The 70,925-nt window shown below is 34.1% G+C and overlaps 7 protein-coding genes across 12 annotated transcripts; 2 read left to right on the top strand and 5 right to left on the bottom strand.

The window, feature by feature from the left end:
• The first annotated feature begins 2,922 nt into the window (after positions 1–2,922).
• LOC136067524 (ribonuclease E/G-like protein, chloroplastic) lies at positions 2,923–12,560 on the top strand. 2 transcript variants are annotated; one of them, XM_065773525.1, is made up of 12 exons: positions 2,923–3,256; positions 4,635–4,738; positions 5,458–5,639; positions 6,180–6,432; positions 6,521–7,614; positions 7,700–8,017; positions 8,144–8,185; positions 8,627–8,751; positions 9,529–9,676; positions 10,390–10,462; positions 11,717–11,829; positions 12,135–12,560. In XM_065773525.1, the coding sequence occupies exons 1-12, from the start codon at positions 3,120–3,122 to the stop codon at positions 12,330–12,332; spliced, it is 2,787 nt and encodes a 928-aa protein (XP_065629597.1). In that variant the 5' UTR covers positions 2,923–3,119; the 3' UTR covers positions 12,333–12,560. The 2 variants fall into 2 exon arrangements, with proteins under 2 accessions (XP_065629597.1, XP_065629598.1); XM_065773526.1 differs by lacking the exons at positions 2,923–3,256; positions 4,635–4,738; positions 5,458–5,639 and having other exon boundaries at positions 6,251–6,432; positions 6,510–7,614.
• A 138-nt stretch (positions 12,561–12,698) lies between these two features.
• LOC112003939 (ribonuclease E/G-like protein, chloroplastic) lies at positions 12,699–21,819 on the top strand. Of its 2 annotated transcripts, XM_065773523.1 has the most exons (13): positions 12,699–12,821; positions 13,541–13,722; positions 14,263–14,515; positions 14,604–15,697; positions 15,783–16,100; positions 16,227–16,268; positions 16,710–16,834; positions 17,612–17,759; positions 18,473–18,545; positions 20,192–20,304; positions 20,610–20,729; positions 21,079–21,234; positions 21,376–21,819. In XM_065773523.1, exons 1-13 carry the CDS (start codon positions 12,749–12,751, stop codon positions 21,553–21,555), a joined length of 2,877 nt encoding a protein of 958 aa, XP_065629595.1. In that variant the 5' UTR covers positions 12,699–12,748; the 3' UTR covers positions 21,556–21,819. The 2 variants fall into 2 exon arrangements, with proteins under 2 accessions (XP_065629595.1, XP_065629596.1); XM_065773524.1 differs by lacking the exons at positions 12,699–12,821; positions 13,541–13,722 and having other exon boundaries at positions 14,334–14,515; positions 14,593–15,697.
• Positions 21,820–25,093: 3,274 nt separating this feature from the next.
• LOC112003923 (uncharacterized) lies at positions 25,094–29,022 on the bottom strand. 4 transcript variants are annotated; one of them, XM_065773521.1, is made up of 3 exons: positions 29,004–29,022; positions 27,530–27,603; positions 25,094–27,128 (listed from the first exon to the last, which is right to left on the bottom strand). In XM_065773521.1, exon 3 carries the CDS (start codon positions 27,085–27,087, stop codon positions 25,363–25,365), a length of 1,725 nt encoding a protein of 574 aa, XP_065629593.1. In that variant the 5' UTR covers positions 27,088–27,128; positions 27,530–27,603; positions 29,004–29,022; the 3' UTR covers positions 25,094–25,362. The 4 variants fall into 4 exon arrangements, with proteins under 4 accessions (XP_065629593.1, XP_065629594.1, XP_023891915.2 ...); XM_065773522.1 differs by having other exon boundaries at positions 25,094–27,125; positions 29,004–29,021; XM_024036147.2 differs by lacking the exon at positions 29,004–29,022 and having other exon boundaries at positions 27,530–27,691.
• Positions 29,023–30,722: 1,700 nt separating this feature from the next.
• LOC112003922 (U-box domain-containing protein 4) lies at positions 30,723–34,224 on the bottom strand. The gene is made up of 2 exons (XM_024036146.2): positions 33,679–34,224; positions 30,723–31,902 (listed from the first exon to the last, which is right to left on the bottom strand). Exons 1-2 carry the CDS (start codon positions 34,050–34,052, stop codon positions 31,077–31,079), a joined length of 1,200 nt encoding a protein of 399 aa, XP_023891914.1. The 5' UTR covers positions 34,053–34,224; the 3' UTR covers positions 30,723–31,076.
• Positions 34,225–37,827: 3,603 nt separating this feature from the next.
• LOC112003932 (GBF-interacting protein 1-like) lies at positions 37,828–48,255 on the bottom strand. The gene is given in 12 exon segments (XM_024036157.2): positions 37,828–38,738; positions 39,499–39,984; positions 40,577–40,735; positions 41,008–41,308; positions 42,737–43,124; positions 43,967–44,149; positions 44,240–44,586; positions 44,706–44,835; positions 45,191–45,220; positions 45,223–45,295; positions 46,089–46,132; positions 47,646–48,255. Coding segments are annotated over 12 exon segments (2,604 nt in total). The 5' UTR covers positions 47,812–48,255; the 3' UTR covers positions 37,828–38,441.
• A 4,970-nt stretch (positions 48,256–53,225) lies between these two features.
• Positions 53,226–56,767, bottom strand: LOC112022206 (D-3-phosphoglycerate dehydrogenase 3, chloroplastic). Its single transcript, XM_024054783.2, has 6 exons — positions 56,526–56,767; positions 56,193–56,370; positions 55,097–55,473; positions 54,785–54,895; positions 54,592–54,687; positions 53,226–54,099 (listed from the first exon to the last, which is right to left on the bottom strand). The coding sequence occupies exons 1-6, from the start codon at positions 56,730–56,732 to the stop codon at positions 53,428–53,430; spliced, it is 1,641 nt and encodes a 546-aa protein (XP_023910551.2). The 5' UTR covers positions 56,733–56,767; the 3' UTR covers positions 53,226–53,427.
• On the bottom strand, positions 56,744–57,145 carry LOC136067534 (D-3-phosphoglycerate dehydrogenase 3, chloroplastic-like). Its single transcript, XM_065773559.1, has one exon. It carries the CDS (start codon positions 57,143–57,145, stop codon positions 56,744–56,746), a length of 402 nt encoding a protein of 133 aa, XP_065629631.1.
• Between the last annotated feature and the right edge of the window lie 13,780 nt (positions 57,146–70,925).

Genomic DNA, 70,925 nt, shown 5'->3' with positions numbered 1-70,925 from the left:
GGCAAAACCATCCAAATTGCCAAAATTTTCAGAAGGTAAAAATGCTGAAACTTGATTAGCCATAGCTTGATTGCTTCCCTTATGCTTGTAGCCTGGAGGATACCCATGTAATTTATAACACTTGTCTGCAATATGACCACTAAGGTCACAGTAAGTACAGATGGGTCTCTCCTTCTTAAAATGACCTTTATTACCACGATTGCCTCGGTTCTGTCCTTGATTGCCATTAAAACCCTTAGCATGAGTAGCAAACATAGCAGTAGCCTCAGCAGGATAGACTACATTAACTCCATGTCCAAAACTCCTTCTCTTTTCTTTTGGCAAGATTAAAGAACAGACCTTGCTAATATATGGAAAAGGCTCAAGCAACAAAATCTAGCCTATAATGTTTCCATAACTATCATTTAATCCCATCATAAAGCGAAAAACATGCTCCTTATGCTGTGCTTCCAATTGAGAAGCCTTAGAACCACATGTGCAATCACAATTGCATACAGTGAAAGGTTGAAAATTGATAAACTCATCCCACAATGTTTTAAACCTAGTGAAGTATGAACTTACTGTGAGTGTACCTTGAGAAAGACGAGCAATTTTCTTTTGCAGCTCAAATTGCCTTGGAGTATTGCCCTGTGAAAGTCTGTCTCTGAGATCAATCCATAAATCCCTTGCAGTGTTGATATATATCACACTTGCCTTGAGATCCATGCTGAGAGAATTGGTCAGCCATGAGAGCACAGTGGTATTACACCTACTCCAAGAGTTGTACAATGGAGGTAAGATCTGGTTGAGGAATCAAACCATTCACAAAACCAAATTTTTTTCATGAACTTAGGGCCAAGAACACTGATCTCGCCCAACTCAAATAGTTCTCTGGACCAATTAACGGCTGCGAAGTAAGAACTATTCCTGGACTCTTAGTGGTTGGAAGAAAATAAGGGTTGTTAGCAGATTCATCTGCCATTGTTGTGCTTGTAGAAGGCACAGATTGAGTGGAAGATTGTGCTTGATTTGTTGTTGAATTAGAAGCCATGAAAGACTAGAACTTCAAGCAAATCAAAAGGAAAAGAAAGAAATTTTGAAGACCAAAAAACTGTTTGGCAACAACGAAAATGAAAGAAACTCAAAGAAACTCACAAATCAAGAAGAAAATAAAGAAATTTCGAAGACCAAAATCTATTTGGCAACAACGAAACTCAAAGAAACTCAAAGAAAATCTTGCTCTGATACCATATTAAGAAAGAAGTTTCTAGAAATTGGAAGAGAACTTTGAGAGAAAAAGAGAAATTCTCATTCATCAAAATCAGAAAATGTACAAATGAGTTATTAGATAAATCTCCTGTTTCTATATATACCTAACAGAGGAGTTAAGACTTAAAGCAGAAAATTAACTAACTTCCTAATCTAATGGGATTACAACTGCACCATCAAATTCATGCCAAGTGGACTTCTAATACAACAAATTGAGACTTAAGTTACACACATGCTAGGCACGTGATTTCATTAAACTACAATCTGCCGTTTTGTTCTTTAGCTTTGTTCTGTTCTTTTAATTTCACGTGTGTCATTTTGCCTTGCACTTGACAATTGGTTTTGCCATTTTCATCTAACTCAGCTCCAACTTCAACATGTATTATTCCAATTTGTATTACCAACCCCAACCCCTCTTCGCATGACCACATCAGAATTTAACCTTTTCTTCTGCCTTTCACAAGCTCTATGGTTCTGAAACCAGTAAAAGACATTCTTGCCTTCAATCTTACCTTTCACCAGCTTAATTTGTATATCTAAATTTTATCCATAATTTATACGCATAAGATTACATTATGTTGGTTAGTGGCTGTATGTGGGCAAAGTGAGTCATTACCGAATGTAGTTGCTGTGTGTGAGGTTATAATTATTATGGACAAACAAAGTATATGTTGTGAACCTTTAGATAAAAAGATAACCAATGACCAGCACTAGCTGAATGGTAGAGCAAGAGATGCAGTCGCCTAAGGTCCCAAGTAAAAAAGGCACCCAAATTTTAACCAATATAGTTATTTATAATCAATAAATAAAATAATATTTTTTTACCAGATGAAAAACAAATAAAAAATAGAGAAAAATGCAATGTCTACAATATTTTTCACAACACTTTTACAACTAATGCTAAGTAACAAGTTCTTACAGCCTGTTATTGATGGCAAAAAAAATAATTATAGTAATATTTTCAAATAGAAAACAAAAACAACTTAAAACCTAGGATTTGTTGTAAAAAATATTGTAAATGTTGCATTTCTTAAATAAAAAAAAAGAATAATAATAAGAGTTGAATTAGCAAACTTTTACTAGTTTTCATCTAAGTCTACCACTAACACCGCTCTTTTACTTACCACTATCAATTTGCTACATCAACAAATATGAATGATTTTGTCAAATTCTTTTTTTCTATAAAATTTCTATTAAAAAAAAATTATATTTAGTTCATATTAATTAGTAATAATTTTGCATCTAAAACGAGATAATCAATTTTCGTCCTAAACTCCCAAATGCATCAAGCCACCCTGCCAATGACTTCATGATTTCTTGTTACATTCATTTGTGTAGTGCATGTATTCATCCTTTAAACAAATTAAAGTCAATCGAACTAAGAGAGCTGTCTAGAGTATGTACTTTGTATATAGCCTATAGGCAGTAATTAAGAAGATGCTGGTGGTCAGATTAATATTCTAGTCGGCAAAAAAAGAGTACTAATTGGTGTACTTTGTTGAAAGAACAAATAGGTTAGGAAATTTGGGACTCTCAAGCCCATTTGGTTCACGTGGAATGAATGCAAGAGTGAAATCCTTTTCCACTCTTGCAAAAGTTGGTGAATGAATCCTTTTCCAGAAGTTGGCAGTGTCAGTTGACCTCAAGATGAGGGCTGGAAATAAAACTCAAGTACTCAACACAAGTGCCAGTGGCATACAAGGCGCCAAGCCGATATCCTCCTATCATCTATCTCTATCCCTCTCCTTCTCCTTCTCCCCTTTCCCAGGTTGAAGCTCACCTCAGCACTCCACTACTACTCACTCCTTAAATGACGAAACTATCCTTGAAGCCACTCCTAATTTACGAAACAAAGACCTCAACCTGCTCTCATGGCTGAAGTTGAAGCTCATGTTGGGTCCTTCAGGTTCAGCAGCAGCTTCATGGACCTTCATCACCTCCGTAGACCCTTCTCTTCTTCTTCTTCTTCTTCTTCCTGGCTTCTCCGCACTCACACCTCTTTGTCTCCGTATGTGAAATGAATATGTGCTTTCTTCAGTTTTGCTTATTGGCAATGCTTTAAACTTAGTCTCAATTCAATTGGGTTTCGATTAATACGCACTCTATGTGTCTGAATGTATGATTTTTCTTATTGGAAATGGTTTTACTTAGTCTTAATTCAAATGGGTTTCGATTACTATGCACTCTATGTGTTTGAATGTATGATTTTTCTTGAATTTTGCTAATTGGCAATTGCTTTTACTTAGTCTCAATTCAATTGGGTTTTGATTACTTTGCACTCTATGTATCTGAATGTATGGCCTTTCTTGAATTTTGCTTGTTGGAAATGCTTTTACTTAGTCTTTATTCAAATGGGTTTTGATTACGATGCACTTTCTGTATCTGAATGTATGACCTTTCTTGAACTTTTCTTATTGGCAATGCTTATACTTAGTCTTAATTCAAATGGGTTTTGATTTTACTGCACAATCATTCACTCAGAGACACATAGAGTTCAGTATTAGTTTCACTGTTATGTCAGAGTTTGTTTGTAGTATGACCCACCAATCTCTCTTTCTTTTGCTTTAGACCCCAAATTATGCAAATGGGTGTACTCTAGAATAATTTTCAAAAGCTTTGAATTTTTATTTTTTTGAATGAATGAATGATTTTCCCCCATATTTTATTTTGGTCCTTCTGTTGTGTTGCACTATCAAATCAAACTTCTTTGCTGCTGGGTAGGCTTTAACGCTGTAATTTGAATAATTCTGCAAAATATGTTTTGTTATGTATGATTCACATATGTTGAATGATTTCCAATCTGCCAAGCATTTTTGCCATGTGCCCCATTATTGCATGTTAAATATAAGCAATTAAGTCTCCGGATTCCCACAGTCTCACCAAATTTATATCATTTATCTTTTTGGAAATCCTCTACTCCACACCCCCTCCTCCAAAGAAAAAAAATTGTAATTGTAAATTGGAACTTTGAAATGCATGAAATAATTATTTATTATCCAATAGACATTAATCAACTAAATATATAACACTCTACTATGAAATCAAGTTTCTTAAAATATAGATAATATAGTGTGCCCAGTTAATTTCTGAAAGTATCTGATATTTATTCATACAAGCACAAACAACTAAACAAGTGACAGACTTCACTTGGATATGTTGTCTATGGTAATTCAGAATTCTTGTGTCATGTCAGAAAGCTTACTAATTATTGTTTGCTTGCAATTCAAGCATGTAATTGAATTCAATTATTATTTGTATTCATATCAGCTTAGGAGTCAAGACTGACTACTACTTATCAAAAAAAAAAAAAGAGTCAAGACTGACTACTGGGCTAAGATCTCTCTGTCTCTTGCATAATGACTCATGCATCTCTAGTTTTTTTACAGGTATATATGCCACCACCTACCCTTTGGAAATATGTTCAGATTCACACTATGTATAGGGAATTTTAATTCTTTCAGAAGATCCCCAATAATGGCTATAAAGAAAGGTAAATTAACATTACCATTCTGAACTTCTTGTACGTGGGACTTTGAATACTTGGGCAATATTTGGGTGTGATTGTTGGTTGCCAGTCTGATATGGTAGAGATCATAAGCTTCAGTGCTTCGGTATCTTGTTTTTTATAGATACCTACTTCAGTCTTAGCTGTCTCATTTTATTGATCATATTGTTTCAGACAGGTATGATTGTGATTATATGTCTTTACTGTATGAATTAAGTTTTACTTATGTAAATCTCCTGTGCATTTTTCTTGCTGCTACCAATTGACGGTAGTATTTTTATTGGCTGGCATTTCAATGAAGGACTTTTATCTGAAAGTAATGCCAACTTAATAATTATTGTTTCTTCTACTTACTGACTTAGACATGGTTGTCTACAATCAGACATTCTAGGAATATGTGGTGAACATAAAATTATATACTTTGGCCAAGAAATATAATCTGTTTCCCACTTTCGTTGGGACCTGTTAAAGGTCTTATTATCTGAATATAATAGTATTTTCATGTGTCATTAGTTGGTCATGTAATTTTGAATTTTGGTTTAACCATTACAAGAGAAAGCCTCTCTCTGTCTTTTCTCTTACTTGATACTAAAGTATGAATAAAATTTTCTTCATGGGTATTAATGTTTTGCATCATCCTTTCAGGAAATTCTTTCCTATAATAGTGAATAACTGATGGATCTAACACATTCTGATCCTGTCAGGAAAATTAAACCGTACTTTGAAAGAATCATGCAATGTTGTATGGACTATAGAAGCTGATTTGAGGGCTGGTCAGCTTCTGTACATAACTGGGGATCCTGTTGTATTTGGCTGCTGGGAACCAGAGATGGCTATACTAATGTCTCCAACTGAGCATGCAAACTTATGGAAGGCTGAAGTCCAGGTAATTTCACTGGGCTGTGATAAGTGTAGCAATTTATGTTGACAAAATTTGTAATAATATAATATAATGCGATGTCAAGTGCTGTATAATATTTGCCTTCTGTGGTCAATTCCATCTGTTGTGACACCTGTTGATTTAACCAGTTTTACATACATTAAAGTAATTACCTCTACCTAGCCAGATCTTAGAAGAAGCTAGTCAATCTGTTAGGTTTTAACTTTTTTACTAATCTGATATTTATTGGAGACTTTCTATTGGATTTTGTATGCTCTTGTCTTTTCATCTCGCCCTTTTTTTCTGATATAGGAAAAATTTTATGTGTTTCCTTATGAATGGTGTGATCCACCAGTTGTTTTCTTTTGGTTTCTAAAGAGATTTGACTTAGAAGGATCTTTCTTATTTTGGAAAATAATGTTTTGAACATGGAATATTACTCTTCACATGAAACCAATGGGAGACACTTCAATTACTTTATTGGCTTCCAGTTATATAATTGTATTTGCTGCACATTCCCCCTAGTCACCCTTTTGTGCTTGGCAGTTGGCTTGCGGTGTAAATTTCAAGTATAATTACTTTATAAAGGGAGAAACACAGCCTTTTTGTGACATCATTTGGAGACCTGGTCCTGATTTTTCTCTCTCAGTACCTCAACCTCTTGAACAAGATAAAAACATTGTAGTGAGGGACTTATGGATGAGGTATGATACCAAAAGGCATCCAGCTCAAGTATGGGATTCATGGATAGAGGAGACATATCTTCCCATAAAACCTTTAATATCAGCTCCAGCCAGAGGTAATTTATCTATGTGCTTAGACTTGTATATACAACTTCTTACCTTAAAATGTTTCTGAACACTCAAATGCTTCCAGTGGTTTGACAGATGAATATGAGATAGTGAAGTGCCTTGAAAGTGACGCAATAGAGTCAAAGCCATTCTTCAATGATCTCACAATCAAGGATATATTGTACTATAAAAGTGAGGATACTGTGAGTGTCACAAATGATGGCTCAAATTTTGATAAAATTTTCACTGAAAGAGATCAGCCTGTTGAGGAACCCTGGTTACTCCCATCACCTCTCCTTTTTCCTGTGTCTGAGGATAAAATGCAGTCTGATGCATCCAAAAGTATTGACACTGTAAAAGACGATGTGACCAAGATGGAAGATACAAGAAATTTGTTGCCTGAAGAAGAGAGTAATCTTGTTTTGAAGGAACCCATTTCTACTGTTATTCTGATTAACTCTTCAATATGCACCATGCAAAGGATTGCTGTACTGGAAGATGGGAAATTGGTTGAGTTATTACTGGAACCAGTTAAAACTAATGTGCAGTGTGATAGCGTGTATCTAGGAGTGGTCACAAAACTTGTTCCCCATATGGGAGGTGCTTTTGTTAATATTGGAAATTCTCGACCCTCTCTTATGGACATCAAGCAAAACAGGGAACCATTTATATTCCCTCCATTTCGCCAAAGGACAAAGAAACAAGAAGTCAATGGTTCTGTTATTGGAACCCTTGAGGAGCACCCGGCTGCTCATGATATTGTAGTCAATGGTGATAGTACAGATGTCGACTCTCAGGATGATTTTGTACAATCGATGCACAATGACTATGAGGAACATGAAGTTGAGGATGATTTTGATGTTTCAGAAGTTCTTAAGGACAATGTAAATGGTAGTATAGTTGATTATGATGAAGTGGAAGGTGATTATGAGGACTACTTGGATCGAAGTGAACATCATATAGAAAGTGAAACCATAAATGGTTCCCTTGCTGCTGACATAAATGGTTCAAATGATTCGCAAATTTCTCATCTCCAACATATGAAGGATTCTAGTCATACTTTCACTAACGAAAAGAAGTGGGCCCAGGTTCGGAAAGGCACCAAAATTGTTGTACAAGTTGTCAAAGAGGGATTGGGTACAAAAGGTCCCACACTAACTGCTTATCCAAAATTAAGAAGCAGATTCTGGGTATGATATTCTCTGGTTCTTTATCTTTGTGATATATTCAGCCATTGGTTTGTTTTTTCTCTGAATGAACTCTCCTGGCTTGCAGATACTGATAACTCGTTGCAATAGAATTGGAGTTTCAAAAAAAATTTCTGGTGTTGAGCGTACACGCTTAAAAGTCATAGCAAAAACTTTGCAGCCTCAGGGTTTTGGTCTAACTGTAAGGACTGTTGCTGCTGGTCGGTCTTTAGAGGAATTGCACAGGGACTTGGATGGTTTGCTTTCAACTTGGAAAAATATAATGGAACATGCAAAATCTGCAGCCCTTGCTGCAGACGAAGGTGTTGAAGGGGCCATTCCCATTATTCTCCATACAGCAATGGGTCAAACACTTTCAGTTGTCCAGGATTATTTTAACAATCAGGTGAATTCCTTTCTTTATCTAACTTCCAATTCTTCCCTTATGTATGTTATTTTAATTGCTTTATGTTAACTCAACAATCTCACAATCTGATTCCCTTTTTGTATTCTTTATATAATATACATTCAGGTTCAGAGAATGGTAGTTGACTCACCAAGAACATATCATGAGGTATGATATCAGCTAAACATGAGAATACTATGTTACTGGATCAAGATTCATGCGTATAATCATATTTTAGGTTTTCGTTCTTTCCATTTCTAGCAAGTTTGTGTGAGGAGAGTGGAGTTATTGCTTCTAGTGGTACATAAATTTGTGCACATGCCTACATGGGGCTGGCCCACAGTACCATACTCCACAGAATTAAAGGGTTGAAATATATATTTAATGATCTCATATGGGTGTATGATAGCCAGAGGATATAATACATATTTATTCAGTAAATAGCCATTCAAATTGGGATATGTAAGTAAAGAATATTTCTACTTAATACTTTCTTTTTAGTCGCCTGTAACATTGTCACTAACTTTCTGCATATTTAATTTGCAATTTTACTAATCTTCTTTGCTATGAAACATAACCTCTGTCAACCTTTGCTATATCATTTTTCAGGTTACCAATTACCTTCAGGAAATTGCTCCTGATCTTTGTGATCGAGTGGAGTTATACGATAAAAGAATACCTCTTTTTAGTGAATTTGACATTGAAGAAGAGATCAATAATATCCTCAGTAAAAGGTAGGGGTTAGTCAGTATTGCTTATGTTGTGAGTTTTCACATTGTCTAGCACTGTAGCTGCAGGTTCATAAATGTACGTGTTTTGATCTCTGTGTTAGTGAACCATCAATTTAAAAAGTTTAAGTTGTTAGGAAGTGGGCCAACAATGTATATCATGCTATACCATGCATTAACATTCCCAAGTACATGCTTATGCCAAATTGAACTAGGTTTTTGAAACAAATGTGAACACACAGAAAGTATCAACATGAAGCCTCAAAAACACAAGATAAAACATTATGAGGTCAGAGATAACTAGATTCAAATCTTTAATAGTTATGGGCAAGGGTTTTCTACCCCACTGATATTTCAGCCTAACAAAAGACAATCTAATGAACTGCTGTTTCAAATGCACCCAGTGGGTTTTGAACTCACAATCTCACCCCACACACATTCTTTGGGAAGTAGGATTTGGCATTTGAACCAAATTTCATTGGAAAATATGTTCCATGATGTTAAAAACTATTAAAATACTTACTTTTGCTCTAGCCTTGAGTGTTGAACTTATTATGATTGAAGAATCATTAAATTACCAAAGGAGGGCCCCACTGGTCGTGTTCTTTTGACTCAACTGATGCAATCACTTTTTCCCTCCAATTGTAAAATGTTTCTAGAAAATTCACTTTACCCTTCTGTTTTTGGAATAGTTATGATTACAAATTAATTGTTGCTGGAAAACTATATATTTAGAATATTTATTGCCATTTTGTTCATGTTGATAACATATCTTGCTTTCAGGGTTCCTCTTACTAATGGAGGTTCTCTCGTGATTGAACAAACTGAGGCATTAGTCTCTATCGATGTTAATGGGGGACATGGGGTGTTTGGTCATGGGACTTCACAGGAGAAAGCTGTTCTAGATGTCAACCTTGCAGCTGCAAAACAAGTATGTTTGATGCTGAACCCTTACTACCACGTTACATGCAACATGTTGTGTAGTTCATAAGCCACATTCATTTGCATTGTTCAGTAACTGGATCTTTAGTCCCAAATTTTATATTTCTTGCTAGCTAAAGAGTACATTAATCTGTTTTTACTATTCTAGATTCTTTTCCAACTTATTAAAAGTTCATATCTGTTCCAAGAATATATTGGCCATTGCTTTTGCGTTGTGGTTACTTCTGCTGCTCTGCAATCACTTGGGTCTAACTGAACTTCTTGTATTTCCTAAGACTGATTAAGAAGATATTGACCATGTTGGATGCAGATGTATATCTGTAGGACCATTTTAGCATTAATCCTTTGGCTATGGCGTATAATATTTTAAGGTTACTGTGTTGACACTTGACTCGTAATTGAAAGATTTGTACTTAAGAAGCAAGGCTCTTTTTCTGCAGTATTTGCCATGTTGGACGCAGGTGTATAGCTGTAGGACATCATTTTAGCATTAATCCTTTGGCTATGGTGTAAAATAATTTTTGAGTTTACGGTGTTCACACTTAAACTCCAACAATCTTCTTCTCCTTTTTGTTTTGTTTTTTGTTCTTTATTTTTTGTTTTTGTTTTTGGCTGTTGTGAATTGCTTTTAATCTCTCTGATTATGCCATCTGGGTACTAGAGCTACACAACTTGTTAAAAGAAAATAACATGTTTTTCCAGATTGCAAGGGAGTTACGCCTGAGGGACATTGGTGGCATTATTGTAGTAGATTTCATTGATATGACAGATGACTGTGAGTTCTCTCTCTCTCTCTCTCTCTCTCGTGCATGCACACATATGCATGTGTTCCCAGGGGTTTATGGGGGTGGATTAGCCTACAATAGTTATTTGTAAAAATTTTAGCGTCAAATGTTCAATTTTGTTCTTGGCACATTAAGTTTATTCACATTAGGGGCAATTACTTGAGATTTCTTTTTGCTTTTGGTCTCGACTCATACAATATAATCACACAGATGGTTGTCAATTTTTAGTGGATTTCTTGGATCAAATGAGAGACTACTAGATGTTCATTTCGTCAGTAATGGGAGGTTCTATGATCATCTGTATTTTGTAAACTACAGTTATTTTTAACTCCATATCAAATTAACAAATTTACAATTTAGCAAACCCACCTTTAGAATTTTTATATATCTTGCTTCACAAAGTGAGTTAGGCTTAAATTGTATCAAAAACTACGGGATATGCAATCAATGGACCATATAACTGGCCACAATAGTTATTTGTAAAAAATTTTGCATCAAATGTTCAATTTTGTTCTTGACACATTAAGTTTATTCACATTAGGGGCAATTACTTGAGATTTCTTTTTGCTTTTGGTCTCGACTCATACAAAATAATCACAGAGATGGTTGTCAATTTTTAGTGGATTTCTTGGATCAAATGAGAGACTACTAGATGTTCATTTCTTCAGTCATGGAAGGTTCTATGATCATCTGTATTTTGTAAACTACAGTTATTTTTAACTCCATATCAAATTAACAAATTTACAATTTAGCAAACCCACCTTTAGAATTTTTATATATCTTGCTTCACAAAGTGAGTTAGGCTTAAATTGTATCAAAAACTAAGGGATATGCAATCAATGGACCACATAACTGGCTAGTAAAGTTTGTTGAAATTATTAACACAAACATAAATTCAAGCATTCACTTGACCTTGGCACTTGCCCACATGCTTCACGAGTTTCTTTGTATATAGATGTTGGAACAAAGAAGAGATTTAAAGTTGCCCAATCATCTTTATACCAAACTTTAAGGCTCATTATGGGTGGCCTTAGAAATGTTTTGGTGACATAATAAAGTGAGTGTTTTGTCTTAAAAGCATATTAGAAAGAGGTACTCAGATCAACAGCTCTTACATGACATTGTTTATCATTATGTATTGAAGAAATTGGCACTTTGAAAGAGGTACTAGGCTTGCTGTGATTATCATTTAAGTTGCTTGGCATTATACCTAGTTATTTATCAAGTGCTATCATATCTTCCAGCAAACAAGAGATTGGTCTATGAAGAAGTTAAGAAGGCTGTAGAGAGAGACAGATCGATGGTGAAAGTATCTGAATTATCTAGGCATGGACTTATGGAAATAACAAGAAAACGGGTAGGTTCATTGGTTTTTAAATGCTAAATTCTCGTTACTTTCAGTTTGAAGAATCCTTTAAAACCTACATGACAATGGCTCGGGAAAGATTTACAACTCAGCCTTGTCTCAACTATTGGGAATTGGCTAAGACGTAACATGAAATGACAAACGCATAACGTTGAATATCTAATTTGCACACAAAATCAGTCATCCAAAAATAATTTGCACACAAGATATTCATTTGAGAAGTTTGACACAATATTAGATGAGTTCAACTGATATCTTTTTTTATATCTGATGAATGGTGACACAATGCTGGACAGGTTCGACCTAGTGTGACATTTATGATCAGTGAGCCATGCACATGCTGTCATGCAACTGGAAGAGTTGAAGCTTTAGAGACCTCCTTTTCGAAAATTGAACAAGAAATTTGTCAATTGCTAGTAAGTTTTATAGTTTCGAAAGTATTTTGCTTTTTCTATTTATCTGCTCGAAAAGATGACACACCAGAAAATTTGTGAAGTGGACCATGATAGTGGAGGGATACAACACATTGCTAGTGCTTTTCATTCAAAAAGCACTTAACAAGAACAATAGTAGTAAGTCAGTAAATATAAGGCACTTATTTAGAATAACAGCTTTCCATGGTGGCATGCTACTGGGGGAGTTGAAGCTTTAGAGACCTCCTTTTCCAAGTTAAAATGAACATATGAAGTGGGTTCCACTGACATGCAGTGCTGTTGTAGTTATTGCTTACCCTACCTGTTTCACCATAGATATTAACTTTTTCAGGCAACAAGACTGACTACTACTTATCAAAAAAAAAAAAAGAGTCAAGACTGACTACTGGGCTAAGATCTCTCTGTCTCTTGCATAATGACTCATGCATCTCTAGTTTTTTTACAGGTATATATGCCACCACCTACCCTTTGGAAATATGTTCAGATTCACACTATGTATAGGGAATTTTAATTCTTTCAGAAGATCCCCAATAATGGCTATAAAGAAAGGTAAATTAACATTACCATTCTGAACTTCTTGTACGTGGGACTTTGAATACTTGGGCAATATTTGGGTGTGATTGTTGGTTGCCAGTCTGATATGGTAGAGATCATAAGCTTCAGTGCTTCGGTATCTTGTTTTTTATAGATACCTACTTCAGTCTTAGCTGTCTCATTTTATTGATCATATTGTTTCAGACAGGTATGATTGTGATTATATGTCTTTACTGTATGAATTAAGTTTTACTTATGTAAATCTCCTGTGCATTTTTCTTGCTGCTACCAATTGACGGTAGTATTTTTATTGGCTGGCATTTCAATGAAGGACTTTTATCTGAAAGTAATGCCAACTTAATAATTATTGTTTCTTCTACTTACTGACTTAGACATGGTTGTCTACAATCAGACATTCTAGGAATATGTGGTGAACATAAAATTATATACTTTGGCCAAGAAATATAATCTGTTTCCCACTTTCGTTGGGACCTGTTAAAGGTCTTATTATCTGAATATAATAGTATTTTCATGTGTCATTAGTTGGTCATGTAATTTTGAATTTTGGTTTAACCATTACAAGAGAAAGCCTCTCTCTGTCTTTTCTCTTACTTGATACTAAAGTATGAATAAAATTTTCTTCATGGGTATTAATGTTTTGCATCATCCTTTCAGGAAATTCTTTCCTATAATAGTGAATAACTGATGGATCTAACACATTCTGATCCTGTCAGGAAAATTAAACCGTACTTTGAAAGAATCATGCAATGTTGTATGGACTATAGAAGCTGATTTGAGGGCTGGTCAGCTTCTGTACATAACTGGGGATCCTGTTGTATTTGGCTGCTGGGAACCAGAGATGGCTATACTAATGTCTCCAACTGAGCATGCAAACTTATGGAAGGCTGAAGTCCAGGTAATTTCACTGGGCTGTGATAAGTGTAGCAATTTATGTTGACAAAATTTGTAATAATATAATATAATGCGATGTCAAGTGCTGTATAATATTTGCCTTCTGTGGTCAATTCCATCTGTTGTGACACCTGTTGATTTAACCAGTTTTACATACATTAAAGTAATTACCTCTACCTAGCCAGATCTTAGAAGAAGCTAGTCAATCTGTTAGGTTTTAACTTTTTTACTAATCTGATATTTATTGGAGACTTTCTATTGGATTTTGTATGCTCTTGTCTTTTCATCTCGCCCTTTTTTTCTGATATAGGAAAAATTTTATGTGTTTCCTTATGAATGGTGTGATCCACCAGTTGTTTTCTTTTGGTTTCTAAAGAGATTTGACTTAGAAGGATCTTTCTTATTTTGGAAAATAATGTTTTGAACATGGAATATTACTCTTCACATGAAACCAATGGGAGACGCTTCAATTACTTTATTGGCTTCCAGTTATATAATTGTATTTGCTACACATTCCCCCTAGTCACCCTTTTGTGCTTGGCAGTTGGCTTGCGGTGTAAATTTCAAGTATAATTACTTTATAAAGGGAGAAACACAGCCTTTTTGTGACATCATTTGGAGACCTGGTCCTGATTTTTCTCTCTCAGTACCTCAACCTCTTGAACAAGATAAAAACATTGTAGTGAGGGACTTATGGATGAGGTATGATACCAAAAGGCATCCAGCTCAAGTATGGGATTCATGGATAGAGGAGACATATCTTCCCATAAAACCTTTAATATCAGCTCCAGCCAGAGGTAATTTATCTATGTGCTTAGACTTGTATATACAACTTCTTACCTTAAAATGTTTCTGAACACTCAAATGCTTCCAGTGGTTTGACAGATGAATATGAGATAGTGAAGTGCCTTGAAAGTGACTCAATAGAGTCAAAGCCATTCTTCAATGATCTCACAATCAAGGATATATTGTACTATAAAAGTGAGGATAATGTGAGTGTCACAAATGATGGCTCAAATTTTGATAAAATTTTCACTGAAAGAGATCAGCCTGTTGAGGAACCCTGGTTACTCCCATCACCTCTCCTTTTTCCTGTGTCTGAGGATAAAATGCAGTCTGATGCATCCAAAAGTATTGACACTGTAAAAGACGATGTGACCAAGATGGAAGATACAAGAAATTTGTTGCCTGAAGAAGAGAGTAATCTTGTTTTGAAGGAACCCATTTCTACTGTTATTCTGATTAACTCTTCAATATGCACCATGCAAAGGATTGCTGTACTGGAAGATGGGAAATTGGTTGAGTTATTACTGGAACCAGTTAAAACTAATGTGCAGTGTGATAGCGTGTATCTAGGAGTGGTCACAAAACTTGTTCCCCATATGGGAGGTGCTTTTGTTAATATTGGAAATTCTCGACCCTCTCTTATGGACATCAAGCAAAACAGGGAACCATTTATATTCCCTCCATTTCGCCAAAGGACAAAGAAACAAGAAGTCAATGGTTCTGTTATTGGAACCCTTGAGGAGCACCCGGCTGCTCATGATATTGTAGTCAATGGTGATAGTACAGATGTCGACTCTCAGGATGATTTTGTACAATCGATGCACAATGACTATGAGGAACATGAAGTTGAGGATGATTTTGATGTTTCAGAAGTTCTTAAGGACAATGTAAATGGTAGTATAGTTGATTATGATGAAGTGGAAGGTGATTATGAGGACTACTTGGATCGAAGTGAACATCATATAGAAAGTGAAACCATAAATGGTTCCCTTGCTGCTGACATAAATGGTTCAAATGATTCGCAAATTTCTCATCTCCAACATATGAAGGATTCTAGTCATACTTTCACTAACGAAAAGAAGTGGGCCCAGGTTCGGAAAGGCACCAAAATTGTTGTACAAGTTGTCAAAGAGGGATTGGGTACAAAAGGTCCCACACTAACTGCTTATCCAAAATTAAGAAGCAGATTCTGGGTATGATATTCTCTGGTTCTTTATCTTTGTGATATATTCAGCCATTGGTTTGTTTTTTCTCTGAATGAACTCTCCTGGCTTGCAGATACTGATAACTCGTTGCAATAGAATTGGAGTTTCAAAAAAAATTTCTGGTGTTGAGCGTACACGCTTAAAAGTCATAGCAAAAACTTTGCAGCCTCAGGGTTTTGGTCTAACTGTAAGGACTGTTGCTGCTGGTCGGTCTTTAGAGGAATTGCACAGGGACTTGGATGGTTTGCTTTCAACTTGGAAAAATATAATGGAACATGCAAAATCTGCAGCCCTTGCTGCAGACGAAGGTGTTGAAGGGGCCATTCCCATTATTCTCCATACAGCAATGGGTCAAACACTTTCAGTTGTCCAGGATTATTTTAACAATCAGGTGAATTCCTTTCTTTATCTAACTTCCAATTCTTCCCTTATGTATGTTATTTTAATTGCTTTATGTTAACTCAACAATCTCACAATCTGATTCCCTTTTTGTATTCTTTATATAATATACATTCAGGTTCAGAGAATGGTAGTTGACTCACCAAGAACATATCATGAGGTATGATATCAGCTAAACATGAGAATACTATGTTACTGGATCAAGATTCATGCGTATAATCATATTTTAGGTTTTCGTTCTTTCCATTTCTAGCAAGTTTGTGTGAGGAGAGTGGAGTTATTGCTTCTAGTGGTACATAAATTTGTGCACATGCCTACATGGGGCTGGCCCACAGTACCATACTCCACAGAATTAAAGGGTTGAAATATATATTTAATGATCTCATATGGGTGTATGATAGCCAGAGGATATAATACATATTTATTCAGTAAATAGCCATTCAAATTGGGATATGTAAGTAAAGAATATTTCTACTTAATACTTTCTTTTTAGTCGCCTGTAACATTGTCACTAACTTTCTGCATATTTAATTTGCAATTTTACTAATCTTCTTTGCTATGAAACATAACCTCTGTCAACCTTTGCTATATCATTTTTCAGGTTACCAATTACCTTCAGGAAATTGCTCCTGATCTTTGTGATCGAGTGGAGTTATACGATAAAAGAATACCTCTTTTTAGTGAATTTGACATTGAAGAAGAGATCAATAATATCCTCAGTAAAAGGTAGGGGTTAGTCAGTATTGCTTATGTTGTGAGTTTTCACATTGTCTAGCACTGTAGCTGCAGGTTCATAAATGTACGTGTTTTGATCTCTGTGTTAGTGAACCATCAATTTAAAAAGTTTAAGTTGTTAGGAAGTGGGCCAACAATGTATATCATGCTATACCATGCATTAACATTCCCAAGTACATGCTTATGCCAAATTGAACTAGGTTTTTGAAACAAATGTGAACACACAGAAAGTATCAACATGAAGCCTCAAAAACACAAGATAAAACATTATGAGGTCAGAGATAACTAGATTCAAATCTTTAATAGTTATGGGCAAGGGTTTTCTACCCCACTGATATTTCAGCCTAACAAAAGACAATCTAATGAACTGCTGTTTCAAATGCACCCAGTGGGTTTTGAACTCACAATCTCACCCCACACACATTCTTTGGGAAGTAGGATTTGGCATTTGAACCAAATTTCATTGGAAAATATGTTCCATGATGTTAAAAACTATTAAAATACTTACTTTTGCTCTAGCCTTGAGTGTTGAACTTATTATGATTGAAGAATCATTAAATTACCAAAGGAGGGCCCCACTGGTCGTGTTCTTTTGACTCAACTGATGCAATCACTTTTTCCCTCCAATTGTAAAATGTTTCTAGAAAATTCACTTTACCCTTCTGTTTTTGGAATAGTTATGATTACAAATTAATTGTTGCTGGAAAACTATATATTTAGAATATTTATTGCCATTTTGTTCATGTTGATAACATATCTTGCTTTCAGGGTTCCTCTTACTAATGGAGGTTCTCTCGTGATTGAACAAACTGAGGCATTAGTCTCTATCGATGTTAATGGGGGACATGGGGTGTTTGGTCATGGGACTTCACAGGAGAAAGCTGTTCTAGATGTCAACCTTGCAGCTGCAAAACAAGTATGTTTGATGCTGAACCCTTACTACCACGTTACATGCAACATGTTGTGTAGTTCATAAGCCACATTCATTTGCATTGTTCAGTAACTGGATCTTTAGTCCCAAATTTTATATTTCTTGCTAGCTAAAGAGTACATTAATCTGTTTTTACTATTCTAGTTTCTTTTCCAACTTATTAAAAGTTCATATCTGTTCCAAGAATATATTGGCCATTGCTTTTGCGTTGTGGTTACTTCTGCTGCTCTGCAATCACTTGGGTCTAACTGAACTTCTTGTATTTCCTAAGACTGATTAAGAAGATATTGACCATGTTGGATGCAGATGTATATCTGTAGGACCATTTTAGCATTAATCCTTTGGCTATGGCGTATAATATTTTAAGGTTACTGTGTTGACACTTGACTCGTAATTGAAAGATTTGTACTTAAGAAGCAAGGCTCTTTTTCTGCAGTATTTGCCATGTTGGACGCAGGTGTATAGCTGTAGGACATCATTTTAGCATTAATCCTTTGGCTATGGTGTAAAATAATTTTTGAGTTTACGGTGTTCACACTTAAACTCCAACAATCTTCTTCTCCTTTTTGTTTTGTTTTTTGTTCTTTATTTTTTGTTTTTGTTTTTGGCTGTTGTGAATTGCTTTTAATCTCTCTGATTATGCCATCTGGGTACTAGAGCTACACAACTTGTTAAAAGAAAATAACATGTTTTTCCAGATTGCAAGGGAGTTACGCCTGAGGGACATTGGTGGCATTATTGTAGTAGATTTCATTGATATGACAGATGACTGTGAGTTCTCTCTCTCTCTCTCTCTCTCTCGTGCATGCACACATATGCATGTGTTCCCAGGGGTTTATGGGGGTGGATTAGCCTACAATAGTTATTTGTAAAAATTTTAGCGTCAAATGTTCAATTTTGTTCTTGGCACATTAAGTTTATTCACATTAGGGGCAATTACTTGAGATTTCTTTTTGCTTTTGGTCTCGACTCATACAATATAATCACACAGATGGTTGTCAATTTTTAGTGGATTTCTTGGATCAAATGAGAGACTACTAGATGTTCATTTCGTCAGTAATGGGAGGTTCTATGATCATCTGTATTTTGTAAACTACAGTTATTTTTAACTCCATATCAAATTAACAAATTTACAATTTAGCAAACCCACCTTTAGAATTTTTATATATCTTGCTTCACAAAGTGAGTTAGGCTTAAATTGTATCAAAAACTACGGGATATGCAATCAATGGACCATATAACTGGCCACAATAGTTATTTGTAAAAAATTTTGCATCAAATGTTCAATTTTGTTCTTGACACATTAAGTTTATTCACATTAGGGGCAATTACTTGAGATTTCTTTTTGCTTTTGGTCTCGACTCATACAAAATAATCACAGAGATGGTTGTCAATTTTTAGTGGATTTCTTGGATCAAATGAGAGACTACTAGATGTTCATTTCTTCAGTCATGGGAGGTTCTATGATCATCTGTATTTTGTAAACTACAGTTATTTTTAACTCCATATCAAATTAACAAATTTACAATTTAGCAAACCCACCTTTAGAATTTTTATATATCTTGCTTCACAAAGTGAGTTAGGCTTAAATTGTATCAAAAACTACGGGATATGCAATCAATGGACCATATAACTGGCCACAATAGTTATTTGTAAAAAATTTTGCATCAAATGTTCAATTTTGTTCTTGACACATTAAGTTTATTCACATTAGGGGCAATTACTTGAGATTTCTTTTTGCTTTTGGTCTCGACTCATACAAAATAATCACAGAGATGGTTGTCAATTTTTAGTGGATTTCTTGGATCAAATGAGAGACTACTAGATGTTCATTTCTTCAGTCATGGGAGGTTCTATGATCATCTGTATTTTGTAAACTACAGTTATTTTTAACTCCATATCAAATTAACAAATTTACAATTTAGCAAACCCACCTTTAGAATTTTTATATATCTTGCTTCACAAAGTGAGTTAGGCTTAAATTGTATCAAAAACTAAGGGATATGCAATCAATGGACCACATAACTGGCTAGTAAAGTTTGTTGAAATTATTAACACAAACATAAATTCAAGCATTCACTTGACCTTGGCACTTGCCCACATGCTTCACGAGTTTCTTTGTATATAGATGTTGGAACAAAGAAGAGATTTAAAGTTGCCCAATCATCTTTATACCAAACTTTAAGGCTCATTATGGGTGGCCTTAGAAATGTTTTGGTGACATAATAAAGTGAGTGTTTTGTCTTAAAAGCATATTAGAAAGAGGTACTCAGATCAACAGCTCTTACATGACATTGTTTATCATTATGTATTGAAGAAATTGGCACTTTGAAAGAGGTACTAGGCTTGCTGTGATTATCATTTAAGTTGCTTGGCATTATACCTAGTTATTTATCAAGTGCTATCATATCTTCCAGCAAACAAGAGATTGGTCTATGAAGAAGTTAAGAAGGCTGTAGAGAGAGACAGATCGATGGTGAAAGTATCTGAATTATCTAGGCATGGACTTATGGAAATAACAAGAAAACGGGTAGGTTCATTGGTTTTTAAATGCTAAATTCTCGTTACTTTCAGTTTGAAGAATCCTTTAAAACCTACATGACAATGGCTCGGGAAAGATTTACAACTCAGCCTTGTCTCAACTATTGGGAATTGGCTAAGACGTAACATGAAATGACAAACGCATAACGTTGAATATCTAATTTGCACACAAAATCAGTCATCCAAAAATAATTTGCACACAAGATATTCATTTGAGAAGTTTGACACAATATTAGATGAGTTCAACTGATATCTTTTTTTATATCTGATGAATGGTGACACAATGCTGGACAGGTTCGACCTAGTGTGACATTTATGATCAGTGAGCCATGCACATGCTGTCATGCAACTGGAAGAGTTGAAGCTTTAGAGACCTCCTTTTCGAAAATTGAACAAGAAATTTGTCAATTGCTAGTAAGTTTTATAGTTTCGAAAGTATTTTGCTTTTTCTATTTATCTGCTCGAAAAGATGACACACCAGAAAATTTGTGAAGTGGACCATGATAGTGGAGGGATACAACACATTGCTAGTGCTTTTCATTCAAAAAGCACTTAACAAGAACAATAGTAGTAAGTCAGTAAATATAAGGCACTTATTTAGAATAACAGCTTTCCATGGTGGCATGCTACTGGGGGAGTTGAAGCTTTAGAGACCTCCTTTTCCAAGTTAAAATGAACATATGAAGTGGGTTCCACTGACATGCAGTGCTGTTGTAGTTATTGCTTACCCTACCTGTTTCACCATAGATATTAACTTTTTCAGGCAACGATGGATCTGAAAGAAGACACTGGAAACCCCAAGTCCTGGCCAAAGTTTATTTTGAGGGTTGACCATCACATGAGTAACTATTTAACTTCAGGGAGACGGACAAGGCTTGCAATCTTGAGTAGCTCCCTCAAAGTTTGGATACTTCTAAAGGTATGCCTAGAGACATGTCTTTAAAATTCCATGAAAGTGTTTGATAGTAAAAATTATACAATTCCAAATAAAACAACTGATGAAATTATAGACCAACCTTTGATTTAGCATTCATCAATTGAGAAAGCTGTATTATGTCAGGTTGCTAGAGGTTTCACCAGGGGTGCATTTGAAGTGAAACTATTTACAGATGATAAGGCAAACAAAAACCAGCATCAAGCCACCATTTCTAGGTTAAGGTCAGCAGAGACCACAACTAACAATTCCGGCAAAAAAGTCACCCTCATTCCAGTCAAAAAATGGAAGACCAGTGGAAAGTGAAATTTTGCCAGCCTTAACTTGCTGTTTTCTGTACAAACAGGCATATTAATACCATTTTTGTTAAGAAATTAGGGAAGATGTAAGGATAGCTAAGCATAGCTTTTCTTTTCTGTAATTTGTTCAGTTCAGAGAGGGTTCCCACTTTGTAATTGAGAATTTTCACAAATGTAGTATTGCCAGGCCTAATAGTTTTGTTCTTGAGAGCAAATGTCTCAAATGATTAACAGTGGCAGCAATTGGCAAATCCAGAAGGGAATTACTTTACCACACTGTTCTTTGTTAGCTAACAGAAAAGTAGTTATACTTCTATTTCTCAAACCATGTGAGGTATCTCTTGTGGTTAACTTAACTATAACTCACGGTAAATTTTAAAGCATATCTTGATTGGCAAATGTAGCCACTTAGGGAGCAGCCTATCTTGTTGATCCCTTGCCCCACAGAGACAGACTAACCAAGTGGCAATGTAATACATCTCCTGTTTCTTGACAGGCCTAAATTTTCTTGGTAAATGGTTTACCCATTTTGATGTACCACTACTACTAAATGAAGTATGAAGCACAAAACTTTGACACTAGAGTTTATTTAATTATTGAGATTGTATTTGTATTATAATTCCGGAACCCTGTAGATGTCTGTCTCCTTTAAATCAAAAGTGTTGCAACTGATATGGAAATTATATATATATATATATATATAGACACACACATACATACTTATACAAAGTGATTCTGATTCTGGAAATGAAATGGTACCCATGTGCTGTCTGGAAATAATTGAACTAATACCAATACATTTGCTGGGAATAATTCAACTAATTCCAATGTGTTTGTTGAGAATAATTCAAAGAAATTTATACTCCTGATAGTCTTCATATGGATCTTCGGAATCTTGAAAATATTGCCGAGTAACAAGAGATTTTGCTGATTAATTTTCATTTTGATGATGGTTTTGTGAAAATAACTATTCTTTTATTTGTGGTTTAATATCATCAGCTATAAAGTTTGGCAACCATCTGACTCTGGTTTTTTGGACAACATATTTTATTCCCTTTGATTCTCAGAAATTATAATCTCATCCCATTATACCATAAGCAACCCAGGACGCAATATGAGTGAGTGGATGAAGAGAATAGTACATATGGATATTAAAAAAGAGATGCAATGTTAGAACAAAATAACAGTACAATATATAAAATTTGACGATGAAAATCTATTTTGGAAAACTTTAAAACTTATTTGAATAATACTTCAAACACTAATACTCATCCAAATTCTTGAAAATAATACAAGAATAAATTTTTGAAACAAGGATAATATTTTCTAATACAAGGAAGGATTTTTTTAGGAACTGAGAAAGGTTTTTGACGCAAAGGTATTGATACTATCCGAGGCTTCAAGGCTTGGTTCTTACAACTGATAGAAATGTCATGTATATATAGGCATGCAAAAGTGAAAAAAGCCACACACACACACACCAAAAAAAAAAAAAAATAAATAAATAAATAAATAAATTTGAAATAATTCAGTGAATTGTAAGAGTAAATAGTTTTGCACAATAGTGAACAGTGCCACACAATAACTGTTAGTAATAATTCTAGATTCTTTCTGTGAACGGTAATGATACAATGATAGATGAATAGTGTCATACAGTAATTGTCAAAAGATAATTTTCTAATACATCCAAATATTGATACAATAAAAAGTCTTCAATAATTTTTTATACTGAATTGTAAAAGTAAAAATCTTCAATAATACTTCTCCTCGCCAAAAAAGATGATTGATACTTCTGCAAAGTTGATGCCAAACAGTGGAAAGCTTGAAATAATCTTGATTCTTCTGGTACCAAATGTTTTTAAAGATTGAATAATTCTAATTCTTTTGATAACAAATAGTGAAAAGACTTAATAATTCTGATTCTTATGATACCAAAAAGATTGAATTATTTTGATTCTTCTAGTAGATAACTGATGCCAAATTGAATAATTCTGATTTGAAGAGATAAAGGCCAATTCTTGTGCTTCACGAGACTAATACTTTTGCCGAAGAAACTTGTCTTTATATAAAATAATTGTGGAACTGATACAAAGTGATTCTGATTCTTGAAATGATATGATACTCATGTACTATCTGGAAATAATTGAATTGATACCAATACATTTGCTGGAAATAATTTAATTGATTCCAATGTATTTGTTGAGAATAATTCAAAGAAACTGATACTCTTGATAATCTTCATATGGTTTTTGGGAATCTTGAAATTATTGTAGAGTAACAAGAGAGTTTGGTAATTCTTCTTCATTCTGATGATGGTTTTGTCAAAGTAATTCTTCTTTTATTTTCGGTATAAACAACCCAGGATGCAATATGAGTAAGGGGATGAAGATAATAAAATAAATGGATATTAAGAAAGAGATGGGCTACAAGAATAAAAGTACAATATATAAAAACTGATAATGAAAATCTGTTTTGGAAAACTTAAAAACTTACTTGAATAATATTTCAAAACACTGACACTCATTCAAATTTTTGAAAATAATACAAGGATAATTTTTTCTAACAAAATGAAGGATTTTTGGGGACTAATAAGGGATTGAGAAAGGTTTTTCTGATGCAAATTAAAGGGACTGATAATATCTGAGGCTTCAAGGCTTGGTTCATTCAACTGATACAAATAACATATATTAGCATAAAAAAGTGGAAAAACCAAAAAAAGAACAGCCAATTTGCAATAATTTAGTAAATAATAAAAGTGAACAATGTCGCACAATAACTATCAGTAATAATTCCAAATTTCGTAATATGTCTAAATAGTAAATAGTGATACAGTGAAAAGTCTTCAATAATTTTAGATCTTGGGATTGTAAAGGTAAAAATTTTCAATAATACTTCTCCCTGCCAAAAAAGTCTGTTGGTCAGCCCGTTTCCCCCATTTGTTTGAGTTTTGTGTTTAGGGTGGTCCCGACAGTGGTTCTGTAAGGCAACTTGTGAGTCAGTCTAGGCTATAATGAGATTGATAAAACTTAACTATGGATGCATTTTTTAGGAGTTCTTGCTCTAGGTCCCAAATGTCAAACCCGAGTGATATAGTGAATAATGAAGAAATTTATATATATGTATATATATATATATATATTGTGGAAATGTAGACCAATAATTTGAAATTTCCTGACCATGTTACTCAAACTATCATGGCGCCCACACTATCATATATTCGAATAATTCTTTGAGAAAAAGGGGTAGATAAATGGCCCTTGAGGACTTGGATGATTTGGTTTTGTTTCTCCAGTCCCAGTAGCATTTGAGAAGTTTCAGAGAGCCATACTTATACTTTTTATGCACTGAAATGACAGGCCCAAGTGCAAACATGGAAACTACTTTTCAACTTCTGACATTGCTCAGAGGGAAACAAATTAGCGGATTGCCAAAATAAACATAGAACCATGTAGATACATGACTATCAAAAGCAAAATAATCATTCCAAGGCAATCTACCAAGCATATTCCATCCTGAAAAGTTGCCATATGACTTGTGCACACAAATTAAATAAAATTCAAGCAATAACCCAAGTTCAATTAGTACCTCAAAAGATACCAAGTAAATTAAACATTGATAGTCGCTTTTACAGGTACAAAACTCATGATTTATGCTACTCAATGGCTCAATGCTAATAATTTAGAAGTAAAGCTTACAATTTCTCAAATGCAACATATAATAGAATAGCTAAAAGTACACGTAGTTTCATATTTCCAAAAGTAACTGCAGCAAGCAGCAAAGTTTCAAACCTCCTCATATGTAGTGTCCTGATGATTTAGCTGGCCGAAGTTCTGCAGGTGTTGATACCATCTTTGCAATCGTTAGTGAGATCATTGAAAGTTTCAATCTGTTTTTTACCTCTCAGGAACACTTCTGTATCAACTGATACCCTCATGTAACCATCAAATTCAACCGGATTACCATTGTTAAGCTTTGTCATCTCTGAATTCCACTCGCTATTCTCATCCCAAAGATCCTTGTACTCATTAAGAAAATGAGTAGAATACTTGTCCTTCAAAGGGTCAAAGAACGATGTATCAGGTTCATTTGTTGCGATATAAAGGCTTCTCCCATCTTCAACCTTGTCCCTCAAGGTTGAGATAAGTGTATCAGGTGAAGTATCTGTAGCAAGATTAGGCCAGAGCTCCCTGTTCCTTGCCTTCTCTCCTCTCTCTATGTGAACTGCGTCAAAATCCCAATTCAACCTTGATGCAATTGCTGACACTATGTCCATCAGCCGTCTTGATTTCCATATCGAATGCCATGGTCTATGAACAACAGACTCGGTCTCTCCTTCACAGACCCTATACCAGTAATTATCCGGCTCCACAGACCCAAACTTTCTCATAATCAAGGTATCCTTAACACTTGCAAGTTTCATCGGTGTGACCCTGAAATCCTCCACAAGATTGAGACCTAAACCATCTTTCTTCTGCCATTTATTCCAATCTATCCAGAACTGGTCCTTGTCCAACACAGATGCAGACTCTCTCAAATGCTCAAAGTCAAAGTAAAATCTGAAATCTTTTCCTTCCTCATCCTGATTCAATGAACTGTAAATTGAAGACAAACATATTTTTAGATCCATAACCAATGTTCGGTTCAAGTACTGAGCCTCACCCAAAGCACACAAGAAACTCCACAAGTAATGGTTCATGCTCTTGCATCTGTCACCACCACCCACATAAATCAAGTACTTCCCACGGCTAAATGAACTTTCAGACTCAACCACAGGAAGGGAATCATTCACAGCCTCCCCAACAACAGGTAATGAAATACCCTGGTCTTTCTTCTCTGGTTTTTTCTCAAACCCAGCTTTCTGATTCTTCTTCCTCTTCCTGGCGTTAACACCCGTATGGTAATCCCCAATCCCAACCACACTTAGGGTACAATTCTCAGACCTTGAAATCGCAAACCTCCTATAATCCTTATAAAATGCAGCAGCCTTCCCATCCTTAGGCCTGAACCGCCACGCCATATCACAGCTGCTATCATTAGATCCACGAACTGGTTTCCCAAACCGATAAAAATGAATATCCTTAAACTGTTCTATAGCAGCCCTCATCATCATATGGAACACCTCCGGGTCCTTGCAATCAACAGGGCTATCCAAACTGCCCTCGCACGGGGTCACTTCAGCAGCAGCGGCAACCGTTTTGCTATCTGATTCTGCATTTTCTGTTATATTTTCAACATCTGTAATGTTAATAAAAGTGGCAAATGCAGTTTGGTTTGCAGCCATGAAATCCTCGCCGGTCTTGACAACAGTGTTATCGGATTTAAAAGTGGCATTGGAGTTGGATGTAAGGAATGTGGTGATCTTGGTTGATGGGTGAAACAAAGGGTCTTCAGGTTCATAAGTAGCAGCAATAATTGTAAAGATTAAGACACCAATCACAAACATAGTAAAGCAAAGATTTCCAATCATTGCCAGCGCATTCTGGCCTAAATTCTCCGGCCGGAAGCTTCCGGTTCTCGATAGGGAATACCGACCCAACATTTTTAAGAACCAAAAGCTTCTTCTACAATCCTCCAAATCTACTATAATAACAAGACAAAGCAAAAATTACCCACATCAGTTATTGGCACCAGAAGCTTCTAAAGTCAACCAAATCTACTATTCAACAAAGAAACAAGAATACCCAGAATGCTAAAATGGCCAAAATATGAGCAAACAATCAAATGACAAATGAATTATGACAGAATATTTTGGGTTTTAGAAATGGGTATGAATGAAAAAAATCAGATCTTGACAGCAATGTAATGTGTGGAAACTGAGAATGACATAAAGATGGGTTTTTTTTTTTAAGATCTATGAAATTATGAATGTGGAGATTAAGATAACATAAACAGACTAGCTGACAGTGAAAGTAATGATAATCTTAAAGCTTCTTAGTCTAAGATAGTAAGAAATATATGTGGGCGATGCTAAAATTTCTTACCTTTGTTAGATGCAGATCAAGCAAATACAACACTACAACTCATTCCTCTCTGTCTCTCTCTCTCTCTGTGAAAACTGAAAAGTCAAGTCCAAGTATGTGAGTGTTAGTGTGAGCTGGTGTAAAGCTAGCTCCTTAAAGAATTAAGATTTCTCAAAAGTCTATGTAATGATGAAGTAAACAATAAAAAATAAAAAGGAAAGTAATGATTAAAATATAACAGTCTGGACAGGGAATTCTAGAGTGAACAGGGTGTGCAATGCGCTTATCGGCTAGGATGCTTCCACGTGGATTACAGATTACGTGGAAGAAAGAAAGCAACATTAGGGTATTTTGCATTCATTGACAGTTCACACCGACAGTGGCAAACATGTAATATAATTATACAGTAGCAAGACAGATCTCATTTATCTCACAAATCACATATTTGTTTTTATGGGGACCGTGTTGGGAGCTTCAAGAGGTCAAGACTCTTAAGTGAGATCTGAAAATTTATGAATCAAAATAGAGTCCAAGGAAATTTGATTGATTAAGAGGAAGAATTTAAATTAAATATAACTCTAAGATCAATTACCTTTTGAGGATAGTCTATGGGTTAAATGGATTTTAAGGACGTTTCGTAAATTTAGAAGTCTCAAGTTTCATCCATCATATCATCAGTTAATGAGATTTTTAAGATGTTTATGTAAAATGAAGATATTTTTACTTCCCTAATGAGAGAGCACTTTTATTTATTAGAGTAAAAGAGATTATAGAGAAAAGGAAACAATATTAAACATAGATTGTTATAAGCTAATAATTTGATTAGAAATTTGGGGTAATTGTGAAGATGGTTATATTATTTCACATTATTGATGAATTAGTCAGATGTTAGTTTTTTTGTGATTAAATAAACTCAATCGTGAAATATAGTTACCATCCTGAAGTTTTTGTTAATTCCAGCTAAGTCAACACTTTTCAACTTGGTTCTTAAACCGTTATTCATTGAAAAAAATTTCTCACAATGATTAAAGACCAAGTTAGTATGTTTTGAAAAGTCTTGAATATAATTGGCATTAACCTAAACTTTAAGAGTGTTAACTATATTTTATCATAAACTCAAAACAAGGTTGTTTTACTTTTTAAGTATTAAAAAAGAAAAAGAAAAAAAGACTTATCTTTAATTCTTGTCGTCTGACTATAGAATCGAAGACCCAGATTTTGGTCTACGTTGATCTTCCTTCCTTTTTTTTTTTTTTTTGCGTGTCTAAGTTTGATGATCCTCATTTACATCTTATTGAGTAATGCACATGAAAATTTCTCCAGACAGAAATGTACCATAACATTTGCTTCAGGGTAATGAAAATCCCACATTCCATTCTATTAGATCTATCAAGAAACAATTCATATAATCTTTTGAAGAAACGCAGAGAGAACCTTTGTTTACTAATAATCTAATATAAATATTGGGACACTACGGTAGGGAATGGATTCATACCTGCATTGAGAACCGGGAGCACCAGAAGTTGGGATTTTTGGATATATTCTTGAAAAATCAGATTTCATTTTTTTCCCCTCCCCTTCTTAAGTCAGAAATGTTTTTGACAAGATGAGATTAAAAACAAACAAACTTTCTAGAATTTAAAAAAAAAAAAAAAAAAAAAAAAAAAAAAAAAAAATTTTTTTTTTTTTTTTTTTTTTTTTTTTGTCTAAGTTTGATGATCCTCATTTACATCTTATTGAGTAATGCACATGAAAATTTCTCCAGACAGAAATGTACCATAACATTTGCTTCAGGGTAATGAAAATCCCACATTCCATTCTATTAGATCTATCAAGAAACAATTCATATAATCTTTTGAAGAAACGCAGAGAGAACCTTTGTTTACTAATAATCTAATATAAGTATTGGGACACTACGGTAGGGAATGGATTCATACCTGCATTGAGAACCGGGAGCACCAGAAGTTGGGATTTTTGGATATATTCTCGAAAAATCAGATTTCATTTTTTTTCCCCTCCCCTTCTTAAGTCAGAAATGTTTTTGACAAGATGAGATTAAAAACAAACAAACTTTCTAGAAATAAAAATAAAAAAAAAAAAAAAAAAAAAACAGAAATCTTATTTGGATTGAAAGCTTCAAAAAGTTTTTTCGGAATAACAGAGAGTTTATTTAGATTGATACCTGAAATTTCTATCTTTAGTCTAAATATTATTTTTGTAAGTAGTTGTAGTCTTTGGTTGGTTAGGTCACTTTGAGACAATAATATTCAAAGCAATCGTGTGGAAGATATTTAATTAGATATTTCTAACAAATGACACTTATTAAATAATGGACAAATGGACATTAGCAATAACAAAATAAGCAAAGTGGTTTCCATTAATAAAATGCACAAATATTAAAAACCTCCGAATATGTTCCAAAAGGTTCATACTAATGTCATAGTAAAACTGGTTTAAGACATACAAATCTATTTGCCAATAAAAGGACATTAGTATAAAGTAGGTAAGTAATATGAGCAAACGATAACATTACACTCACAGTAAATAAAAAATATTACAATTTCATGTAATCTCTTTAGAATGAGAGAAGTCTCATGAGATCATCTCATAAGATACTTTTTTCAATCTGTCCATGCTTAAAAAAATGCATCTTTTTCCTAAAATTGCATTGCAACCTTAAAAATGCACCTTAGTACTGAAAAGAACCATAAACCTTCCTTAGATATAAAAGCCAACAGAAATGGAAAGTAAAAAGAGGGGTGTTGCAAAATTAAGGCTTAAGTTGAAAAGCCAGATTTTTACACCAATTTTTTAATTACAATTCAAGATATTACGTAAAGGACATTATTCATTCCTTTGTTTTCTTATGTGTTTAAATGTTTTTTATAAGATTAATCATGGTGGAGAGTCCACCCGTTATTTGACCTGAACACATCAGGTGGTGAAGGGTATGGTTTAGCTAGGTCAGTCTAGTTTCACGGGGGTATATATATCAAGCCTGCCAACTAACCAGAGACACCCCTTTTTATTCATACTTCTTTCCGTGACCTTTCAGGGGCAGATCAGGTTGGACATGTGGATTGTTGCTCACCCCAAGCATACAAGTGGTAGGGGTGACCAGGTGAGTAAAATGAATTTTCCAGAAATTTGTTTTTGGGACTCAATTGAGCCAAATGATTTCCATCTAGAAACACTGTTTCTAAAAACAACAGAGTAGTCAGTGAAACCTTTCCTACATTTGTGATCAAAATAAATGTACATGTAATATAGCACAGAGAGATTCTTTACATAAATGATCAAAGTCAAGATATACAACAATGATCAAAGTCAAGATATACAACACTCTCACTAGTTAATGGATCACCCCTCAGAAAGCTAACTCCAGTAAAATCTAATTCATTTACTCCAGCGATTTCCACTTGTTTTAATAATGATCTAGCCGGGTACAAGAGCTTTAACTGTCCAAAGAAAACATATTCAGATTAAAACTCTATCCCAGTTTCGAGTAAAACTATCTTCTCAAACCTCCCCCGCCCCCCAAAAAAAGAAAAAAGAAAAAAGGATTATATTATGAAGATGGAATATCCGAAGGTGTACAAGATGCAGCCCTTTGCTGGATGCAGCTCAAGCTATGCTCCATACTTCTTTGAACCATGTCTTGCAGTAGCCTCTTCGCAGTTTCAGCAGCTTTATCTGCTCCATCAACCCGTGCAGCAATGTCATAAACAATTCTCTCCAGAACTGAGGAGGCTAGTCTCTTTTCCTGGGGAGAATCTCTAAGCAAATCCAAAAGTGTATGAGCTCTTTCCCGAGCTTCAGCTGTCCCCTCTACAGTTAGTCGCAGAAGGCCTGGGATGGCACCTTCATTAAGAATGAGTTTCCGATATTTATCCCGGCAGCTCTGGCACAAAGAGAGCAAAGCTCCGACTGCATGTTCGGTGCTGACAAGAGATCCATCTTCAACCGTCTCTACAAGGGTCAAAATCCCACCATCAGAATTTGAGATTGCAATTCGTCCCTCTTCGGAGTTAGAAAGAATCTCAAGTAGGGCTGTAGTTTTTTCAGCAAACTTGGAATACTTCTTGCATTCTTTAAGGAGGTTAATTAGAGGGAGAACTGCTTTTGCATCAAGAATTGCAGTGGAATTCTCTGGGCAGGTGGAGAGATTGTGTAGGGCTGTAACAGCATCAACTTTACCCTGAACACTTCCAGAGCTGAGGACCTGAACAAGGAGAGGTGCAGCTCCAGAAGCTACAATAGTGTGCTTGTTTGGGGCAGCAGCTGAGAGTGTTAAGATTGCTGCAGTGGCTAATTCCCTTATACTGCTGTTTTGGATTTTGAGGAGCTCCACAAGAGGAGGGATGGCACCAGCTGTGACTATCTTGACCTTGTTTCTGATAAGCATGATATTCAATTGACTCCATAAGAAAAATCAACAGCATATCAAACAAATCAACCAATCAAAACATTTACCCTAAGAAATAAAAGAATATCAGCCAACATTCAGAAAATTAAAAATCAGTTGTAGTAAAGAAATTTTTTTTAAGCCAATACGTAAATCACTCTTGATAATGAAAATGTATCATTATTGTGAAACATTCATCAAGCAAAACTGATATATTCTACAATTGAAAGGGTCCTCTCTTTAAAGGGAAAAAGAACAAGCAATATTGCTCTCTTGAAACCAAAGCCCTAGTGCTAGATTAGAGGGAGACAGAATATATAACAAGGTCTGGAAAAACAAACCCAGAAATATTGTGTTTGAAATATGTATTCTTAAGCGTGCATTTGCCCCAGTTCAGCCACTTGATACCAAATAGCATAGAGATACCAAAAAAAAAACTTTAAGAGAAAATGATCTCCAATAACCATCATATAAACGATGAGGAGATCACAATGAAGAAATGAACTCCATTGCAACTAATCTCCTACAAATGGATACTTAATCCCAAAGCCAGCAAAGAGAGTAAACCAACAAAATTATTAAGGCTCACATTCAAAATTGACTGACAATACATCCATCCCCAATTCTCAGCAGTTGAAATATGCCTTCTTCTTTTTTTTTAATTAAAAAAAAAAATGCTCTATTAAAAACCCTATAGCCCCTTTTGGTTGCTGAGAAAAGGATAGGAATAAGCTCAGCTTTTGAGCTTCTCAAGCATTTATCTTTTCCATTCATTCATATTTCTTCCAAATCCAAATGAAGTAATACGTAGTTTAGAGTTTCCAGCATTTTGGATGAAAGGAAACATTGTGTTCCCTTGAACTCAGCCTAGCTAAATACTTTATTTGGATTGATTTTCAAAAATCTCAAAATTTCACTCAACAACAGAATCAAAATCACATCCCAATAGTTTTCATTCCTAATCCCTTTTCCTCAATTTTGACAGCAACAAAACAGACAACGAATTCAAGATCTTCGTAATTCTTTTGTAGCTCTCCTAAAATGTGATGCAAACAAATAAATTCCACATAATGTCAACACTCATAAAAAAATCCAATATAGAGGCTTCACCAAGGAAACATAAAATAGGTAAAATATCACCATTATACTGTTTGTCTCAACCAAATATTACAGAGTAGAATATATCAGAATAAAAAAAAAAATAAAAAACCATTTAGATGTTGATTTCAGTTTCATAAGAACGAAATGTTACATTAAAAGATAACATACCAGGTCAATTAACAAAAACCCAGAAAACACAAAAATCTCACACTCTTGTCCTTCCCTTCCATTTCTCAGCAATTATAACAGACAAGACAAACCCCAAACTCAGATACCTACCTTAAGATAAAAAAAATTCAATAAACTTATTCATCCCAAAAAAAAAAAAAAAGATTATCAACAACTTCCACATCCAGCATATACCAACAAAACCCCCCATATAGCTTGCCAGTTCGATTTCAAAAGTAACAAAATTTCACACATTAAAACAATACCCAGAAGTTGTATTGGAGAAAAACCCTCCAGAATTACCAAAATTTCCATACTTCACCATTTTCAATCTATCCTAAAACCCAAAATCACACCCCCACACCTTGAAACACCAAAATCCAATACAAACCCAGAAATCCAATTCACAAATTTCAGCACATATACACTCCAAATTTTTTTTAAAAACCCAGATAAAGAGAGAGACATAGACATAGATATGTGTGTTAGTAGTTACCGTTCATTGCGTACAGCAAGGTTAAGAAGGGCAAGAAGAGAGGCTTCTCTGGCATCCATATTAGGAGAGACAAGCATGAATACAAGGGGCTGAATCACACCAGCAGCTGCTAACTTTGAACGAGTCTTCACCGATGAAGAAGAAGATGGTGACGAAGATGAAGAAGACTTTCTGACCAGCTTTCTGATATCTCTAGCAGCTTGTATTTGGGATTCAAGATCCCCATGGATAAGCTTCTCTGAGAGTTGCACTATCTGGGTTTGCTTCCTCTGGTTCCATGATGATGTCCCAATCTCCTCTTCCTCTTGCTCTTGCTCTTGCTCTTGCTCTTTCACCTCCTCCACTCCTACCGTGTCTTCCTCTTCCTGTCCCATTCTCTCTCTCTCTCTCTCTCTCTCTCTCTCTGTTAACTGTGACTGTTGAGCCTTCTCTTTCTCTCTCTCTTTTTATCTTTCCATCTTATTATTATCAGTTTCTTTCTTCACCAATTTAATAAGAGAGTTTAGTCGTTTACTTCCAAATCGGTTTTTGATGATAACTTCTCCAAAAAAAAAAAAAGATTAAAAAAAAAAAAAGTGTAAGCTTTAAATCGGTTTTAAGTTTTTATCGCCGACTATTATCTTGGATGTATGCAGTCTCTCTCTTAAGTGTATGCAAATCTTTTGTCTCATACTTATGAGATATCACAAAAATCTCATGAAAGTGGATCCAAAATACTAGCAAAATGTTTCAAATACAGGATTTTATTGATATCATAAGACCTTAAAAATTACTCAAATTATAATTTATTTAAATAATACACATTAATAGTTTATAAATCATCATAGAAAGAAATTGTAGAGTCACGATTTTCGGCCCAAGTCAAAGAAAAATTGGGCGATGGTCTAATGAGCCCAATACAATAAATTTGTAGAAAGTAGGATGAAGAACTAGGTTTTAGTGAAGTTTAATTACGATTAGTATGGATTTTAAAGAGGAACGTGCATGTAAGACGTATAAGAATGGTTGAAACTCTCATCCGAGGAGGTAGATTATGATATAAATCAATATGTTTAACTAGTCATTTGGTTGTGAGTGCTACAGTAGTCTTTTTTTTTTAGTTTTTTCTCCTCCCCTTCTCATGGGGGGTCTTTTACATTATATAGTTCCTTCCAGACCATCCTGATCGTATACTTGTTAATAATATAAACCTTCACTTGAGTACATGTCCCATTAGACATCTTCTTTAGCCCTCTATAAATAGTGGTGGCTAAGAATGCACTGTTCAGGGATCTTCTCCACATAAATGCGGTTAGAAAAGTTGCTACAATGCATTTAATACAGTAGTAGCAACTTTTCTTTTAGATATTTCTGAGCTCCTATCGCTTTAATTGGTAAAGTCTAACCATAAATTTTATCGCTACATGGCATTGTGATCTATTGTATTTTATGTGGAGAATTAAGATATAATTTCTCTCTCTCTCATATGTAAAAATTGAATTATTAAAAAAAGAAATCTTTTCATTTGGAATATCAAATGATGAATTATCAAAAAATATCTTTTCATTTTGAATATCAAATGAACTATCAAAAATATCAAATAAGGGATAATTCTTAATTTGACTTTAAAATGCAATTATAACGAATCCCACGAAACTCAAATTTTGTTGAATCTTATTAAATAAATTATTAACCCAAAATATATAAAATAAAATAATTTGGGTTTTCAATTTTTATCTTCCACCATTTGACATCATGCCAAAATCTTGTTAACAAGACATTCTTTCTATCTTTCTATGGGGTACTGAGCTTTAGTTTATTATTATTATTATTATTATTATTATTACGAAGAGCTTTAGTTTATACTGAATTCTTGAGATGTCAACATTTGAATAAGTTATGCTTTTACGTATTATAAGCACAAAAGTTATTGACTCATTGAGATTCTTTTTCATGGTAGGTTTTTGGAATGGGTAGATAATTTGTTGAAATATATAATTTTATATTGGAAAGTATGGAATAGGAAAATGAAGATCACATGGTTAAAAGACATACACCACAATTGGGTCTTAATTTTCGTTTTTTACGCTGATATCTCGAGGATATATATATATATATATATAAGGGTAGTGTAATAGAATTATTGGGGAGCCAAACTCGAACAAGACACGACAAGAAGAAGATGTCAAAGACAACCAACCAATGAATTAACTTGTCCTTTTGGCTTTTTTTTTTTTAACCATACATGGTTTCAACTTCAAGAATCACAGTGAGTGCAGGCTTGGATAATTATTCTATAATGATGAAGATGAAGACCAAGAATTTTCCAATAAGCTTACCAAAACTTTCTTAGACTTATATACTAGAATATAGAAACATATACGAAAGGAATAGAATATGATTTCTTGTGAGAGAAACAATGACTAGTAAGAAAATTGATATAATATATGCCAGCATTTCTTATAACAGTTGTTATCTTATTACAGTTACAAATTCCTTGTGAGAGAAACAATGACCAGTTGGAAAATGGATATAATATATGCCAGCATTTCTTATTACAGTTACAAATTCCTTGTGTTTATTACAATATGGATAACAGAGAACATGTGCTATTTTTGAAGAAAATGAAAAATAATGACACATGCATTGAAGTTGGGACCAAGAAACTATAATTACTTCTAAAGAAGCAAGGCTACCCAAAACTTGAAATGAATCAAAGTGTGGAAATAATGTATGTCAACATGTTAAAATAGAAGCATTAGCATAGCATGATAAAATTATGTGGAACGAAAGAACATCTCCATCATTCCTCACTCCCCAGACTCTCGCCGATAGCTGTAAGTGATGGCTGCCATGTCACAGAATTTCGAACCCTCCTCTTTTCCCCGTGAGGCGGCGGCTGAGGATTCGAGCTCTTCCTAGAAATGGAAGTGTTCCCTTCCTTCCCTTTCTTCTCTCATCTAGAGGTACTAACCTTTTGCTTGACATCAATGCCATAGAAACTTACATGCTTTTTAGTTTTACCACTAAATTCCTTCTACTAGCTCTAAAACAGGACGAAGTGATACTTGAATCACTTAAAAAGCCATCCTTCTTCTGTAGGGACATTATTTCGCTTGAATTGTCCGAGTGTGACATGAAAGAATTGACACAAATTTTGGGTTTCCTAATCCTTTTCTGGAGCTTCCTCACAGTCCGGCGAGGGACAACGAAGAATTTTTGATCCGGCCTGACCACCGAATCCCATGGCCGCCTAAACACTTCCAGCCTAGCAAGCAAGAACTTCGGGTACTTCTCCATAATCCTGGCTGCCGGAATTGCCATGTAGTAGCACTCTATGTTCCCACCCACATGGACAATTTTCAAGATGGCAGAGAAGCTGTCCTTCCCCTCAGCTGAGGTTGGCTTGGGACGTGGGAAAGGATTGAGTTTATGAACTTTTGAGGAACTTCTTGAGCATGTTGGGTATGGCAATTTTTTTCTCAGTTACACAGATTAACCTTGTTAAACAAGTGCTAAAAAAGAAGACATTTGAAACATCACCAGTGAAATCTAGACAAGCTCTTAAAACTATGAAAGATGACATCAAGGCAGGCTGGTGACGAAGAGTCCGTTGCCCGTCCTTTTTAGTCATGAAGCTTTTGTAGGTATAATAATGTTCATATTTACATAGACCTGCTGAATTATTCTAGAAAGGGTGCATGGCCATAAAAGTAATGCAAGCCCGTGAGATTGACATTCATTTTCATACAACCAAGGCAAAGTAATCCCTTCTAGGAGTTCCCAAGATTTTGCATTGGAATACATTTCAATATATACAAGTTTCCCACCAAACATTAGACTCGGTGCCTCGTTGGGATCCAAATCGTCACAGTAAAATGTAATGGAATGCGATCTCATCCACTAAATAAAAATATTGTCAGACACAATACTAGCATAAAAAAATACTCAATAATTTGCATGAACACCTTTCAGGCCAATTCAAATACCAATGGGCTAGTAAAATATCCAAAGAAAGAACCAAGATTGTCAAGAAAGCAAAAAGTGTGAAACTCCAAAGCACAGTTTTGTGCTTTTATATTGTCTATAGAATAAATAAAGATGTTCCTAACACTTTTCCCCCAAATCGTTTCTACCAAGCAAACATAAACGATGAAAAATCAGTCAAAATGAAAATGAAACAATTGACATGTATGCTTTCGCTTATAACAATACAACAGTTATGTAAATCCTTATCTTGCTATCAAAATTCACTTTACAGGTAAGAAGACAACAGAAAGACAAGAGGAAGGGATGAAAATGTTTCTCCAACAAACTATATCTAAACTTCCAAAAACCCTTTTAAAACCTCAAATATCAAAGAGAAAGAATGAACGAGATACTCACCACTCAACAGTAAACTCTAGAATTGAAAGACTTAAAAATCTAAAATAAGGGGGAAAAAGATTGAAACTATGAAAAGGGGAAAACGCTGAAACCATATAGCAGCAGCAAGAAAGAGATGACCTGCACATGCCTACCTTGACTAACTTAAAAATGGTCAATATCGGTTACAGGTGGCCAGCACCTTTTATGTCCTCAACCCAATCAATCAGAAGATACTATTGCTATTAACTTTTTCCCACCTGTAGTGGATGATTTACACTTAAATCCAGCCAATTCTGCACCTTCTTGATGTTTCCCTCCATCCAAACTTGTTGGAGTTCCCCTAAAAAAATCCCAAGATTGGACTTGAATTTCTTGTTTTGCTGTTTATGAAAAAGAAAAAAAATTCCATCCCTGTTTCAGTAGTTACTAGCCCAGTTGATCTGTGCTTGCTGAGTCTGCTGATAAACACTACCACCAGGTCCCACCATATCAACAGCTCCAGCCATGGTCTGAGACTGTTGCATAATTGGGTGAACCATTGCTGCCGTTACTGCTTGCGCAGGGTGATAGACACCAGCAAAGGTGCCAGGGCCAGCCTGCGTTGGGGTGAAAGTCACATGTTGACCCTGAGGTGGAAGGTTGTAAAATGAACTTGTTGGTAAGCTGGCTACATCTCGGCTGGGTGCAGCAACCCATACAGCTGAACCTTCGCTCTGAAAAAAAATAAATCCGTCAACTATCATGAAATGGTGCCTTTCTTTCCGGCAGTTATAAAATAAAAGGAAATGCAACTTGATGAGTTTTTATTTTTTTCCTTTTAAATTCAACACTTTGGGTGAGTTTGAGATCAGCTTTTAGCTTTTAATTTTTATGTATAGCTTTTTAAAACCTCACTTTTTCCCACTTCTTCTCACTTTTTTCAAGATACTAGTATACTTTAACACATTTTCAGCAAAAAGTTTTCAATAAAAAGCTCGATAAGCTATTTCCAAACGGATACTTATTCTCCAACCTGTAAGTATATTCAGGCTGACCAAGCTCATTAAATAAGTCAAACTGTCAGACTGGTTAATTAGTTAAGAATACCATTAAAAGGTTAACCACCAACACCTCCAACAACCACAATCATCTCCACCATTTCCACAGCAATTCCTTAATGATTATCTTTTTCTATAAATAGAAAAGGTTTCATTAGTACTAATAATTAGTTATACCTCAACGATGTCAACTACTGCACCACAATGCCACAACCTCCAATGCTGCTATAACTCTAGTTTATAGCATCATAACATCACAGCTATTTTGTGAAATTCAAATTTGATACATAAAAAGGTGAGAAGGTCTAGCTTCAACTAATTTCTTATTATATAACTTTTTTTTTAATTACTTGGCCCATTTAAAATGCAACATGATAATAATAACTACTGGGGGGGATGAGGGGAAAAACATTAAAAACAGGAAATAAACGCTAACCTGCTGCCCGCTAATGTATACATTACTTTCCTTGAACTGGGACACATTGAGATCCTCATTACTACTTGAGTTTCCTGTGGTCGCAGCAGAACTGGGATTATAACCAGCTGGTGGGGAGCCATATGGCCCATAACCACCAGGCATTCCCATGTGTGCTGGATTTCCTGTATTAGTTCCTGGTTTGTATTGCGGAAGTGAGTATTTGACCCCTGTAGCAGGTGCCGGTGGTGGAGCTGGATATACACTGCCAGCTGGAGGCTGCTGAGGAAATGCACTGTTGCCCAGATATTGGTGGAGAGGCGGTGGAACAAAGAATGGGGAATAATAATGACCATAAGGAATGTAGTTTGGAGGATAATGGGATATATGAACCCCTGCTGGACGAAAGACAGGGACTGGCTGCTGAGTTACAGCTATTGAGCTTTGCATGAGGCCTGCAGCCTGAGTCGCCAGCGGTGTTGGACCTGCTGTAGATAGGACCCCACCCTGACAATTAAGCAATATAATAGCATCAAAATATAATAGCGTAAATATCAAAATATGTGTCCATGTGTCTGTGTCCAAATGAACAAAAATACAAATAATGACAATAAATAAGACACCAACCATTCTTGATTTGAAAGTAAAATCTTCCTTTTAACATTAACAAATAATGGTTATTCCCAATACTACATTTATTGATTACTTTTTTCTTTTTAATAAGTTGATTGTAAGACTTTTAATCAGCATTATTTGAGCAGCACAATAATTTTCTTGAGAGGAAAGGTTACAGTTGAACTGATAACCACTGTCAAGATTGCACCTGCAGGTGCCAATGTGTGTGATGCCTACAGAGTATCTTGTTCTAGCAAGCACGTGAGATTGTTATTCAAGGAAACTGTGTCCAAAAACTCAGACGTTAACAATTTTGCCCTTTGTCATGAGATCACTCCCCAAAATTATCATTTCATCTTATTTTTGGCCATTTGGTCAAAAACTCTAATGTTAACAAATTGATATTCTCTAGCAAGATACTAATAAGACAAGCAACTTTTCTCTCAACATGAATGATAAACTAAGGTGCTTTATCTGCACAAACCTCTTGAGGTGACTGAGAACTTGGTGGAGGCAATACAGCGACATTACCATTGTACTTGGTGGCAGCCGCAGGATTAGCAAAAGGAGAAAGACGACCATCACTATCAGCTCCTGAGCGGTAGAATTGAGCATAATAACTTGGATCGTATGGTTGCTGGACCTATAGACATAAAGGCAACTATTAACCACCAGCAATTACATTTAAAGCCTAAAATAGAGTAAACCAAATTATAGTAAAACCAATCAGCAATGACCATCATTAGATCAAAGTTTGAAATCACAAGCCAAAATCATTCATAATATGTGGCATATGTAATCAAACATGTTATATTTTTTACTCACTTGAAATTAAATTTGGCAACGGGCAACCACACAAAAATTTAAATTTAATATGTACATATCAGATAGAAGACCAAAGGTTTGAGGACTCACAATGTAGCTTGGAACACGGGAAACATCACGCACTTGAGACTCACAGTTTTCAACTGGTGCAAGCTGACTCCCTATCATTGGAGGGACAAAACCAAAACCGTAGGTTGGAGAAGTGTGAACCATTGAGTATTGATGGCCTCCTGATGGCAGCGTAGTGTCCTGCTTAGATTCGGTATACTCTGGGATAGCACTGGATGAGACATCGCCATCACCAGATGATAAATTTTCGGGTACACGTGTAGGTGATTGTGGGTGATCAGGATAATCTCCCTCCTCGGCCGTTGCCAATGCATTTTGATTGCTGGATCCAACAATATAATTTTTATATTAAAAAAATGAAGTGAAATGAAGTACACTATGGCAGAATGTGCATCAAGAGTATATTGGTAGTTGAAATGCAAGGACTAGGAGTCAGTTTGTTTCTCACAGTTAAATAAGGAAAACTATTTAAAAACTTAATCCAAGAAGCATCCCCTCCCCCACCCCAGCAAAAGCATTGGGCTCTTTGTAATCACTTCGCCTATTATGGTTATATCACTGGGAAAACAAGTCAAAAAGTACTTATTTTTACTTCCCCTATTGTTTTCTTTTCTCAAGAGATTACAATTTTAAATTCTCATTATCAACTTGAAAGGAGAAGTAGAAAACAAGCCCCTGTTCCAAGAAAAACTTAGGGCCACAAAAGAGCTGACCCAAGCCAAGCTTTGCTTGTTAAAATTTACAGCTCAAGCTGGAATTAAACTGGTTTTGAGCTGTTAAACATAAGTTTGAGCTTCACTTGAGATAAGCTTGTTGAGCTCATGAGCAGTTTGATGCATTTTCATAAACTTTTTAAAATATAAAAACACTAACCATAATCGCCAAAAGCCTTACTAAAATAACTAGCTATGGCCCCAAGAGGTAGGAGACCAAATCATTGCAGTAGTAACAAATCAAAGTTGGAAAAACGTAGACCAATTTATAGCCAAAGTTTTTTTTTTTTTTGTGTGGGGGGGGGGTTGGTGTGGAAATCCCTTAGATCTAAATAAGTCACCAGCTCCTCTATTGTTTGCAGTGTGCAACCCTAAAAAGTGTAGTTCTCAAGTCATATAATGATAAACAAGGTAACTAGTGAAAGTAAGGAAATTTTTATAAACCTCATCATACTTCTGTGTTTATGATGAGATCAATCAAACTCCCACATTATAAGAGAACATTACCATTGAGAATGACAGGACCTTTATAAACTAAGAAAATCAAGGTAATTCATTTTTAATAATAAAATAAAATTATAACAAGCCCACCTCATAAGAGAACAATACCAAAGATATAGGAGACTTTTATATGCTATAAAAATAAAAACAAAGTAATGATTTTCAATATAGATGTACACACACATATATACCTCATATAAAGTTTGTTTAGGCGCTTTGTTCATGACTCTAAGTGAGCCAAACTTTGTCTAGTTCATGCTTGGCTTATTTATTAAATGAGACTTAAAAAGAGGGCTTTGGAAGTTGGGCTTGGTTATTTAGTAAATAAACAAACTTAACAAGCTTTTATTGAGCTGAGCTTTGGGCTGCTCACGAATGTCTTGACTCATTTGCAGCCTTACTTTATGTTTGGATGGAGGGGGAGGAGAGGGGAAGGTGACTAGAAAAAAACTAACTAAATATAACTTTAGGAAAACTAACTATTTAGAAGTAGATGAAAACTAGATAAATTTTATACAATATATATCATAACAAACCTTGAGGCCTGCTCATCCACAGATTCTTCAATACCCTGTGAAATTTCAGATAGAGATGTAGAGCTCTTGTCACTCACAGGACCACTGATATAGCTTGTAGTCACTCCAAAATCAGTACCAAAACTTCCAAAACTCAACTTGGTTCTTTCAGACTCAGGGACATGGATATGGTTTGGAAGAATAACAAGCTGACGTTGTGGAAGATGTAACTCTTCCAGCTTCCTCTGCAGATTTGAAGTTGCTTCTTCCATATCAAGGACACTAGTGTCGTGCTGTGTCTGGGCAGTGGCTTCAACCAAAATAGCGGGAGCCTCAGGTGCAGCAGCTGTTCCAGAATCTTGAACATTAATATTTGTTGGCTTTGGTTTCCATTCCTTATTAGGGCCAACTGTTGAAGACAAAATCATAAACTACTCATAAATATTAAGCAAGTCATCAGAATTTCATTAATAACTCAGACTAAAGCAATCAGTGTTATATCACAGAAATAGTTCTGGCTGACCGTAAAATGTTAGTAGATACAGCAAGAAGTAATTAGGCGAAAGATCGAATCAGCTCTAACTTCCTCATTTATAGCCAATAAGATTGACAGAAACACATGCCTACAATGGCAATGATTCATTCAAAAGAGAATCAACTAGGCAATAGAGACAGAAAATGACAAAATCTATAGTTTTCAAGTAGCAAAACACACGTACAATGTTCAGAAAACATCAGATAATTATTACAACCATAACTTAGCTTACAATCAGCAAACTCATTGTTTTTTTAAATTAAAATTAAAAAAAAAAAAAAAGATTGGATAACCAAAACAACAAACTCTTATTTAAAAGTAAACATGCCCCAGATAAGAATAAAAATAATCTGCCCGGGACTACATAAGGACTGACTTAACAATTCAAGGAATACAGGCAGCAACAACCAACTTTAGCATCCACGGAGAGTGTATCAGAACAAAAAAGGTCAGTAGCATAGCCATAATAAAATAGGTTCCATTATGTTAATATTTATGTTGGCTTTTATTTTTGTTGGGGGGGGGGGGGGGGGGGGGTTCTACATTACCATTTAAACTAATCCTTCATAAAAATCTCATAAAAACCTGTCCCACCTCTTAACATTTTCATGCAATACCCAACCCCCCAATTCCCCCCCCCCCCCCCACACCCCCCCCAAAAAAAAAAAAAAAAAAACAAAGAATGACGCAAAAGAATGTTATTTCAAATTAAATACCTTTCTGAGGGCTAATTATTTGTTGTGGCCGGTTATTGTAATTAGATGAAGGCCGACTAACTGAAGAACCACTATGAGTTAATGTAGATGAGGGTTGTGAAGACTCAGCAAGCAGATTTTTCCCAACTCCTTGGGATTTGCTTGACATCTTTGCTTGTGTGGTAGAGCTAATCTCAGCAGCTGCTACATTAATCATTGATAATAACAAAACTGAGTTAATGAAATCATAAGAAAATAAAAGAATGTAATAAATGCAATTTTCAGAGTCCTGACCAGCAGCTAATTTGTTCTCAGCATGGACAACAGCATTTGGTTCACCAGGAGGTCGATTGCTCCCTACTTCACGTTTAATTGCACCCACAGCACCTGGGAGCCGTGAATCATTAGATGGTACCAGTACCGGGTCCAAAGGTGAGAAACAGACTGCTGATGAAGATGAAGATGTTGTCGATGCCGAAAAGTTACTGGAGCTTAGTGTTGGCTGCCTGTGCGAGTCCCCAGTTCCAAAGGTAATGACAGAATTTTTGCTTGCATCAACAGGAGGTGGTGCATTTCCCAAATTATTAATGGAAATAGAAGATGAAATTACTTCAGGACCATTGGCAATTACAGTTGTAGAGCTGCAAGGGATATTGATCGCATAACTTGTATGTAAGTTCACTAACTTATGAACTGTAAAACTACACTTTATTTGACTTGACAAGTATAAAAGAGAGTGAGAATCATAAACTGTATCTACCTTATTGCTGGACTTTTATCTTTGGTTTTTGTGTCCTGAGAGGTTTGCAAAGTTGGAGTGACAGCCTTCTCTGCAGCTTGATTGACGCCATTCTCCTTTCCAGGGCCAGAATTCCTGCCACCACCAGCATCTGACAAGAAGTATAGAGGAGACAGCATCGCTTAGCCATTATGTCCAACCCCAATAATACATTTAACTTGAGAGAGCTATATAAGGTGGCAGGGGAACTTCTCAACCCCACATGCCAAAAGTACAGAAAGGGTGTTTCACAAAAAAGTAAGCAAATGTAGAATTTATTGACCTATAACTGAAAATGATAAATTATCACAAGCCAGTGATGGTTAGAGCAAAATTATATTTGGAGATAGTCAACAAACAAAGAGACTTAATTACAACAAGATCAACCCAAGCTTATTGGGTAAAAAAAGACAGAGTACTCCAGTTAATAATTCTCAAGCAATTTTTATTTTTAAATAGGGTTTCACCATGTGACATGTGACGAGGGGCAAAACTCCCCGACCACCCCTACCCCCTCGCCCCTGCGCGCCAGGTCTCCACCGTGATTCTGCAGACTCTTTGTTGTTCGGATTCTGCAAGATATAAGCAACAAAGGACAAACATTACTAGAGCTCAAAAGATGTGTGAAGCACCAAAAAAAAAAAAAAAAAAAAAAAAAATACTCAACTCTCTATCCCAACAATTGTAAGTAAACCACATTATAAATATAAAACGAGATGCTGCTTTTAATCACAAAATGATAGAATGTAATGAAAAATCCCCGCTCATCACCTTCCCTGAAAAGAAATCAAAACAGAAGCAAACTAAAAACAAAATAACAACCCCCCCCACCCCCCAAAAAAAGGAAAAAAAAAATTCTTCTACCATTGAACCTAACCCAAAACAAATTGATTTGAAATAATAAAACAAATAAAATCAAGCACACACCCACCCGTTGAAACACTTTTCAGTAGAATCAGTACATGGCTATTCAGATTGAATGGCCTACACACATTTATTATTTAAATTTTGATCTGATCACAAGTGTTCTTAACTAACATCTTACAAGTATGTCCACTAATGCCCCATTAAATTGATGCATGGTAAAAATCATAACAACCAGGTACAAGCATTTGCAATTTAATCCACAGTAGGCTCCCGAGTGTATTTGTGTTAGGGGGAGGGTGGGTGCCATTATTTTTTAGATCAGAGAGCGACGTCATTTGACAAAGTGGATAACATGAAGCAAGGCTGCACAGCCAACATATGCTCACACCAATCTAAATAAAAGCCATAACTTAGGTCGAAACCTATAAAACTAACCTTCATATATATAAACTGAAAAATACCCTGATCCATAATCAACTTACAATAGAAATCTCTTACCTCTTTCCTCTTGCCATGTTTCCTTGTGACCACATGAAATGGATCTGTGGAACAACATACACACATGTTAAATGTTACTTTATTACTTATTAACAAACATAGCTTAATTTGGTCAAAAAATGAGAAAAAGCAAGAAAAAGAACAATTATATGGCCCATAGTGTAAACATAATTTCTAAACCATTCACATTATAACAAAGTAACTCAGATGCAAATTTGCACATAGACATAAAGGGAAAGTAAATCAAAAAAACATTTTCAGGAAGACTTGTAACTGCTTGATTGTGCCAAGAAATTGTAAGCGCTGGATAAAATGATTTTAACCAAATTAAAATTTCTCTAATAAGTTACTATCACAAAAATGGTCCTAATCTGTAGCAATAATGCTCTGCAACAAGCCCAAAATCAGGTGATTGCACCTATCAATGACCATTTTGTATATGCAACAGAAACCACATCTAGAACTAACAAGTGTCCAAAGGAATGTTTAAACCATCCCACTAGAAAAAAGTACTTCTCCAAATAACTACAATACAGACTCTTGCATCTTTCTCCAAGCACCAAAAGTGGCAATAAATGCTCCATAACCAAAACTGAAAATCTATCAACTAAAAAAAGAAATCTTTAAACTAGACATAATAGACAACCACCCCTATTCCATAGTATCACTATGTAGAATATATTGAACATGATTTATTATGGCTTACAACTAACTATTAGTCACTTTGTCCACATACCATAGCAACCCCCTATTCTATACAAAGTGTTACCCATTTGGGTAGCTAAGAAAATGATGTTGGGTTGGGAGGTAAAACCTTAAAAAAAAAACTCAAACTTTTTTTTTTTTTTTGGTGAACTGGTTATGCAAAACTCACTACTTCACACTACACTAATACATCTACTTGCCTTAGTCAGTCTAATCTTTTGACCTCTTTTTCTTCTTCTCCGGGACCAGAATGACAGAAAACACAAATGCCTAAATTAATTTTACTTCAATGCTAAGTTTTCTGAGCAAGAGTTACAAATGAAATCAACTTAGGAAAGAAATATACATAGTTGGAAGCAATTCATAAGGAGCCAACAATGACTGTGAAATAAGACCCCATTTCATAGCTTAGTCCTTCTTTTCTGAAAATCAAATAGAATAAGATTCGTAGCATCCAACAAAAACTAAATTTCTTTCCCAGATAATATAGAATATTAGGAAGATAAAAATAAAAAAGCTTCCCTTTCAGAATTAGAAAGGAGGCAATAACACAAACATGAAATAGGAATCTCTAGCTTAACCTTACAGAAAGTACACCAACAGTGAAAACCCATCATAGCAAAAACTAAAAAAATTCCCATTTCCCACATAACAAAACCTCAATGAAAAAAAAAAAAAAAAATCAAATCAAACCCCATTACAAAGTAAGCCAAAAGCAACAAAACCCAGAAGAGAAAACACCAAAAGCAACACATGGATCACCAGGATCAAACCCATGCAAGCTGCCCCCAACCAACAACCAATTAGAAAATCAAAAAGGGAAAGTAAAGAACAAGAAAAAAAAAATGATACCCTGAACAAGGAGCTTCTGAATAGTCTCATTGGGATCCATGGAACACTCCTTAAGCATTGCATAAATCTCTTCCTCACTGGGATTCACTGTGATCTCCTTGATGTCATCGATCATCTTCTGTATGTCGATTGGGATTGAACCCCTGCTGGACCCACCACCGCTCATCTTTGCAAACCCAGAAATTTAATAAACAACACAATACCAAAATAACAACAAAACCCCACCAACACCAATACCACCACAGACCTCAAAGTGTCAATCTTTCTTCTTCTTCTTCTTCTTCTTCTAGCTTCAAAAGACTCAAAAAAAGTCTGTTTGTATTGTTTGTACAATTACACACAACAACAGAGATTATGCAAGAAATGAAGGAAAACCAAAAAAAAAAAAAAAAAAAAGAATCCAATTTTTTTTCCCTTTTTTTCAGGGGTTTTTTGAATTTGATCTATGTGAATGTAAGAAGAAAGAAGAAAAAGAAACGAGAGAGAGAGAGAGAGAGGGAGATGGGGAGCACAACACAACACAACACAACACAAACAATGAAGTAGTTTTGGAGTGTAGGGCTTTTTGGTTTTTCACCTTTCTTTTTTATTTTTCTTGCAACTTTCTTTTTTTATTTTTTCTTTTTCCCCTTTTTGCTTTAAATTTGTGTGCAAGTTCTTATGAATCTCTGTGTGCTTGTATGGGATGTTTCCAACTTTGAATTCTAACCCAATACATAAAATAGTTTTTTTTTTTTTAGAAAAAAAAAATTTAAGGATTTTTTTTAAGACAACATAGTAGTGCTGTAATCTTTTGTCAAAGCTATTATTATTATTATTACTCTCAATAATTTTGTAGCTCAACTGATTAATACCAGTTGTAATATAAAATTATTAAAAATAAATAAATAAATATTCTACCCTTTGTCTTTTTAAGACATACAATGATCAAACATCCCTTTACCGTGATAATATCGAATTATAATATTTTTAGAAAAATAAATAAATAAATAAATTATTCTACTTTTTATCATAATTTAAAAATCTCATAAATCAATAGTGTGATGGATTGAAGTTAGAACTTTTGAATTTGTCCGGCACTAAACAAAAACCAATGAATCCATGGCTTAGTTACCCCTTTAATAAGGGGGTTTATAATGGTGTCTTTTTCTATGTTCTTATATATATATATATATATAAATAATATGCTGAAGATCTTTTTATATGCTCATTGCTATAATGCTATGTAATGTGACTGTAACTACAGTGTTGTTGGCCGAGTGCTTGAGCTAAAAATAGGCTTTTGTGGGTACGGTGATAATCTATATTATATACTATACTTTTAATTAATTATTGTCTCTTTTTTTTTTTTTTGAGAAAATTATTTTCTCTTCTTTGAGTTCATGGATTTAAATAAGTTTTAAAATCATAACGTTGATATCATAAAGATCAAAATTTACCATAATTGTTACGTGAACAAATCTGAATTTCAACCTTCAATACATTTTCAATGATTAATGAGATTTTATAACTTTAAATATTTAATAGTTTTTGCCTAATTATTTTTTTTATATAATTTGATAGATGGAAAATGGGGAATTTGAATTCTAGATATCTTCGTTAGATCATCAAAAAATGACAATCAAATGAACTACAAAGCTCTTGACTTCTCTTAACCATACTCTGATTTAAGTTGTCTAAATTTATCTTTTCCAAAAAAAAATTACCATAGTTTATGATAAATTATTTTGCGTATTCAGTGTGCTACACCACTACACCTCCTAAAAGTAGTTTTACATAATATTTATCTTTTAAAAATTTTATATGTAGGACTCATACATAAGATCTATTTTTATGTGAAACGAAGATGTAATACATTGTGTGCATTTAATATTTTCACTGTTATACATTTTGTACAACTTTATTTAAAAAAGGGAGATATATCATATATCAGCTACATGTATTATCTCTCTCGTAGCATATATATGGACCCACTTGTTGAGAGTGTGAGAGAAAGGTTATTTGTAGTCAACTTTTATATGGTTTTCATTGTGGGACCCATACATGAGTCGATTTTTATGTGAAGATAATATATAATACATTAATACATTGTACATATTGAATAATTTCACATTTACACGTTTTATGCAATTCTTCTAGAGAGAGAAAAAAAGATGAAGAGGGAGTCTTCACATATGTACAACACTAAAACAGTAGAAGTACCGGAACTTATTTAGACATATTCATTAATTGAATATTTGAATTTGAATCTAAAAGAAAAAGTATTTGAATTTAAAGTAGGCATTTAATCATTCCATCAATGACTTGATACTCTGAAAATTTATTTCAAAGTCTTGTTGTTACTGCAATAATTGCATCTATAATGTATTGGAAATATGGCAATAATAGGATGATTATCAGTCAATGTAGAAAAACATTCATGGGTAAATTTTTCACATCTAAATTGTCACCTTCCTTCTTATATACAAAGTGCTTGGGGTTTAGGAAGAAATGGTAGCAACATATTATAATTATCTACCAAATATAAAAATAAAAATTTCAATAATCACCTACATCAACCTATGCAAACTTTGCAAATTTGGATTGTTGCTACAGTAATCATGGAAATATGCATAGATACTGTTCACATGCAAATATATTTTTTAATGATTCTTAATTTACTCATATACACAGAGAGATAGAGTAATAAAAAAATTGATAAAAAAATAATATTGTAATGAAATATAATATAAAATAAATAATTTGATATGAATGTTTTTGAAAAATAGTTATGTAAAATATAAAAAGCAGACTCTTATGTTAAAATAGACAGAAATTTTTATATGAGCTAATGAGAATATATATATATATATATGTAGGATACTGAATTTCAAATTATTTTATACTTCTAGTTTCACAAGGAAATCACGCCCGAACCTTCCATACCGTGTTATATATCTTTGTGCAAGTATTACTTTTAAGTGATTTTTATATTTCCTTCGTTAATATCTGCGATGTATGTAGACATGAAATTAGTAAATTATTTGTTGCTTTTGCTTATCACTTCAAATCATATTTTTTGTGTGCTTTCGTAATTTCATTTTTATAAACTATTGTGAGAAAAAGATGAAAGATAAAGGATTTTTTTTTCCTATGGGAGGGGAAATGGTGTTAGAAAGAGAGAAATGTCAATATCAGCAAAAACAAAATCCAAAATAAAATTGGCATGTAAAATTACATATTTTAATACTTCCGTAGTCTTACAGCTATCCATTTAAATTCAATCTTTTTTTTTTTTAACATTTTATTCAATTTATGTTAAACTCACGTATGCTATATATGTGATTTTAAATATCAACATGTTAAATATAAAATATACCCAGAAATAGGTTAAATATCAAACATTTTATTTTCAAATTACACCTAGTAATTTTGCCAAATTACAATACTTAATAACTTTTAATTGGATTATACCCTCCATATTTACAAGACACAACAATGATAAGAGAATCTCATTTATAGAATAATGAAAATTCAAGTTTTTGTCATTTAAAATTATACACAAGACATAATTTTATAAATCGTATAAAAAATAACATTTAATTAATAAAAAACTTTAGTGTGCATGTTAAGAACAAAAAGAATATATAATCTGTGGGGTCCGTGGGCCTGATAGCCTCGGCCCATCATATAGTAGGCCCAAGGCCCATGCCGAGGAGCGCAAGCTATTCCTGGGGAAAAGGGGGGAAGCCTATTCTCTTGAATCCACGCCGAGGATACCTTGTCCTCGGCCTGACAAGAGTGATTCCAGGGAGTGGCTAACCCCAAGGTAAGCTGTCACTCTCGCATTTAATGCCCTCAACTAACCCCCCTGGCCGCATTAATGGAGAGGTAACCCCTTGGCAGGATAACGTTGATCAGAGTGAGCCACTTGAGTATCGATAAAGCCTCTGATGGGATGGACGACCAGAGAAAAAGGCGAATAGACAATCAACAGATGGAAGCAAAAGATAGGAAGATGAAAACTATAAAAGAAGAGCTAGTAACGCCAAAAAGGAGAGGGAGGGGGAAGAACAAAAAGCATCCTCGGCCACAGGCCGAGGAGCATTCCCTCATTCGTAAGAAAATACTTAGCCATTTTTTAAAGAGAAGTTTGGGCATGGTGATCAACGACCAGCACCTAAGCCTGTCAGCCCACTCTCTATAAATTTATTGTTTGGGCTTGTTGGGCTGAAAACCCAACACTCAATTCAAATTGAGTCCTTACAACTTTATTTTTAGAAAGAAAAAAAAAGAAATATTTTGCTAAAGAGATTTAAGTATATATTTTTTTATAAACCTATGCTTTAAATGCTACTAAAATTAACGATTTATATATGACAAAAAAGTCAATATTAAAAGGAAAATAAAGAAGACAATCATATAACAATAAATTAAAAAGTATTTATACTTTTCTTTTTTAAATAGGCTATTACCTAAAATTTACTCAAATTTTAAAATTTTTCACATTGAAAAATCCAGTGCACTGCACTTAAAAGAACTGTGACAATGTGGAAAATCCAATGCTCTATTGGGTCCCATTGCCATAGGCCCATAGCAATTGACAGAATTATCAGAAAGTTTGTACCCGACCAAAGCTAGGCTCAACTAGGCCCACGATCACGAGTTTGAACTGTGTTTTAACTCGTTCGGGGATGGTATCATGGGGCCACAACTTAATAATAGCATAATGGAATTTCATTGAAGAACCATGGCAGACTCGACTAGAACTCACATGGATTGTCTTGATGAGGAACACCTCGACAGTACTAGATGTCAGTTGGAGTATAAAAAATTATGGGATTAGGTAAACACTGCCAATTCTACTCCAGGCTTTTTTTTTTTTGCCTCTCATTTTAACACTCTTTTAATCATGTTCCCAGTTGATTAACACAAAGAAAAATGTGGAATGAAGCTAAGGTTTAGGAAAGGGAATGAATTTTTATGGGGAAATTGTAGGGGGGGGTTTAGTTGATTTGAAGAATGAGAATTTAGATGAGAGAGAAAGAGAGAGAGAATTAGAAAATTTGCATAAACTTTCACGGTTAGGCACAAGTACAACCTCACTCTTAACATATAAGGGGAGGAGGTGTCATGTCAATTGAGTTAGAATTCATTGGTTACTATTTGTACTATAATTTTACATAGACATTATTAAAAAAAAAAATGCTAAATATGGGCTCTTTAACCAACTAAGAAATAAACATTACTTGGTTAAACTTGCTCTACTTTCATGATCCTAGCCTCCATGGTATGATGTTGGGCTGGTCTCAATGAGTCTTGGGCTGGGTTGCAACATTGGGCTTGTTAGTTATTAAAGAACGTGGAGAAAAAAGGAGAGAGAAAACCATGTCTACTACTAGAATGCATTGAAATCCTCCTTCAAATTCTAGTCATCCAGTAGTAAGTTCATAGGGAAGGTAAAGGCAAATAAATCATCTAGTACTTAGTAGACTACAGACACATGATGCTGTTCCAGCACTACTTACTCTTGTGTAGGCACACAACTCCTACAAAAGTAGTTATAAGACTCATAACACAAATGTGGTAGATGGAACTAACTAAACTGAAGGCTTTGCTTATCATATAAACATTTCTTATATTCATTGAGCTTTACAACAACACCAGAGGCACGCATGAGACTAAACTATAAATAAATAAAAAATGGTACAAAACCCAATTTATCTTAAAGAGAACCTGTCCATCTGTCTTCATAATTGGGCATCAGACTTGACTCCCAAGACTATGGTGATATTGGCTTACATTACAATTTCAGGAGAACAAACTCTTCAATGGCTGGAATACCCCCAATTTTCTTTAGAGCTACCCCACTGGGCTCTTCATCCACACCAATAGTCATGACTGCTTCTTTTCCTGGGGCAGTCCTTCCAACACTCATGAAGCTCACATTTACATTCTCCTCAGCCAAGATTCTCCCCACCTTTCCAATTATACCTGGTTGATCAACCTGCCTGCACAGAATAAGACTGCCTTCCAGGCTCACATCAACCTGAAATGATCCAACCATTGTCAAATGGGGTTTCCCGTCCTTCACTCTTCCTTCAATTTTAATATCACCAGAATCTGCAATTGCACTAGCGAATTTTGATTCTACATTGGCAATATGAACCTGGATGAACTCGAGTGGATTCTCAGGTGAGCCATCCAGCAGAATTAATTCTTCTGTTATCTTCAGTCCTCTTTGTTTGGCAATGAAGTCAGCATTGACTAAGTTCACAAAAACACTTGAAATAGGCTCAATTAGACCCTTGGTAACAGTAGCACGGAGCAGCCGAGTGTCTAGATCATCTGGAGCTCTGGCAGAAGCATATGTAACCTTCACTGATTTCACACCACTACCGCCTGCAACCAGTTGCACGGCTAACCTTCCAAGTTTTTCTGTCAGCACAGCATACGGTGCAAGGGCTGATAAAACCTGACATCAGAAAAGAAGTGTTTTTTTGTTCACCAAATGCAGATAAACATGTGAGAGCATGTCTTCACATATTATATAGGCACAACGGAGAGCTCACAACCCATCAAATAATTGAGTCTACCTAGAATTTCATTGTTGAATTATGGGAAAAGAAGAACCAAGTAATTGGAGGAATATTAATTTATAACTATCAAATGGGTAAAAGTTATAATTTCCAATTATATTGCACTAAAGTTTGAACGTGAAACCCCTAGAACAAAGGTCTTCACCATATATACAGAATGCATCCCATGTATCTCTCAACAAGGGCAGAAATTTCATCTTAGAATGACATGTACATAATAATTTCATGAGAACTCTCCAGTTGGAGACAAGTATTTTGTGATGGGATTAATAGCAGATACTAACAATCTACCAAGAAAAAATTCATCGTCAATCATCAACCATAATTTAAGAAAATGAAATCTAGTGAAAGAAATTCAGGTTTAATACCTCAGCAGGAACCATGGGAGCATTCACAGCAGTTGCAGCAAGTTCCCCTTTCAATGCTCCAACAACAGCTTCAGCTATTTCAATGGCCACACCTTCCTGATTACAAGAACCCAGCATTGTAGAACTAGATAATTATGAAGGACAAGAAGTATATAAACTAAAAGGAGAGGTCAGAGTATATGATCAATTACACCTGAGCCTCTGTAGTGCTGGCACCAAGATGAGGAGTTAAAGTTAAACTTTCATGCTGGACCAACTTACTGTCATTTGGTGGAGGCTCTTCTACGAAAACATCTAGTGCTGCCTGCAGAAACATACAATTGATTAACTCATCTACATGTGGTTGTCTAACTGATACAACAACAGCGGCAGCAACCAAGCCTTAGTCCCAAAATTTTACATACTCAACAGACAAGTCAAAGTCGGCCACATATATTCCTCTCTATGCAGTTGTATAAATAAATATAAAACAAAAAAAAATTACATTTGACATTAAAATAAATACCTGAGCAACGATACCAGAATCCAAGGCTCTGAGAAGAGCCTCCTCATCAATTACACCACCACGAGCAACATTGACAATTCGAACTCCCTTTTTCATCTTAGAGAAAGTATCATCATTGAACATCTGTGAGGTCGCAGGAGTAAGAGGCATGTGCATGGAGATAAAATCTGCACTTGATAAGGCTTCATCAAAGGTCACCAACTCTACACCAATTGCCTGGGCACGGTCCGCTGAGGCGTATGGATCATGTGCAATCACATGCATTCCAAGTCCCTTGGCACGCCGAGCAACTTCTGATCCAACCTTTCCGAACCCCATGACAGCCAGAGTTTTCCCCACCAGTGACACCCCAACATATTTATTTCTCTGCCACTTCCCTAGACACACCAAATCACATTACCAAATTAGAATTCCAGCATTTTATAAGCAACATGAAGTGATTAAACCAAGGATAAGAGACTGAGTTGAGTTCAGAACACGTTATTGTTAGATTTATAGCCTAGATTACATACACATATTGAACCATACCGTCTTCAACTAAATATTTTTTTATTTAACTTTGATCACAAAAATGGTCAGAACCACCAATATTTCTACTTATTTTATAATTTCATCTATACAGCTTGTTCAAGTAATTATGAAGAAAAAAGACTTTCTAATGCAGATTTCTGCTAAAAATAATCATGTCCTCACAGAATTCTCTTTAAACTAATCAATATTTATTTTTATCCCTTTTTAAACATTCAAAATTTAATGGGTGGGAATAGGTTCTAACTTCTAATTAGCTCATTCTAAGTGTCGCCTATACCAAAAAGGAACCTTTCGTTACCTTGGGGTAATGGTAAAGAGCATCTATCATAAATGGACATCATATATACATATATAAAACAAATATCTCATAGTGAATTGACTCTGTATCTTAACAGCAATACTAGCTTCAACTAAACAACAAAAACCGTTTTCAAAATTTCAATACAGTCCACCGAAAAGCCAAATTAAATTAGTCAACACAAAGCACACAAACCGCTCGAGGAAATGACTAAATGAGAATTATTTTTTGCAAGAACTCAAAATAAAGAATCAACACAGCACAAACCGGCTTTGAGTGAAGCACTGGCTTGAGCAATATTACGAGACATGGCAGTAAGCAAAGCAATCCCATGCTCAGCAGCCGCAATGGTATTAGCCGTGGGAGCATTAATAACAAGACAACCATGTTCAGTAGCAGCCGAGACATCAACATTATCGATTCCAACACCCGCACGACCCACTACCTGTTGAGATATTCATATGAAAGTAGTGTGGTTAGTTATGTGACGAAGTCATATATTGGATAGTAATAAGAGTTAATGATTAATATAACATTATCAGAGCGAAACCCCTTAAGCTTTATGTGTTATATTAACTACTCAATTGGAGTTTGTACAACCTTGAGTCGCCCTCCAGAGAACTCAAACACCTCGCGTGTGACCTTAGTGCCACTGCGAACAATCAAGGCGTCACAAAGAGAGATCTTGGTGCATAGCTCTTCGGGGCTGAGGTTGTAAGAGCAGTCAACGTTGGCAAAACTCTTTAAAAGATCAATACCCGCCTCGCCTAGCTTCTCGGCGACGAGGATAGTGGGCTTGGAGTTCATGAGGGACACTGTTATGAAGGATTTGGGCTTTCTGGGAGAAGTCGCCCTCCAGAGAACTCAAACACCTCGCGTGTGACCTTAGTGCCACTGCGAACAATCAAGGCGTCACAAAGAGAGATCTTGGTGCATAGCTCTTCGGGGCTGAGGTTGTAAGAGCAGTCAACGTTGGCAAAACTCTTTAAAAGATCAATACCCGCCTCGCCTAGCTTCTCGGCGACGAGGATAGTGGGCTTGGAGTTCATGAGGGACACTGTTATGAAGGATTTGGGCTTTCTGGGAGAAGAGGAAAAGGTGAAGGAAGAGGGAAGAGAGATTTTCCATGAGAGAAAGGAAGATGATAGTGGTGTTGCTGTAGTAGTGATGTTGTTTTGAGGTTTTGTGAAATTGAGGTGGAACGAGGTTGTAACTGCCATTTTCGTTAGCTGTGTCTGTGTTCTGTACTTCTGTTTCTATTTTCGTTTCTCTGAGTGGATATTTGGGTATTTAGATTACGAGTTGTTTGGAGACACGTTGACTCTTGTTTCCAAACCTGACAGCTCGTCGGATTTTTTATTTTTTATTTATTTATTTTAAAAGAATTTAAATTTATAGCATCTTCTCATGATAACTCTTTAATATTAAACTAAGATACCAATCAGTTTTTTGTGTAAGCAGAGATTAAATTTCAAATATTTTATTCAACTATTACTATCTCCGTCTCATTTTTTTTGTCCTCTATTCAATTTTGAGATGTTCCAAAATATTATCTTGTTTCTAAAAATAAAAGTAATTAGTTTATTAATGTTCCTATTATATCCCTATTAATTTACTAATTCAATTTTTTGAAAATTATTTTTAAAGATAGTTTTGAAAACTTATACATTTTTAAAAGGTAGATAAGATAATAAATGATGTTCCCTTAAAAAGTTTGACTTTTCAAACAGGACAAAAAAAATAGGATGGAGGGAGTAGTGATTTTATTAATTGAGCTAACTTGGACTCACGGCTCGTGGGACCTGTAGGGTCCGATTTCTTTACGTAAACCCCAAGACAATTAATTTGTAGAGTATGGGTTGAAGAACTAGAGTTGACAAGGGATTCACAACAAAGGATTATCACTCTTTTTTACTATTCATTGATCAGTTTCCATACATTTCATGGTTTGTAACAAACCCTCTCCCTCTATTATATAGCCACTCTCATCCTCATCTCTACCGTCCACGTGCTCCCCATCCATGGATTTGCTCAAGTACCTGTCACGTCAGGCAGCTTCTTTTCCTCTCTGTGTGAGTGGTGGTAGGTTATGGAGCACTGTTCAGAGGTCTTCTCCACATAAATGCGGCCAGAAAAGCTGTTGCAGTGCATTGAATACGGTGGCAGCAGCCTTTCCCTCAGATATTTCCTCATCCTTATCGTTCCTGGGTATGTTTTGAGCTTATCTTGATCAGGTGGANATGTCCTAAAAATATTGCTTTAAAAAATATTTTTAATTTTTTTAGATAAAAAAAGTAATTAATTTTTTTTAACTTTTTTATACGGAAAATGTTAGAGGTACAAATTTTTTTACAAAGATTTTTACAAAATGTTGATGCGGTAAATGATTATTGGTAAATAAAAAAAAAAAAAAAGTGATTTTATTAGTGGGCCTAGGTAAGAACTAGTAAAAAGTTGGTCACAACAACAGTTTGTAAAAATGTTGTAAAATAGTTTGTAATTGTAGCATTACTCTTTTTATATTTCCCATGAAAATAGTGTTAAAATTTTCCTATAATGATTTAGAAGTATTAACAATTGTCCAAAAAGTATCTATTCACAAGACCCTTAATCAAAATATATAAATATATTTTTTATTATTTAATAAATTTTTTTTTTTGGAACAAAGACAAAAAGGTTATCATTTAATAGTTAGAGGAGAATAATAAATTAAGAAAAAAAATTGAGAGGAAAAACTAATTGTTTATAGAACAAAATTTAGTTACAAAATTGGTTGTAGTCTAAGTCTACAATTTTGCTCAATATTATTAAAATTACTATATATCTTGAAAATCTAACTATTGGATTGCATGTTCTTTACACTCTTAATACACATGTCAAATTTTGTGCTAATTGGATATTATCTACTATATAATCTATATGATTATATTTTATGCATAATTTTAAACTATAAAAACTTGCAATTTGAACAATTTATTGATGACATAGTTACTAATCTTTAATTTTCTAAAAAATTTACAAGTATGGAGGATATAAGAAGAAATGTAATCTGATGGTGGATTTGTTAAAATTTATATCTAATAAAAAGATATTGAGTAAAATTGTAGTCTCATGCTACAACTAATTTTGTAATTTTACTCTCATGTTACAACTAATTTTGTAACTAAACTTTGTTCTTGCTTATATTAAGAAAATTATCCAATCAACTTGAAATATTACACAAATCAATTGTGGTAGAACATCCTAGGAGAAAATTATACTAATAGCAACACAATAAATAACTTACTTTTATTTATTTTTGTTATGAGATTAAAAGTTCACATATTAATTTGTAAAATTTATACAATAAAATTTGTAACATTCTAAATATAGGTTCTAAAAAATTCATTTGCTTTTCATTAATGCTATGCTTATGCCAATAGCGGCATGATAAAAATACAAGTAAAGGAATATTTCTTCTTCTTCTTTTTTTCCTTCATTTTTTCTTTTTTTTTTTTTTTTTGGTGGTAATAGCTTTTTTTTTTTTCTCAACCTTTGCTCATGGGTTTAGACCTACATTGCCGGAACATTTGCACCTTGTTTTTGCTTCGTGTTGTACACAATTCCACACGCACAAGCACAATATCTAGCACAAGAGAACAATGTGATAAAATTGGGACGAGTTACACGTGTGTGATATAGATAAGACCCAAGTTCAAATTAAGTCTCATATATTAAGAAGTTTACAATGGCCGTTTACAAAGAGCTCGTTTCAATCCAATGTAGGTTCACATAAAAATCAAAGTGTTTATAACACATCCACACCAACACAAAAAACTTGCATTTGTTCGAAAACAAGGCACATATCAGGGAACTAGAATTTCTTCTTGAAAGGGCCAAAGTTAACTAAGTTATGTTTCAAAACGAGATGCGAAACAAACACTCAATTTGTCCCGGGCCACGATTGCTTATTTGTCCGGTGCCAATTAGAATAGAAAAAAAAGAAAAAAAGAAAAAAGAAATTACTGATGGCAGGTGATAGATCGAGGCATTTATAATTTGTTTTCGTTTACTGGATTCTTTTCAATGAAGAGTTGTAAAATAAACATAAATTCAAAGGTAAGCATGTAAACTGAACGGATATAAAGGTTTCTGGGAAAGCCCATGGCATTATGGCCACTCTCTAGCTACGAAAAACCAGCATGTTTAGAGGGTATCTGAATTACTTATAATCAAACCAAAGCAAGCATTCATGGACATCATAAAAATAGAAGATGTGTTAATTATATTAATAATAATAGAAGAATACATCCATGTTGTTCATTGTGAGATACATTTTGGTCATTTGGTCATTTATACGACTAATGACTAAAAGAAGATAGGAAGGTATCAGCCAACTTCTGACCCAATAGGACCTGAGACGCAGTATCCAAGTGCAGATTGTCTTTGTTAAGGTGGGATCCCTTGGCATCAATGCACTTGACATTGTTCAGATTTATGCTCAGCTGAGCTTCTCTTACAGTTTCCATTAAGGGGCCTTCTGCTGATGCAATCGCAACCTGCACACAGAAATACCATGCACAAACACACTTTTATTAAGAATTTTTCTAAACATTATTTAGTACTATTAAAGTAACCATAAAAGAAAATTAACTAACAATGAGTATAAAGGAAACACAAAAAATAACTATATGTGTGTGCGCGTGTCTATATATATATATATATATATATCATATAATATATAAATTATAATATTAATGAAATAAAATAATATTGCTATTATAAATACTGTATAAAATTTATAAATAATAACATTATATGTTAATTCATTTTTGTTTGACTCAAAAAAGTTTGAGGCGATTCCTAAAGTTTTGTGGCATATCATGGTAAATTTGGAGGTTTCAGAGCTATTTTCATCATTTTGATAGTTTTGGGGGGTATTTTTGTTAGGAAAGTTGCACTGACCTCTCTAAAGTTTTCTGTTATTACACTTCCCTCCCCTAGAATGCAAACTATTTATAATGAACTTCCTAGGATAATTGAAAAAGAAGAAGAAGAAGACTCTAATAAAGAGTGAATTTCCTATTAAAAGGAGTGTGAATGATAGTTTAAATGGATGGTAAAATAGAAAATTCAATTTAAAAAAAAAATAATTATCATTTATGAGAGGTCAATGTAAATAGTTTACATTTTAGGAGAGGTGAGTATCTTATTTTAAATCAAAGAGGAGGTGAGCGTAATAACTAAAAACCTTACGTGAGGGTCAGTGTAATTTACCAGATTTTTGTCATTTAAGAGTTTTAATGTATGTTAGTCATGCTAGATATTTAGAAAGTATTTTGATCATTTTGGATATTTTAAGGTTATTTTGACATTTTGTAAGGGTACACTTGTCATTTTAGAGGTTTAAAGGAATATTGCTCATTTTAAAAGTTTTCGAGGCATATATATTTTTTAATTTTAATGGTTTTAAAGATATTTTAGTCAATTGAAATTAGAAGGTATGAGGTGGCATTTTGGAAACAAACAAAAACTACCTTGAGAAAATTGTTTAAATACAACAACATGGTCATTTTTTTAGAATATATAAAAATTGTTTCCAAAAACTTATTCACGAGAACAGGTGTTTGATTTAAGGTTATTAAACAGAACAACATGTGGAGTGGAGGAGGTAGGTACGTTACTGAGGTGGATCCACATAAGTTATTTAATTTTTTTTTTTTTCAATTACCGAATTCCCAACATATTTTTCATTTTGAAAGCCAACAAAAATTGATATATCCTTAAAAACAAGTTTCTTTCTATAAATAACTTTCACATAAATTTTCACAAAAGTCCTCAATATGAATTCTAATTAATACCAATACAGTCCTTAATTACACTCAATATCATTCCTTTTGACAAAATCTTTGTAATAAAAAGTTATACATAATCTAGTTGATTACGAAAGCCTCTATGTTGGTGCAATGTTGGGTTCGGATCTTTTTGTTTTCCTTTCTCGAAAAAAAAAAAAAAAAACAACGTTGGGATTGGTTCTTATATATTCTTGGCACATTGACAAAATAAACAAAAGGATGATTCTAAAAAATAAATAAATAAACAAAAAGATAGTTACCATATAAGGTAAGATTCAAGCCCTAGTTAGTAGGGCTAGTTGAGAAAGTTAAAGCAGAGAATATTGTTTGAAAAATACAATCATACAGATTGTTCCATTTAATCCCTACATTTTGTTAAGGCGTAAATGCACCTTTAATCCCTATATTTTATATTTTTTTTCATTTTCGTTCCTACATTTTGTTTTTACCACTTTTAGTCCCTAAACCAATTAACGCATAATATTTAGGTCCTTTTCGTCACCCAACTAATAACAAAAGCTGACGTAGCTGACGGTGGAATAAAAAAATTAATATAATCACATAGAATATAATGCCACGTCAACATATAAATTTAAAAAATTAATTAATTTAATTTTAACTAAATAGAAAAATAGAATTAAAACCAAAAATGACTATAATTAATATCTACAAAGTATCTTGACTCAATGATCACTTCAGGGAAGAGATCACAAAATGGGTTCAAATTATTTTCTCTTCCTTCTCACTTTATTAAATTAGTTTTTCTTCTCTCTCTCTCTCTCGTGATAACTGGTGGTGTAGTGATGTGGTGGGTGTGGTGGGTGGTGGTTGGGGTGGATGGGTTAAGATCGGGGTAGGGTGGGTTGAGATTGGCCTGGGGTGGGTGGGTTGAGATCCACTAGGGTGGCTTGAGTCGGGGTGGCTGGGGTTGAGTTCGAGGTGGCTGGGTTTGAGGTTAGGTTTGGGTGGGTGGGTTGTGAGTCGGCTGGGGTGGGTAGAGGTCAGGTTGGGTTTAGGTTAGGCTGGGGTGGGTGGGTTGAGACCGGCTAGGGTGGCTTGAGTCGGGGTGGCTGGGGTTAAGGTTAAGTTGGGGTGGGTGGGTTATAAGCTGACTTGGGTGGGTAAAGATCAGGGTGGCTGGGGTTGAGACCGAGTTGGATTTGGTTGTGGTGGTTGGGTGTTAGGATTAATGCCCTTAAATCCTATTGTATAATGTTGTATATGATATTATGTATGACATGATGTATGACTTAATATTGTAATTAATAAAGTTGTTTTATTATTATTTGAAATAATGGTAACATGAATATTCGGACATTATCACAGAATCCATGAGATGCATAGTATGCGATTTATGTGAAAAGTCACAAAAGATATAAATCACAAGTTCTTTGTAAACTCAGAATTTAGTTCATAGTCAATGATGAAATTGGACATTTTATCTGTGAAGACTATAACATATTAATTAAGATGATTTATCTTGATCATGGAGGTAATGACTTCTAGTTGATATGTTGATATGTTTTAAGAGTTAAAACATATTGAATTGGACCGCTGTGAGATTTATTATTCTCCTAACGACTGTCAATTGAATAATAAATCTCACGACTTATATATATTTACATGAACTCTTAATCCTGAGAGAATAATGGACATGATCATGAAGTGTAGGTTGCTTTGATATGTCAGGAGTGAGATCTAAAGTAATGGTCAAAATGTCAGTATGTTGGGCAACCACATTTAGTATTGATGAAACTATATTCTCAAGATGAAATTCATAGTCTCTTAATAGAGATACAAAATATTCCCTTGAGATAAGTTTAATGAGTTTGTTATTCAGAATGTTAGGCCTAACTATTTTAGTAAATAGTTAATAAAGTATATATTTATGAAGTTGGATTTCATAAATATATGATGGATAACTTAAATGATTAAACCGGATACTCAAGGATTAAGATGTAGTAATTTACAAAGTTGCAGTTTACATTCATGACTTTTTATTACTACGAATATTTTATAAATGGGTTGGATGTATAATAAAGTCTTGAGATATAATTTATTAATAAGGCCTAGAGTGCAATTATATTTATATAGTGATATTAAATATAATTAATGGTAACTTTGGACTTATCAATAGTTGACAGAAAAGCCCAAGGCCCATTGGAGCTAGTGTCTTATTGGTCCATTTTGGTCTCACTCTAAGCCACACACTAAAGCCCAATTGGAAAGGCCCAATAGGCCAGCTCAATTAGATAATCAGTTAATTATAAAGGGAGAAACATACAGAATTTTTTCATAAGTGAAAAGAAAAAGTGAGACATTATTGTGAAGTGGTGTGTATATGTGAGTAAAGCCACTCGATTATTCTCCATTGGAAACTGATTGAGAGACCACACTTCTTGGGCGTAAAGTGGAATTGGAGTGAAGATTAAAAGTGTCTCAAGTACTTCTAATATTTTGTTTTGAATTTCACCGTACCAAGGTACGTTATCTTGTTCTTAAATTCTGAAATTTACATAGTGCATGCTATCAATTATAAATGAAATAAATCCATGTTTGTTGCTTCCGTTGTGTATTTTGTATGAGATACAAAATCAAATTTTCCAACATTGGGATGGTGTTTGTGGCGGCTGTGATGGTGGGTAGTGGTTGTTTGATCGGTGGAGGTGGTGGCTGGATTTTTTTGTATTTGGGTAGAAAGAAAATTTCTGGGTTTGGATTCGGGTGGAAAGAAAATTTCTGGGTTTGTGTTTATGTTTGTTAGCTAGGTTTGATCGATGGAGGTGGTGGTTAGATTTTTCTGTATTTGGGTAGAGAGAAAATTTATAGATTTGGGTTTGGCTGGAAAGAAAATTCTGTGTTTAGGTTTGTGTTCTTGAGTTCTTTGATCTAGGTTTGAGTTCTTGTTTTCTTCATGTTCTTTACAAAAACTAATGAGTTTATTTATTTATATTTATTTTAATATTTGTTTTTAATTTAATTAATTAATGTGTGATTATATTATTATTTTTATTCCACCGTCAACCACATCAACTTTTGCTATTAGTTGGATGACGAAAAGGACCTAAATGTCAGGCATTAATTGGTTTAGGAACTAAAAGTGGTAAAAAGTAAAAACAAAATGAAGGGACCAAAATGGAAAAAATACAAAATGTAGGGACTAAAAGTGCATTTATGCTAAAGTTAAATTTAACACATAAGTTAGAATAAACTAGAATTTACTATTATTAGCCCAATAAAAAAAAAAAAAAAAAAAAAAAAAAAAAAAAAAAAAGAGAGACGAAATTTTAGAGCTTTGAAACCCAAAAATAAAATTTGCTTACTGAAAAAGCTAACACATTAGCTTGTTTGGTAAGAGATTTTTAGTATTATTGTTTGTATTTTTTGAAAATATGTGTGGGTAAAAAAATACGTAAAAATACAAATAATGTTGTTTAAACACTAACAACTATTATTAAAAAAATAATAACAAACGATCCTTGGTATTTGAAATTTGGAATAGAAAGTAGATGCATGAACAAGCCATTATTATAATATTCATATATAATGGTTTTTTCAACGTTGTGTGCACTTACGTGAAAATATCCTGAAAATATCCAACGTAACATAATGCCATAATTGCATAACTTTAGGATAAAATTTATGATTAGTTGGATTGATCTTTGGTTTGACCTGCCTACTTAATTTCTTAATTAAGACTTGACCATATGTGTCCATCCTCCTTAATTATTAATTATAAGACGTACACGTGGCAAATTGCTTATGAAATTATCCTGTAAATTATAATACTACAATATTAAGTGGTTGGTTAAACCAGTTGATGTGTTTTTTTTTTTTTTGCTAAACAGTTGATGTGTTGTTACTAATAACGTATTTTGTTGGAGAAGATATTACTAATAATGTTTAGCTCAAGTTTTCATGTGAATTTACTATATATCTAATTAAAAACATAAAGTTAAGAATTTCCTAAAAGACTTTGCAATTGTATTTATTTTCAATTTTTTTTTTCTAGGAACTTCTCTTAATTGGCAAAAGAGCTTCAATAAAACCCTAAGATTTGCTAAAGTCTCTAGTTGCTACGACCTAAAAAATAAAAGAAATTAAAAAAAAAAATTACCTTGACAAGTTATATATGCAAGTTATCAACCATGCATGGTTACTTTAACGAAGTTGATTGATTTGAGGCCTTTCGGCAATAAGAGCATTTAGTATTGAGGGTGTANGCCTCAAGCTCCTCGCTCAGATCGGTGCTTTGCTATCTCTCTATGTGGCTTAAATCAATGTCTTTCTCTTTCGGTGGGTCTCTCTGTCTCAGACCGGTGTCTCTCCCTCCCTGATTCCCCTTTCTGCTCGCCCCTCCTTGTTTCCTCCCCTCTCCACAACCTTCCATAGTTTTGATCTGGGTTTAAAGAGAGGTTGAGATTGGTGTGGTGGTAATTGTGAAACAAAAATTGGTGGTGGTGGTGATGGTTGTGAAGCCGTGGTTAGTTGGGTACGGTGGTGGGTCGAAGGGTGGGTTTGTTGTTGGAGTGGGTTTGTTGATTGTTGATTGCTAGGTTTGAGATGTTTTGGTGTTCTTGTTGAAGATCAGTTTGTGTTTGTGTTTGGTTGACAAGAAAGGGTAAGAAAATCCTAGAAAATCTGAGTTTGTGTTCTTATGTTTAATCTGGGTTTGTGTTTTAATTTTAATTTTAATTTTGATTTGTGTTGGTATGGTTGAGCTAGGTTTGTGTTGGTATATGTGGATTGATTTGTTTTGGATAATTTGGTTTATGTATATATACATAAATGGATTGATTTTGTTTGTACAATATTCATTTATGATTTTTCTGGGTTTGATTTTCTTGTGTTCTTATGTTTGATTTTCTGGGTTTGTATGATTTTTTTTTGGGTTTGTACTCTTCTGCCTTTTTGATGAAGAGGATGGCAGATCTAAATTCATGTATTTTAGGTTCTAATTTTTTTTCCCATTTTTTATTTTGTTAAAATAGATAAATTAATTTTCAAAATCAAAAGTTGATGTGGATGCTTATGTGTCTTTTTTAATCATTATTTTATTTTGACGTGACATTTTTTAATATTACCACGTCAGCATTTAATGTGTCAACAGTGCACTTTATTTGCCACATCAGCAATTTCTACTAAGTAACGGTAAAGACCAAAATAGAACACGTTAATTGATTTAGGGACTAAAAGTGATGAATTGAAAATGTAAGGACCAAAATAGAAAAGATGCAAAATGTAGGGACTAAAAGTATATTTACGCCAAAAAAAATACAAAAAACAAAAAGCAATAGAACAAGAAAGCAACTGTTGATAACGGGGTTAAACTTTAATTTTAATTGTAATTCATGTCCAATTCACACCAAAAAAAAAAAAAAGGAAAAAAATTATGTCCAATTAACCAATCTTTTTTTTTTTTTTTTTTTTTTTTTTGAGAAGCACCAATTAGCCAAATCTAAATTCGCTATTTGATGCAGAAAGAAACTATTGGCATCTTGATGCTTATCCCGACACAAATCCTTTGCAGCAATTATACATACCCCACTTTTATTCATCTCCCATTTAGTATTGTACTTATTTTCTAGTCAAAAGCATTAGAAGTATGCTATCTATTGAGTTCGGAAAACTTTAGAGTGTCAATTTATTTTATGCTTGTCGAGGTGGAAGGGGCCCCCATTATTAGTGGATGATACAGGCACCCAGTGAGATGTGCACTCAATCGATAGGTAGGCAAAAGCCAGTCCCAGTAGTACAGGCGTCAAATGCAATTGCACCAACATAAACGATGGAGTAAAATATTTTCATAATAATTTTACGACAAATTTTAAGTGGTAATTTGTTATTGATTTTTTTGGCTCATCATTGACATAAGTCATAACAACTAATAAAAAGGCAATTACCCAAATTTATTAAAAAAAAAGTCATGCCAAAAAAAGTTTTTTTAAAAAATTTCACACCTACTTATACCAAAAAAAAAAAGAAAAAAAAAAGAAAAGAAAAAGAAAAGAATAAAAGCAAAACAAATAAAGCATCCCCCGGGTAAACACAAAAAAAGCAATCAGCACGTATAACACGAAAGAGGATACCAAAAAAAAGAAAAGAAAAGAATAAGAGCAAAACAAATAAAGCATCACCAAAAACAAAAAAACAAAAAAAGCAATCGGCACGTACAACACGTAAGAGGAAGAGGGTAGTTCAATCATTGACTACAATTATTTCTCTTTCCTCTATTTTCTCCCTAAGTTGGTGAGATAAAATTATGGTGGGCCAAGGGAGAAAGCAATTAGGCCCTAACAATTTTTCATCTCCCATTCTCTCCAACCAAACACTCATAAAATTATTATTATTTTTTTTTTCCATTTTTCTCTTCTCTATTTGCCATCCTCTTTGTTTCACCCCCAAACCAAATGGACCCTTAAGTTTTGTTATGAAAATATTGTATCCAAAATTTTATTCTAGTCAATTTGGCCTAATTAGAGCATTCACATTAGTTGTGATAAGATACTTTAAATACTATTTCAGCACCCCAAAATACTAAAAAGTATCCTACATTGGTGGTGGTGGTAAAGTTAAAAATTTATACAAACTAGCTACAGTAAATTGTCATACCGTAGCACAAAGTGATAAAAAAAAGGTTTATTATGTGGGATCACATTTTCTCATTACTATAGTACAGACTGGTAAAAGAGAATAAAGAAAGAATATTTAATTAATTTTGGGTGAATTGAAGTGTTAAAATTAGTATAAAGTAATTTTTTAACTTGCTGAATAATAATTTTTTTTAGTTCCACTAATGTGAATGCTTTTATGGCTAGATTTTTTTTAAATAAAAAATAAAAAAATACCAAGCTACAATAAACTCGAATGCTCAGCAAAAACTTAATTGGGCTGAGTTTACAGGCTTTGGGAAAAAAATTCAACCTTGCTTGGGCTTGGGCTACAGTAAATTGTCATACTGTAGCACAAAGTGATAAAAAAATAATTAGTTTATTACGTGGGATCACATTTTCACATTACTATAGTACAAACTGGTAAAAAAAGAATAAAGAAAGAATATTTAATTAATTTTGGTGAAATGAGGTGTTAAAATTAGTATAAAGTAATTTTTTAACTTGCTAAAAAATAAATTTTTTTAGTTTTACTAATGTGAATACCCTTACGGCTAGTTTTTTTTTTTTTTTTAAATATTAAATTATATAAAAAAAAAAAAAAAACTAAGCTACAGCAAACTTGAATGCTCAGCTAAAACTTAATTGGGCTGAGTTTACGGGCTTTGGAAAAAAAAAAAAAAATTCAACCTTGCTTGGGCTTGGGCTAGGCTTAGTTCAAAGCTAACACCATAAACGGCAGCCGAGGGAAAAAAGTCAAAAAATAGTAAAGAATAAAGGTTATTGAGGAGGAAAGGAAAGTTAACCAAAACTTGGATGATATTAGTATTATATATCAATGTTTAGTGGTTTGGATGGTTATGTATTAAAACTTGGATGATATAGTAGTATTATGGTTATGTGTTATGGAATAATGTTAAGCGTTTTTGGATGGTTATATGTAAATTTAATGGTAGTAATATTATGGTTATTTTAAGTGTTACAGATGCATATGTTTTAACGAGGATAATGTAATAAGTGAAAATATATGTTTTTAAGGTATATGTGTTAATAATAAAATAATATTTTTCAATATGTATATCTTATAAAAAAAAATATATATATATATATATATTCTAAGCTTGATTTGTTTGTTATGTATTAATATTAATAAGTATTTTTTGAAGTTGTTAACAAAATTTTTTATATTTCCCAAAATAAAAAATGAAAAATGATTTATTTTATTTTACGTTACATCAAATACCATAAAATAATTTGTAGGGCATTTTTAAGAACACAAACAAATACATGAAAATAAAATGTTTTCCCTAAAAAGTTTAAAGTTGAAAAAAATTTAATTCGTAGAAATTTTTTAAAAACAAAACAAATGTAACCTAAATGCACCTATATTTGATTATAGGGAAAAATAGTGTGAGCAAAGAAAAACCTGAGTGTATATTTCCTTTGTTCATTTTCCTATAGAGAAGGAAAGATAACATATGCCATATAGATTGACTTTTAAATCCTTATATAATAAAATAAAGTGTGATGATAAAAAAAAATAAAGGTAAAAATGCAAATTATACCCTCTAAGTTTAACCATAATTCATTTTAGATTTTTAACTTTACTTTTGTTCAATTAAAACATCTAATTTTTAAACTTATTGAATTAAAGTCTCTGTTAATGAATTTCCATTAACTTTACTTTCTTATAATTTTTCAAATTAAAAAAAATTAAGTTAACTAATAAAAGTAAACAATATTTTTAAAATTATAACTAAAAGAAAGTAAATAGTGTTTAAATGCAACTATGCTTGCGTGTTCAAACTATTAGAAACAACACAACATCTCTTCTTAGAAAATTCTCTCATTACAAAATTTTCTTTCTATTGCTTTATCTGGAATTCTCTGCAAAATATTCCTCATTGAGTAATGATAGTTGACATACACTCTCATCTCACTGTACACACATTGCCGCATGGATTGAAATCATGTTTTTAAACACACAATTTCACAATTTAACTAAAATTGTGTTTTTAAAAAATAATTCAAAAGAGAGTGTGTACAAAGTGTGTAATAGTAAGTGTATAATAAGATTGCATATTCTCATTTTATCTCTAGAAGCCTCCATGCATAATTAAAGTTTAGACACACATTTCTAAGTTGCCTAGAAGCCTGGTGAAAGATAATTATTATTTTTTTGAAAGTGGACATGATTTCATTAAACCAGAAAGAGGAATACAGCCATACAGAGGATCTGCAGTGGCAGAACCAAAGACTAAACACTAAAGTACATCTAATTGAATAACAACAAAATAAAAGGAGGGGTAACACCCTTCCATAGCTGGAAACTTTCAGTCCTACGAGCATGTTGGGCTAACTCATGCGCAACTTGATTGAAGTCTCTACTTATATGCTGAAAAGAACAAGACTCAAAGGAACTTCAAATTTGCAGAATTTCTTGGATAAGATGACCCGAGCTGTTGCCTGTGGATTTGTCATTTATGGCTTGGATTGTTGCAAGCGTATCTGACTCCATAATGACTCGAGGGAGATGCAATTCTTGGGCAAGCAAA

The sequence above is a fragment of the Quercus suber genome, unplaced genomic scaffold, assembly GCF_002906115.3.
Source record: "Quercus suber isolate HL8 unplaced genomic scaffold, Cork oak 2.0 scaffold_76, whole genome shotgun sequence".
In the NCBI taxonomy this organism is placed as follows: Eukaryota; Viridiplantae; Streptophyta; class Magnoliopsida; order Fagales; family Fagaceae; genus Quercus; species Quercus suber.
Note: the sequence above shows the minus strand (reverse complement) of the source record. Positions and strands in the feature narration are given on the sequence as shown.

Bases quoted from the DNA above. Each gene is read 5' to 3' on its own strand.
- LOC112003939 (XM_065773523.1), top strand. From the start codon at position 12,749: ATGTTCAGATTCACACTATGTATAGGGAATTTTAATTCTTTCAGAAGA. The intron at 12,822-13,540 runs GTAAATTAACAT...TGATCCTGTCAG, and splicing joins AATAATGGCTATAAAGAAAG to GAAAATTAAACCGTACTTTG. The intron at 21,235-21,375 runs GTATGCCTAGAG...GTATTATGTCAG, and splicing joins AAGTTTGGATACTTCTAAAG to GTTGCTAGAGGTTTCACCAG.
- LOC112003922 (XM_024036146.2), bottom strand. From the start codon at position 34,052: ATGGGACAGGAAGAGGAAGACACGGTAGGAGTGGAGGAGGTGAAAGAG. The intron at 31,903-33,678 runs GTAACTACTAAC...CATGCTTATCAG, and splicing joins CTTGCTGTACGCAATGAACG to AAACAAGGTCAAGATAGTCA.
- LOC136067524 (XM_065773525.1), top strand. From the start codon at position 3,120: ATGGCTGAAGTTGAAGCTCATGTTGGGTCCTTCAGGTTCAGCAGCAGC. The intron at 5,640-6,179 runs GTAATTTCACTG...TGTGCTTGGCAG, and splicing joins TATGGAAGGCTGAAGTCCAG to TTGGCTTGCGGTGTAAATTT. The intron at 8,186-8,626 runs GTATGATATCAG...ATCATTTTTCAG, and splicing joins CACCAAGAACATATCATGAG to GTTACCAATTACCTTCAGGA.
- LOC136067534 (XM_065773559.1), bottom strand. From the start codon at position 57,145: ATGGCAGTTACAACCTCGTTCCACCTCAATTTCACAAAACCTCAAAAC.
- LOC112003923 (XM_065773521.1), bottom strand. From the start codon at position 27,087: ATGTTGGGTCGGTATTCCCTATCGAGAACCGGAAGCTTCCGGCCGGAG.
- LOC112022206 (XM_024054783.2), bottom strand. From the start codon at position 56,732: ATGAACTCCAAGCCCACTATCCTCGTCGCCGAGAAGCTAGGCGAGGCG. The intron at 55,474-56,192 runs GTTTGTGCTGTG...TGGTGTGTCTAG, and splicing joins CAGTGCTTCACTCAAAGCCG to GGAAGTGGCAGAGAAATAAA. The intron at 54,100-54,591 runs GTATTAAACCTG...TTCTGATGTCAG, and splicing joins CTCCCATGGTTCCTGCTGAG to GTTTTATCAGCCCTTGCACC.